Here is a 70,937-nt window from a genome sequence, read left to right on the forward strand (position 1 = left end):
GTTTGGATAAAAATATTAGGCTAAAAATTGGGCTTTGACAAAAAAAGGCCCATTTAAAATATGGGTTGGACTCGAGTTTGAACATTCAAGGCCCAAGTTTAGCCCGACCCGTTTTTAAGTTTATAATATTTTATTTTATGTAATTTATAACACATTAAAAAATAAATCTATACTAAATATATAATACTACATTAATGTAAACATTAAAATAATGTTAAAATGGCTATATAAAAATTTTTAATAAATAAAAAATATTAAAATAAAATAATATAAGTATATATTTTTTAAAATTAAAAATAATAGGGTAAGACGTAAAATGGGCTTGGGTTAGTCTTTTGTAAATATGAACAGGCTTTGGTAAACTTTTAGGCCCATATTTCAGGCTTGATCGGGTTTGGACAAACATCAAATATATTAATATTATGCTTAGGCTCGAGTCAAACACGACCCGACGCATGAGTATCTCTATGTTTATCCTTTTATTTTTTTTATTTACAATCTAATAGGGAAACGTTAAAACTTGTTTTTCTTCAAGAAGAAGTCATTAGGTAATATATTGATTTTATAATAATTTTAGGTTGCTTGCTAATGAAGGTAAGCCAGATGGAAATAATTCCTTCCTTAGAGCTTTAGTTAAACACATAAAAATGAAGATTTGACAATGTTAATTATTTTATTAAAAAAATATTTTGTTGATGCAGATTAATTTATAGAATGATTTTGACTATTAATAATGAAAAATACTTTATATATACTCAGTGCTATTAATTGAGATTAAATATATTTAAAATTAATTTTAATTAAATTTTAATTCAATTGGTATGGGTATTATTGTCAATGCAAGAGGATATAGGTTCGAGTGTGCTGAAAAATAGTATACTCTTATTTATGGGTCGGAGAGAGGCTATGGGTAGTTTTATTAATTGTGGGGGTTCTGGTGTCTTCTTGGCTAAATGGATAAATTACTTTTTAGCCCATCATTAGGAACATTATTGAATTACTACAATTTATCTTGATATATTGCATATGCAAACAATTATATTAATCTAATATGAAAATAAATGTATGTACCGGTTTCTTTAAATGTGTACAATTGAATCAAAATCAAAGTTTCACGTAATATTATTTATATATATATATGAACCATAATTCAAGTTCCATATATATAATTGTACCAGATCAATATATCAAATTGCATATTAGGTCAAAGTTCATGTACAAATTTGATATTTATCCATAAAATTTACAAATGTAATTTAATCTCTTAAAGAATATTTTTATTTTTAAAATATGAAAAATAGATTCTTTATGTAAAATTTAAATATTTTATTGAATGGCATCTTAATTAATTGTTTTAATTTAGGAATAAAATTAATTTGACTAATCCTTTTTGGTGAATTACAAGAGGGCAAAGCCCTGATAGCAATGCGACTAGCGTGACTTGAACCTTGGTCATACCTAGGACGGTAAACACCTTGACCATCAGCTAATACACGAGGTTCAATTTCACTAAAACTTGAGAGAAAGGTTGTTATAGAAAATGGATTTAATAAAGAGTGCATTTTATAATTTATGACAATTATTATTATAGGTGGAAACCTACTATAAATAGTAAAAATTAAAACATAAAAATCGATTTTACAAATAAACTTGACTGTTGTATTAATCTGTTATAGAGAAGATTGAATGCACTTTTTAAATAAAATGGATTTTTAACTTTTTTTTTTCAATTAAACTAAGATTCAGTTAATTTGTGATACTAATTCAGTCAATAACTTAAAATATAATGTATGTATATATATACACATTATTAGTCACCTAACTATTATTTTTTTTCTTTTTCGGTAACTTAAAATATAATGTATGTATATATATATACACATTATTAGTCACCTAACTATTTTTTTTTTCTTTTTCGGTCACCCAATTATCTTAGATTTTTGGGTGTTTCCATTTTTATACTAGTCAATTGGTGACTGAAAAAAATAAAATTGAATAGTTGGGTGATCATTTTGTAACTTTTCATAGTTAGATTGTCAAGAAAGAAATTTACTCATTCTCAGATGACTATTTTATAACTTTTCATAGTTTGATGACAAAAAGAGAAGAAAAATCATAGTTGAGTGACTTAAACTGCAATTTAGCCAATATATATGTGTGATATGAGTGGGAAATTAAAGGGTCAACCCCAATTCAATAAATGCTACCAAAACTATTATTATTCAATAATGTTCCCATTGCCATTTAGAATTAGTAAAACGGCGCCGGTGAAGGTCAACGACGAGGCAGTCAACACACAGCCTAATGTGCCCCATGACTTGGTTTATGACCATCTCCCCAGCATTAAATTTGTCTACCCTCCACCCACTAACATATATATTTAGATTTATCCACTAATATATATATATTATACTTCATCGAGTTCGAGAAATACATTAATCGGTATTTTTTATGCAAATGTCTAGAACTACTCATACTCTCTCCCAACCTTTTAATAGCAAGATAAATATGATTCAGCGCGCTTGAACTCACGTCTTTTTGCATAGACAACAATATCAATGCAAACCGAACTAGAACTCAGTCGGCCATTAATCAGTACTTATGGATTTATATAAATTGTTAGAGCTGTGTGACCCGAATATCTTTTGATCTAGCCTAAAAAGTTCGAGTTGCAACTTGTTAAAATAGAGAGGCAAAATTGGAGATTTGTGGTGGGCTACGGCCTCGGGCCGGATGTTGTCGCACAAGTTGAATCCATAGAGGATTATACTTTTTCTACTAAACAGGTTGTTTAACCCTTAAAAACTGTGTATAATTGTAAACCTCTTATATTGTTATTTTTCAACATTGGTGAATTTCTCCTCTTCTACCCGTGATTTTTTTCCTGATAAAAAATTTTCACGTAAAATTTACGTGTTCTTATTTTTCTTTTTTATTGTTTTGCGATTGTTTCTACTATCATTATCCACGTCTAGTATAACATAAATATCTTATAAAAAGTTTTTTTTTTTTCGTTTCATATACCCACCAAATTCTCAATCAATTGCATGGGTAATTAAAAGCATGCACATTGAGAAGATAGTCAAAGTAAACCCAATATATATACATATATATACATATACATATGTGTATATATATATATATATATATGAATAAGACCACAAAGAAGTGTATATTTGTTAGTGTAATGGCATGTGATTTGTGTTCCCATTTTTCTTTTCTTCACCAAGTTGATGGATATAGCCTTTTTGAGAATTGACTTTGTAATCTTACTTTACCTTAGCCTTTAAAGGCTACACTTTGACTTTATATATATTTGTGTTTGATGTATTGACATTTATGTCGACAAAATTTTAAATATAAATATTTTAAAAAAATAATTCGATAGATCGGATTTTATTTAAAGGAATAAATTGATAATTAAAATTTTTTTGGCAAGAGATGAGTGAAAGATAGAAAATACACAAAATTAATTTGTAGAAATCAGGGATGAAGTTAGAAAATTTCAAGAGGGGGTTTGGGATAATGAACGATAATAATATTTTAAAAATAAAAATTAATTAAAGAAAACTAATTTAATAAATAAAAATAAAGTAGAAAGAAAATTTAAAATTTACTTGAATTGTACTCTTCGATCCTTGATCTCACTTAAACCATCAATTATTTCGTTTGCATTAAAATTTTCTACAATTTCTTTCTTAATGTAGATAACTAAAGAATTTCTCAAAAAATCAGCTTCTATCTTGCTATGAAGTCGAGTCTTTAAAATCATTATAGCAAAAAAAACACGTTTTGTGGATGTAGTTGAGACTAGAAGAATCAATATAAGACTAATCAATCTATTAACGAGTGAGTACATGACTAGCTTTCTACTTTCAATTAAGATCCTACAAAGCTCTGAAAGTGTTAATATTTTTCTCAAATTATGATGCTTACATACATCAAGTTTATAATGCTTCAACTCATACGGGAGATTTTCTTTCTCTTGTTAAGAAAAATCCTTTGGGTAGAACTTGTTTACACGAATGCAAATTTTATCAGTATCAAATAACTTGAAAAACTCTTTGAGATCTAAAATTGTAGTAAGAGTGAGAAGCTCGACAACATGTTCGTTAAATCTGCTCTTTAATTCTCGCAATTGAGCATCTATTGTAGCAAAAAATATATCCACTCGATAATGATGCTCCACTATAACATCTTCCTTCTTGTTACGACTACCACCCACAATGTATTGAGCATTCATATATGGAAAAAACAACTCTCAAGTTTCACAAAAAGATATCACATTTTCCAACAAATCATCTCATCCGCCGTCTCTCAACTTTTGAGTTGAATCTTTTATTGTCGAAACTAAACTCATGGCATTTAATATATCTTGAGAACGATGTTGCAAAGCTTGACAAAGATTACTAGTAATCCCAAAACTTCCCTCATCATGTGCAAAATAAAAATAAACTCAAAAGACCTCAATTTATTATATGCGCAACGAGCATCTCCTTGTTGAGAATAGTGAGGAGCAATATTTTTTAGATTTTCAAAAACTTTGCTAGTAGCATTATACATCGTTAATAAGTTAGTAATTGAAGTTAGATGAGAACTCCATCGAGTCTCACTAAGACTTTGGAAAGTCTCAATCTAATTCATACATGTTCCAATTGTTAACTCATTGATGGATGCTAAATGAGTTATTTTAGCTGTTTGGGCTTTTAAAAAATTGATGCATTTCACATTTGTGTAATAATAAAAAATTAAATTAAATTGCTTAAAAAAATATAGGGACTAATTGTATAATTTAACCTAAAATTTTCGTTTGAAATGATGATTTAACGTGCCACATCAGCTTACCATTACACTGTTAACGATAGTTAACATTCAATGACTAAAATATTACAACATAATAACGTAAGTGACTAAAATGTAACATTTCAAATATAAATAATTAAAATATAACGTAAGAGAAACAAAAGTGATTATTTTGATAGTTTATCCAAAATTAATTAACATAACAATGTGAACAAAAATTTGGTCAATGAAACGATTTGATTGGTGTTAAAGGTAAGCTGCACCATTGAATGATGATGTGGATATTGTTTTTCTTTAGATATTTATTTGGATAAGGTGTAATATCGACGGAAATTATTATGATATGTGTAAAATAATTATTTAAAATTATATTTATAAAATATTGTCAACCCAACATTGGCAGACCTACCTACAAATTTGGGATTGTTCTTGGAGGGGTGATTTTTCTCCCAACTTTGACATGCTTGAAGAGGATTTGGGGATGGATTTGTATAAACTGCGAGATATAAAAAAGAGCAGAGGAATGAATATAAATATTTTATGTGGAAAATTTTCAAAGAGGGAAAACTACGAGTAAAGTAGGTATCAACTTTTCACTAAACGAGTAAACAAACGAAAGTACAATATGGAGAAAATAAACCTAAATATACTAAACGTACAAACCCAAACCTCGAAAACAAAGTCTTTAACTCGGGCACAAAATTTTCTCCATAGTTACCACAAAACTCTCACCAAAATTCATATACGACTACATTTTGTCACCCTGCCATTGCTGATTGGTGTGTTAATTCTGGCCACTCAAAATAGGGTTAAGATTAAAGTTCTAATCATATTAAAATATCCCTGGAATAATTAGAGTCTAACTAGGAGAATCAGCCATGTTTGAAGTCTAAAACACGTCTACCAAATATGAGAACATATCGTGACGTGGCATATCGCCTCGTCACGACGCCGTCTCTGCTTTGCTGTTTCAACATTGTTGCGTCATCTCGACATCCTGATGCCCCACATCATGACATTGGGCCTATTTTGGGTCTTCTTTGATTGCTCGTCAAAATGTCTTTTTAAATGCCTGCAAAGCATTTAATAAATGCGATGCACACCCCACAAGAGACAATAAACCCGTATAACAAGAGTACCACATTAGATTCTTGATAATGCGCATGGTTGGACTCAAACCCATGTCATATAGAGTATATAAGTCACTTTTGGATGATAATGCTACTACTTAGCCTAGCAAGGACAAATTCAAACTTGTTGAGGCGTCTGTCAGTTCCGAGTGAACAACATTTCGTAATCTTCTCCCAAGATAATTGGAAGTTCCTCCAAAGAAAAAAACTAACTTTAGTTAAAATGACAAAATCGAACCCATTACTATCTTGATATCCTAAGTTCAAATCCTACCTCTTGTGAATTTATTACGAGTTTAAATTATTTTTTATAAATTTTATATGAAAATATAAAAAAACAAATTTAAATAAAAATATCTTTTTAATTATTTTTTAATTAAATTAATATTAAATTAACTCGTAATATCTCATTTAATTATACATAGTCGAGTAAAGGTAATAGTTTAATTTTTTTAATAATTAATGCAAGTGAATTGATAAAGTGTACGGATATTGATGATGTAACTATTATGTGCTTTAATTAGCTAATTGCAATAATTATTAGAACTATTTAATTAATCATTTGCAGCATAAAATTAATTAGCGTTGAAATTTGGTTAGCTTTCTATAATGTAGTCCACCCAATTTTTGATACATTATATTTAATAATTTGCCCTCTAATTTTATAAAAAATATTATTTTAGTCCTTCATTTAATTTTTCGCTTATTTTAGCCCTTCAATTTATATTTTGTCATAACCCAAAATGGATGAAAAAGTTTATATTTGTTATCTTTGCTGATGTAACATACACGTGGATTATTATGTGGATGACATGTCAACATTTAATTAATTTTTTAAAATTTAAAAAATAAATTTTATTATAAATTTTATACTTTTTAAATAGTTTTAATGATTTTTAATTTTAAAAAAGTAATTAAATATTGACGTGTCAGCTGCGTTTCACTTGTATGTCATGTCAGCAAAGGTAAAAAAACGTTAATTTTTTCATCCATTTTGGGGTAATTTGACAAAAATTACAAGTTTAAAGGTTAAAAAAGATAAAAAAATTAAATGGATGACTAAAATGATATTTTTTTTCTAAAATTAGAAGGCTAAATAAGTTATTATGCCTAAAAATAATGAATAAAGTTAATTAATACGAAGAATAATAACACTAGGAGAGAGTAATTAACTCATTAATTAAGAATAACCCCTTTCATAAAATAATTTTATGTGTTAATTGCATTAAACACCCCCAAATTATGATTTTCATTTTAAATTGATCTTCAAACTTTAAAACATTCTAATTACATCTTCAAACTATCGATGTTATATCAATAAGGTCCTTCCATTACTCAAATCGTTAATTTAACCATTAAATAAAACATTTGATTTTATGTGACATAATTTAAAAGGAAAAATATAAAGAGAAATGAACATTGTAAAAATGAATAATGTTATAAAAATACCAGTTTTGAGGTTTTTGAAGCTTTTAACGAAACTATCATTCATTTTTTTTCGATTTTATTTTATTTTTAATTTTTAATTTTAAAATTTATGCAACAACATTTTACTTTTCTTTAAAATTTTCATTTTAAATTATGTCACGTATGATTTCATATGTTGAAATGGCTCGAAGTACAAATGGATGAACTTTTAAATAGAAAATGACCAATTTGATCTTTAATCTAATATACATAGACTAATTTGCTCGTTTTAAAAGTGGAGGGGACAAAATAAAATTTAACTTCTAGTATATATATCCTTTATGGTACTTTTACCAACTAAAAATTTATATCTGAAAAATATTTAAAAACATCTATAAACCTGAAAAGATACATTGAAACATGTCGATACCAATACATACCAATACCAAAATAAAATCGAGACGTCCCCTAATATAGTATTATTTACCTTTATCCAAATTTTCATCCCGAATCTCAGCATGTCGTAATCTATATATCTATATGTATATGGACCGACAAGGTGAGATAGACTCTCACATTAACTCCGCGTGTAATGAATGCGTTTAACCTACTTTCTTCAACTGTAAAAGCAAAATTATTTGCATGGCGATCATTGCATAGTCTTCACATCATATCTCCTTCTCCATTTCTCTATATACCTCACAACACGCCATTCTTCCCCACACATTTCCACCATTCTTTCTATTCTTCCCTTCTTTCAAGCTTCAATTTCATAGTAACAATGGTGAAACTGTGTGTGCTATTTGGGGTGGCTGTACTTCTAAGCTTGAGCTTCGGGTTCATCAATGGCGCACCTCAAGTTCCTTGTTACTTCATCTTCGGTGATTCATTAGTTGATAATGGGAACAATAATCGATTATCGTCATTAGCGAAAGCTAATTACATGCCTTATGGAATCGATTTCCCTAATGGACCAACTGGAAGGTTCTCTAATGGCAAAACCACAGTCGATGTCATTGGTGAGCTTTCCATCTGTTCGACGGAACTACTCATTGAAAAATCTGTCTTGAGTTTTATCATTGGTTTTTAATGTTTATTTCTATGTTACTGCCCGGATTTCATGTATTTGAAATCTGGTTGAGTGGGGCGAGTTGGTCGATTTTGATCTCAATTTAATTGAACAATTTAATTAATTATCGATTTTTAAATTCTGAAATCGAACCAATGACTTATTTTATATTAATTTTAAATTATTTTAAATATATTTATATTTTATAGTATATATTTATAAATTAATGTGTTAATAAAAAAAATTGACTGAATCGACTGATCCAAAATTTGGTTTGGTCAGTTTTCTCAACTAAAGTCGGTTGGGTTCGTTTTCTCATATTAAATTTGATTAAAAAAATCGATTGATTAAACCGATTGCTCTCCATTAATTATATTTGATTTAATTTTAATGTTATTATTATTTTTTTAATGTATAGCTGAACTTTTGGGCTTTGAGAATTACATTCCTCCTTACTCCGCCGCTAGAGGTAGACAAATCCTCGGAGGAGTTAACTATGCATCAGCCGCGGCCGGAATCAGAGAAGAGACTGGACAACAGCTGGTAATTTTTGTATACACTTGTTCATAGAGATTGCTACGGGGCAGGGCAAGGCGGTTTTTTGCCACCCCAACCCTGATCCGATATGGCTCCAACATAATCTTATCCGACTTGATCTGAAATTAAATATTAATTTACTCGTCTCGAATTTAACCTGAAAAAAAAAATATACCAACTTCAACTCCGATTCGATATGCCACACTTTTTTATTTTTAAATATTAATATAAAATTTATTATTATCTAATCTAATATTTTAAATTATAATTTATATTATTATGATGACATTTCTGTTTTTTATACATTTTTATATCATATTTAAATAAAAGAATTAAAAATTAAAAATCGAAAGATTGGAATGCAAATTTGTTACCACTCCATCTATATTCATTATTGAAAAAATTTTAAAGAAAATATTTTTAACGTACAATATTTTCTTTCAAGTGACAAAATCTAGTATATTTTAAACTAACATTTTATATATAAAAATATATTTTGATAATTATCCTGTGGTGGGATAGGGTGTGTTTTCCTTAAACCCGATCCGATCTGATCAATTAAAGAATTAGACCCACCACGAAACCCTTTTTTTTAAATTCTGATCCTATTGGATTGAGTTGAGTTAGACTCTGTAGAGTCTCGGTTTTTACCATTCGTATTTGTCCATTCCGAACTCAAATCTAAATCCGGCTCAACTTAGTTGAGACTTCTAATAGTCAACAACTTGAGCTCACCTAGCCCAGACCTAAAACTCAAAATTTAAATGACTCAAATCTAAAACAACCTGAATTAACCTAAACCTAAAACCAACCTAAATTAAAATGACTCAAACAAATTTAAAACCCGAATCAATCCAACTTGACCAAACTACTAGAGGAAACAAAAATATAAATTTTTTTATCATATATTTTAAAGTAATATTATATATAAGGGGTATTTTGTACTTACCTTGGCGGGCGGGGATTTTTTAGATTTGACTTGACTAATTGAAGCATTAGACCAATTCCAAAACCCGATTTAAAAAAAAAAGCCAACGCACTGTACATGTCCATTTCAACCCAAATTTGACTCAACTCAAATTATTCCATTAGTAGTCAATAATGTGAACTCACCTTAACCTAGACTTGAAACAATCAAAACGCAACAAGATAACGACCCGAAGTAATCCAAACCCGGACTTGACCCAAACCGAAATAACTCAAACAAAATTTTAAAACTCGAATCGATCCAACCCAACCCATGCTAATCAGATTTTAAAAACTGCAGGGAGCTCGGATCAGTTTCAGTGGGCAAGTTAGAAACTATAGGCAAACAGTTTCACAAGTGGTGAACTTGCTTGGGAGTGAAGCTAATGCAGCAAATTACTTGAGCAAATGTATTTACTCCATTGGACTTGGTAGCAACGATTACCTTAACAACTATTTCATGCCTCTTTTTTACTCTACCAGCAGGCGATATAACCCTGAACAATATGCTAATGTTCTTATTCAACAATATACTCAGCAACTTCAGGTTTGTATTCTGTTCCGATTCGATTTTACATATTTGAACCGTGTTCGTTATAGAATTACTATCTACTTTAGTCAGAGGCAAAGTCAAAATTTTTTTTGGGGCGGGATTATGTTATATGTTTTTATGAGAGTTAAAATACATACAATTTCACCATTGTATTGACTTATATTTTTACTGCTTTTAGAAGAATTAAATCAAAATCTTATTATTTTTGGATGGTCAAACTATAATTTAATTAGGGATTAATATGTAAATTTATAGATCTTGAGGGTCTAAAATAGAAAAATTCCAATTTAAAGGGGCCAAGCCCTGCCTACCCCTCCAAATTTTGAAAAATTTCATTTTTGGTTTGAAATTTGTTGAAAATTTTAAATCTTCAGATTTTTGAAAATTTTCATTATACTTTTTAATTTTTTTGAAAATTTTTAATTGAACTCTTTTCTTTTCTATTTTTTGAAATTCTCATTAATCTAAAAAAAATTAATTAGACACCAATTTCTTTGAAAAAAAATTTACTAAACTTTTAAATTTTTGAAAATTTTAGTTACCCCTCAAACTTAGTTCGAAGATCCTCCACTATAATGAAATATGAGATCATTTTTTCTTCATTTAACTTACATACTCGGTAGCTTCGAGTTAGTATTTTTTGTTCATCTTTACACATTTGAACCATGTTCGTTGTAAGATATTGTTTGCGTTGGAGATAAAAATCGTGCTCGTTTCAATGAAGCATCCTAAAATTAGATGTAGGTTGCCCTTTCTTCCAATTCTTAACTAGTCGATGTGAAATCGTTTTTTCTCCCGATCAACACTAATCTCCTAAATAAGGGTACGGACTATATTTTCACTGAGACCTGTAGAAATCTATAATGGGATCTCTAGTATTTTCGAATTGCACCCTATTACAAAATATGCCTTGGTAGACATAACTTGATCTTTGACTAGTCGATATGAAATCATTTTTGGACATTAACGTTTCTCTTTTTTCTTTTTCTTTTTTTTAATTTCTAGGCTTTGTACAACTACGGGGCTAGGAAGTTCGTGTTGATTGGCTTAGGTCAGATCGGGTGCAGCCCGAATGAATTGGCTCAAAACAGCCGAGATGGTCGAACTTGTGTTGAAAGAATCAATGCTGCAAATAGGATCTTCAACAACAAGCTTAAAGGACTCGTTGATCAATTCAACAATGCCAATTCTGATGCAAAGTTCATCTACATTGATGTTTACGGAATTTTTCAAGACATCACAAGCAATCCTTCGGCTTACGGTAAATGCTAACTCGAAAACGAAAATGTTAACTCGGTTTTTATAATAGGGATAACAATGGAGCAGGACGAGTGTTAATGTCAAATTCACTACCGTTCCATAAGAAAATTTTGGAAAATACTATTAAGTCCTTCAAAATGTCTGAACATTTCACTTAGGCCCTAGAATTTTAAAAAATATATAATTAAGTTCTACAAAGTTTTGAAAATTTTAACTAAACCCTCTAAAATTTCGAAAATTATTATTAATTTTTCTCAAAAATTTTATAAAGTTCAATTAGATCCCTTTTTTTTAAAATTTCTTAATGAAACTAAAATTTCTGAAAATTTTTAATTAGATCTCTCAAATTTTTTGAGAATTTTAATTAGGCCTCCAAAATTTAATCACATTGCACCACTACTGCCGAGTCTTGGTTTAATTTTTGCTAGTTATTTTTAATATTTTCAATCTTTTAAAGACATCTATAATACATTTTTACCCTTTAATTGTTATACTTATATAAAAGGTAAAAGAGTATTTTTATATAGTGGAGTGGGATAGAGTGGGATAAGTAATTACCAAACCGCTCCATGCTCACCGCAAAAAAAAAAAAAATCATCTTGTCCCATATTCATTTTTTGTAAAAATCCATCCATGGGGGAATCCAGGAATCTTTTATTGGAGGGGCCAAGATAGAAATATAACTTGTTGGGGCAAACTTAAGATTTTTTATGCTAAAAGGATTAAATTGCATTACTAAATAATAAAAAGCGTCTAAAATTGAATTTTCCCATATTATCTAGTGAGTCAAGACCCTACCTGCCCCTTTGGATTAGCCCTTGAATCCATTCGGCAATTTGGGTTTTGCCATCCTAATTTATCGACACTATCGATTCCGACATGACGAAATGGTGCTATTCGTCTATATGTTTCAGGTTTTAGGGTAACAAATGCTGGATGTTGTGGTGTTGGGAGGAACAACGGACAAATCACTTGCTTGCCTTTACAAAGGCCATGTAGGAATAGGAATGAGTACTTGTTTTGGGATGCTTTCCATCCAACTGAGGCTGCAAATGTGATCATCGGAAGGAGATCGTACAATGCTCAGAAGCCGTCCGATGCTTATCCAATTGATATCCGCCGTCTCGCTCAGCTTTGACGACAGCGATCAACAAATTTACCATGAATAATAGATATTATTCATATGATTTCACACTATATTTATGTTGTTTTATGTTTAGTTTCAATCATTAGTGTCGTTGTTCTAGGACATGCGAGTCTACAAAATTATTGTTCCGAAGGGAGATATTGTCAGTATTGGGTTTCGAATCTCGAACTTACTCGTTATCGTTTATTAAATATGGTTATATGAATCAACTGATTAAATTCAAGTCGGTTTTGAATGTACGTTTATCGAAAGTAATTAATGTATAATTTTAATTGAGAAGGAATCCAATACGGCAATTGAAATTATGAAACTCTAAATTACAATAATCCTATATGGTATTTCAATTTTTTTAACATAATTTTTTATTTTCTTAAAATATTTTGTTCATCATTAGTTTTCAGAATTGGATTGAATCAATGGTGAAAATGGAAGAAAAATGAATCATAAAAAGACATGAATTTTGATTTGATACGATTATATATTATTTAATCTCTTTTGAACATTAATTTTAGGTTCTTATCATATATGTTCTTTTTGATGCAATGGCTAAAATTACCTATAGTTCCTCAGAAAGATAATGCTAGTGGCGTATCTTGGGGGATGGCAGAAGCCCTGCCTTCCCATAAAATAAAAAATTATCCATTTAGGCTCTCTAAAAATATTAAAAATTTAAATTACTGAAAGTAAAATTGCACTTTGACATTTAAAATGATAAAATTTTGATTTAATCCTTTAAAATTATAAAGATATAAGCTATTAAAAATTAAAAAATTAATTTTAGCTCTCTTAAAAAATAACTTATTGTTTCTTCTCTTGATAATGTGTTTTAATACACTTGAATCCACAAGCTCTTGTACTCGCGACAATTCCGATGTGAATTCTTTTACATGTAACTATTTTCATTTTTTTTATTTATTATTTTTATCAATAATCTTTTTTTCTTTAAAAAAAAAAGCATTATATCGTCGCCAATGCTCGAATGGAATCCCAAAACAACAATGAAATCGAACAAATCTCCGACGACATTCCGTCACACAATTCCGTCACCGTCGGCGAATCAGATCCTTCCACGTCAGCCTTATCATCTACACTCCGTAACCGGTTATTCTCCCGCCAAGGAACCACTTCCAAAGAACCCGCCGTAGATTCGCTCGTAAAAAAAACCAATTCGAAAACATACAAATTCTGCCGCGATCCGAAACCAAGCGATGCCGCTTCTTCTTCTTCTTCCGAGATAATCGAGTCAACGCACCTCGAATCAACCATCACCGCCGCTCGAGCTCATAACTCACCCGAACTCACCGACCCAATACGCATTACCTGGAATTTACTATTTTTCACATCTCGTTTAGTCATAAACCCAATCTATTTCCTCTTGAAACTCATTATAAGATCCATTACATATCCCATATCAATATTGAGTTACTGCATCATCTTAATAATCGATCCTTTTAGACCATTGAAACAAATCAAAGCTTATTTGATTTCAAAATTGATCAAATTATGGTTCGATTCACCTTGTGGGCGGCTCATTTTCAAAACCTGGAGGGGAATTCTGTGGGTTGCTTATTTAGGGTTTGTTCTATGTGGGTTATTGTTTACATCACTTGTGATTAGTTGGATTTTAATGAGGTATTTAGTGGAGAAACCATTGGAGATTAAAGAAACTTTGAATTTTGATTATACAAAGGGTAGTCCGGTTGCTTATGTTCCTATTATATCCTGTGCTGCTGTTGGTTGTGGGGTGAGATGTACGGGGAAGAAGATGGATTTGGGGAAGAATTTAGGTTCTCCAATTATACCTCCTTTTCATGATTTGCAGGTTACTGTTTCTTTGACATTGCCGGAATCGGATTACAACAGGAATTTGGGGATGTTTCAGGTATGAAATTGAAATTTCCTCTTACGTTCATGTTGTTTATTTGTGTTTAGTTAAATTATGCTATTAGTCCCTTTACTTTTAAAAAGGTTGTAGATGTAGTCACTATACTTTAATTTGGTTATTTTTAATTGGTAAAAAGACCTTTCTTGCTCCTCTCAATTTCAAAATTGAGCAAATTGGTTCCTCTCAAAAAAATTGGAGCAATTTAATCCCTGTCAATGTTGAAAGTGAGCAATTAAGGACAATTAATCACGACATAAAAAGTTGTAGGTGTAGTCACTATACTTTAATTTGGTTATTTTTAATCGGTAAAAAGACCTTTCTAACCCCTCTCAATTTCAAAATTGAGCAAATTGGTTCCTCTCAAAAGAATTGGAGCAATTTAATCCCTGTCAATGTTGAAAGTGAGCAATTAAGGATAATTAATCACAGCATAAATGTCTTCTGTCAATTGTACATAATTTTGATTGGTATAATAATAAATTTAGCCTTCGGTGTTTACATATTTTTCCGTTTTAGCCTTAATTCTGAAAAATTCAACCTCAACATTTGTACAAATGTTGTGGGATAAACTTGTTAAATTATAATCAAATTGACAAAAAGTGTAAACTTTGAGGGCTAAATTCGTTATAATACCAATAAAAAAATCTATAGTTGATGGAAAACATTAATGTTGTGATTAATTGTCCTTAGTTGTTCACTTTCAAAATTGAGAGGGACTGGAGAGATCTTTTTAGTTCCTTTAGTTTTTAAATTTTAAAATTCCATTCTCAAAAAAAAAAAAGGTTAAACTTATTAAGTTACGTTATTTCCAAAATTTCTCTTCATGCATAAGCATGCCCCGTAGGTTAATGGCAGCCTCTTTGCCAAGTTTAATTAGAGTCTATTTAGGTAACTGAAGTTTATGTTACTCGAAATCGGGTATGAGTTTTGAATATTGACATATTTTCTCATATATTTAGAGAGTTCTTGGAAGATCGTATGACCATACCCATGTTAAAATATGCATTGAAAACGAATGTTCAATGCGAGTACTTTAAAAAAACTGTAGAGGTGTAAATGAGAGTGGTGTTTATAAATTATTCAATTTCGACTCATGGAAAACTTAAATTCGATTTGTTAATAATCAAGTCAAGTTTGACCTCAAGCAACTCAAACTATTGGTTGAGTGCTTATTAGCCTAATCAAGTTTTTCATTTTAATAAATTGTTGTACAATGAATTATGTTTTTACTCTTATCATATAGAAAGAGCTTAAGTACGAATAAGTTAGCGCTTGAATACGATCAAGCTTAATCAAGCTCGAGTTGGAGTAGCTCGATAATGTCTCGAATCCTAAATTTCGAGTCGAGCTCGAGCTGAGCTTGGCTCGAGTACCAATATTGATGAATGCTTATGCAACTATTTTTTTTAAGGTAAGGACAGATTTCATCTCTATTAAGGGTGAAACACTTGACAGTTCAAGCCATTCATGCATGATGAGATTTAAAAGCTTACCTATTCGCCTTCTTTTAACATTAGTCAAGGCCGTACCACTAGTCACTGGCTTTATCTCTGAAGTCCAAACATTGAATGTGAAACTCAAAGATTTGAACCAAGGCACCGAGCCCACCGCTTGCTTAAAGGTAGTGCTCGAACAACGACCGGCACACGGTTCGGGCTCTGGTATCCCTGACCTCTACGGTGCATCCCTTGTCCTCGAATCCAAACTTCCTTTCATCAAAAGAATTATATGGTATTGGAGAAAAACCTTATTCATTTGGGTTAGCATCATGTTGTTTGTTTCGGAGTTATTGTTTATGTCAGTCTGTTGTAGATGTGTTCTCGTTCCGGGAACAAGGAAAACAACCGGTTCTACCGGTAAATGATCTACGTAGAATCGATGAAAAGCTTGGATTTGAAGCAATGTAGGGTTTCATGGTGATAAATAATTTGCATACAAACTCACTTCAATTTTGATAGGGCATGTTAGCTTCTTCTTTTTCAACAATTTTTTTTAATCCATGATGTATACATAATATTTGGGTACTGAGATGTGATCATCTAAGGTCATTTTGAATACATTAAAAACTCTAAACAAAATAATACTCATATGTGACACTTGTATATTTTTCCTCATTTTTTTCTCTCAGCCTTTAGCTTCGTTAAAACTCGAAAGTCCACTATGTTTTTCAAATAGCTGCAAATAAACACATCCATAGGCCAACCAGACTGATTGGATTGGAAATTGGTTAAGGTACCGGTCTAGAGAAAAGCTTTAAGTTAATTAGGCCAAAAATTATCTGAACCGATGAAACTGTTAAAAAACTAATTGATTCGATGAATTAGTAGTTTAATCGTTGGACCAATTGCATAAAATCATGTGATCTTGTTAAATCTTATTCTTATCAAGTTTTGTTCTTTTCTAAATCTTATTAAGGATGTAAAGTTATTTTTTGCTTTTTACTTTTCTAGTTCACATTATTTTGATGCAATACAAGACTTAGTAAAATATGATGGTTAGACAATACAATCAATCATGGTATATATTATTTGGATATTTTACTTTTCTTAAAATACTCATATTCAACATATATTTTAATAGTCGGTTGAATCTTATCTCGATTGACATGTGCATTGTTGCCAATACAGAAAGACGTGAGTTTAAGTATGCTGAAGCGTATTACCCTTCTATTTATGAGTTGGAGTGAGGGCTATGGGTAATTTTAAATATTGTATCAAAAAAAGCAGATATAATTAGAACTTATAACGAGATTGTTAAAAATATATATAAACAAATGAACCAAATATTTACAAACAAAATAGATTAAAAATATGGTTTAAATTAAAAAAAATTATAAATTAAACAATTTACATTTGTACAATAGATGTTGTAAATTATTTTAAGCACAATTAGGTCAACTTTTGAAGATAGAAACATTTTTTGTGATGTCCCGTTTGTCATTCAACCTCATCATGTTATAAACCCAAGCACCCGACACTGCTCCGATGATCGGCGACGTAACGTATATCCATATTCCTTCGTAATGGTTCGACACAATTGCAGGTCCCAAGCTCCTTGCTGGGTTCATCGATGCTCCGGTGATCGGCCTGTCGAGTAAGATATAATATCATTAGTACGATGAGTGATGGTTCTTAGAATTAACTTTTGGGAGACTTAACTAAATTTTTTTTAAAAAAATGGGATTTAATTAAAATTTTTAAAACTTTTGTGAAATTAATGAAAATTTCCCAGAAAATTAAAAGAGATTAATTAATTTTCAAAAAAAAATTAAAATGCAAAATTTTCAACAAATTTAAACCTAGAAATGAAATTTTCCAAAAATTTTCGGGTTGTGAAATTGCACTTTAGCCCTTCAAAATAAAGAAATTATAAATTAATATATTGTAAAATTGCACTCTAGCTCCCTTAAAAATGAAAAACATTTATTTTTAGTCCCTTCAAAAATGATAAAATTATAAATTAATACATAATAAACCTATATTTTAATCTATAAAAAGATTATAACAAAATCCAGGTCCCGCTAAATTATTTTTTTTCTAAATTCGCCCCTAAAAACCAGAGACCTTTGCTAGAAATATTTTATGAAGAATGCTTAAGGACAAAGCTCATACCCAGCAATCAATACATTAAGCAAAACGGTAGAGCCAATGGCGAGTCCCGCAAGTTCTCCGATCTACATATAAAAACAAATGGTAAATGAAATAAATTACACCATTTCGGATTTTAAAAAGTTAAGTCATTTTGAATTTAGTTTCGTTTCAAATTCGGGTTGTTTTGTATTTAAAGTAACTAAGTCTAGTTTATCTAAGTTTAGGGTTTTTGAGTTTGGGTCAATTTAAAGTTCAAGTTGTTTCAAGTTTAAAGTAATTAGGTCCAATTCATCCAGGATTAAGGTTTTTGAGTTTGGGTATTAGATTTTTGGCTTCTTATGATAAAATTAATTTGGGACAAGTTTTCCATATACATATAGGAATTGGCACGTTTCGATGAAAGAAATGATAAGGTGAATATGGGTGTAGCCTGGTCGGTTCATGCAACTAAAAACTATTTTTTTTTAAATCGAATCGATAGTCAAACCGATCAAGTCACCAGATCAATTAAAAATCATTAAAAATTAAAATTTAAAAACTTAGTCCTATTGACCGGTCGGATCTGGTTCAAACATCCTTGCTAAAAATGAATCACTCTACCGATTTGGTTTTGAACCTTAGCATTTTTATAATGAATAAAAGAAACCATAAGGTATAAGAAAAAAGGTATAAACAAACTTACAGCTCTGTTATCAGTGGCAACACCGGATGCAACAAACATAAGGTAAAAAGTGATAATAAACTCTATCACAAACGCTTGCAAATCCGACCCTTGCGGTGCTGTTCCGGCGAATACATCATCCGGTCCGTTAAATAAAAGCCGAAGTGTCCCGGCCGCCATCGTCGATCCAACAACTTGAGCCGATATATAAAACGGCACCTAATATAACAAAAAACCAAATATCAAATATCAACCATTGGATATGTATGTATATACAATGGTGAATCTGAAGGAGGGCATCCAGGGGCTTGACCTCCAAAAATAAAAAAAAAATTCAGTTTTCTTATAAATAAAGAATCTATAAATTAATATATAGTAAAAATACATTTTAATCCCTTAAAAATGATGGAATTATAAATCAGTACATAATAAATTTATATTTTGATCCATGAAAAAATTATAATTAAATTTCTACCCCATGCATGAATGATGGATAGCAGCACATGCCTGTTTGAGAGGGAAGGTTTTGCAAGTAGCAAAAGCAATGGTGACTGCAGGGTTAAAATGAGCACCCGATATATGACGCAGTGAGTAGACCAACACCATTACAGCTAATCCCCATACTATGGCTATCCCAGGATTTGTAAGCACTTTGTCATTGTTTGTATTCACTACCACTGCTGCACAACCTGCAAATATTAGGAAATATGTGCCTAATACCTCACCCATTACCTGCAAAATTATAAAAAAAAAAAAAACAAAAAACAAAATCTTCATTCATACATACATTCATACTGTTGAGGGGCATTGATTTTTTCGGGAGAAGCCTTCCATCAGATAGTCAATCGGGAGAAGCCTTCCATCAGATAGTCAATCGATCCCTCAATAATCGAAGGTATTCTATCAACAGTCAACTTATAGTGAATGGCTGCCTTGAGAACCTAGTTCACGGAGCCGGGATCACCTCAGCTATACATAGACGCACAGCCACCCACCCCACCGAGGGCAAAACATGGGCTCACATCCCCTTAATGGGTGGCCATGTGCCCACGAACAGTCAAGGTGCTTCCAACTTTGTAAACCAGGTCCTCAAGATACTTTGAAGACTTCTCTCGAAAGATATAACCCCTCCAATATATACATATATATACATACATACATCACCTTTTGCACGAAAGGTATGGAGAAGACCATTTCAGAATCTTTGTTTTTGGATGATGGGGGATGATTATGATTATTGGGTTCATCATAAACATTGAGAACCACATGATTTTCATCGCCACTACAAATTTCATTCATGGTTGCTAAGTTTTGTTGGATAATAGAAACAAAGAAAATCAGTGACACAAAATGCTTTTGTTCTTCAACAACAATTTAAAGGGTATATATATATATATAAGATCCTGTAGATTAACAGTACCATTGACCATTCAACTTTGTTGTTGTAGTTACATATGAGATTATGTAATTATTATCAGAATCCGAATTTATTTTTAAAAAATTTAAATTCAGTTAGATTATTATCGAGTCAAATTTAAATAATTTTATCTAATCAAGTGATTCATATTTAAGTATTCCATTGCTTGATTTTAGGATATATAAAACAACTCTAGGGACAGCATGCAGAGTCCTTAATTCTTAAAAATGAAAAAAAAAATTTCGTTAATTTAAAATGGTATAATAATTTTTTTCAACTCTTGAAAAATTTTATGCCGAACTAATTAGATTCTGACCATATTTAAAATGTAGCACGGGGAATAATTTTTTTTTTCGAGATCCAAATTAGAAGCGTATTTTTACAAATTCAAATATTATAAATTCGAATATTTTAATTACCATCCACAATAATTTCAATACTTTACTAAAATTTCTCAAAAATTTTTACAAATTAAATTTGAACGAATAATCCGAGTCTTAAAAAAATATTATCATTTATCACACATGGACTGTTTCAAGGCGGCTTCAATTAAAATACATGTGAAACAAAAAAGCATGTGATCATCTCAACTAATTATTACAAGGAAAAAAAAAACATGCTTTTTTTTATTAATCTCAATCTTATCTAATTTTATTAAGATTTGAAAAGTAAAATTTCCTTTTTTGTTCACATGATAATGAAGTTATTTTTGCCTTTATTTTTTGTTTACTTTTCTGTTTCTCATAATTTAGATGTAATAATATAAGAGATTGAGAATTTAGTGTGTTAGCCTGATGGCCAGGATGTTTACCGCTCCAAATGTGGTATGAATTTGAGTCACGTTAATCATATTACTGTTAGAGTTTTATTTTCCTCTTGTAATCCACCAAAAAGTAATAATAATATAAGAGATTGGTCCATTAAGATGGTTAGACTTGTAAAAGTTGAGTTTCAACATATGGTTTTATAAGGAATTGGGGTTTTACAAATATTTTATTATTTGGTTAAATTTTGTTATTGGTCATTCTATTAGGTTTAAGTTGTGGATGATTTATTATTGAGATTTGAATGTGACTTGCTCTAGTAATGTTGGTAGCATCCCGTAGCTCAAGTCCGACGATTGAATCAGGTGAAGGGTGTTACACTTTGTATACGGGTCATGAATTCCATATTGTTGATTTAATGGAGTGACATTTTGTAGCGGCTCAACACTTGCTAACTCAGCAAACAACTCAACTGGTTCAACGTTATCAAGCGAGCAATGCAGTGTGATCATAGTCTCCACATCATCATTCTCTACAAGTTGCATCTCCTTATATTTGCACGGATTTGACGAAACTAAAAATTTGTAGAGTAGTTTGGACATCCTCCTTCGAGGCTCCAACAATGCCAAGCGATTTGCATGTAAAACTAGAAATTATTGTCAATATATAGGCACATAATTATACATAATAGTAAAATAAAATGAAATTATGTAAAAAATAATTACAAACTAATATTATCAACTCAAACTTGATTTCGGAAATGAAAAGCAAATATTCTTAATCTTCAATCTTGATTTCGAATAGATTTAGGAACCCAAGTTTGAGACTTTTGTCATTGTTTCAAACTTAAGATTTTTTCCCCTCTCGTTTTATTTCAGAACGGATAAATAATAACAGATTTGTTTTTCTTATTGGGGAGCGGGTTTAAAATACAAAATTTGATGCGGCCACCCTATCAAGTGGTACCACTGTTGCGATTTGACTCACCGGCACACATCCTAACATGCCAACTTTTTTTAAAAAAAATTTTGAATCAGTGACACCAATATTTTAGGTGGCATCATGTAAAATAAATTTCAATTGTTTCAAACTTTCTACTTTTGAAATGGATATATTTAGAAGTGTTCAAACATCGGTTAAAACCGAATTAACCAGTCGAACTGATCTAATTCGATTAATCAGTCAGTAGCCAAACTTAGTTCGGCCGGAGGTCGGTTAAGGATTTTCTAAAATTTCGATTATCAATTAATTCGATTTGAAATCGGATAATTAATCGAACTTAATAATATATATTGTGTTAATTTCAAGACTTAGGTAGCGTTTTTAATTATCTAGTATTAAAAGACAATATTTTGGTTAATTTGATTAATTCAGTTAACTTTCAAAACAAAAACATATATTTAGGTTAATTTCAATGTATTTTTTATATGTTTTATACTTAATTTAATCAAAACAAAAAAAAACATATAAATTTCAGTAAATTCGATTAACTGATCGAATTAACCGAAGTATTTCGGTTCGATTAACAATTAAAAGATTATACAATTCAATTAATTCGATTAATGCCAATTCGATTCAACTGATCATTTAAACACCCCTAGACATATTTACGGGATCCCCATTAATAGAATTAAATCTTATTCCATAATATTTACATGAAATTCTTCATTTTTATTCTTAAGCAAATCCCTGAGAGGGCTTAGTTGATCCAAAAATTCATTTATTCTTCCAATTTTTCAATACATTATATTTCGAATAATACGAGTGAAACCTATTAATACAAGTTGATACCGACTAAATTTATATCAAAATGGAACCTAAATTTTCTTGTTTCGATTTACGAGACATTTTGACTAATTCGGAATTGACTCCCCTGCAATAAAACCCTAAGAAAAGATGCTCCTTACTCTAGCCATAGCACCATTATTTTCTTTCTTGAACTCCTATATGCACCATGTGAAAAGTGAGACATGATTAGGGGTGGAGTCCTACTGTCAAGCTTGAGCTCGACTTAAAATTTGAAATTCGATATTCAACTCAAGTTCGATTGAACATCTTTTTTTAAGCTTAAGCTTTGTTTAAGATATAACGAATCATTCAAGTTTGAGCTTAATTAAGTTCATTACCAATTTTTTACCCAAACTCCATATATATTAAAATTAATATCTAATTTAATAATATAAAAATATAAAAAAAAAACTGGATAAGATTTACGAACTACCCTAGTAAAGTATTACTAAATTTGAATTCGACAACATCAAATGGCTACATAGATCTACAGAAACATCATAAGCCAAAAAGACTTGAAATCAGGCTCTAAAGCAAAGTGTAAGAGAATTCTATTAAGTGTAGAACAGCTTTTAAACCCCCCAAAATTCATCAAATTTCCACTAAAACCCCCCAAAATTTTAAATCAATTCAAAAGCATCCACATAAAATCACCAAATCAAACAGTACAAAAATTTCAAAAAAACATATCATAAATCAGATCAAATTCATTCACAAATAAACTAAAATCGAATATCAATTACAAAGAAAAACCTGTTGAGGCAATCGCCAAGCTTCAGCTTTTTTAAAGCACATATCATCAAGAGCTTCACTACGACACCATCGACACTTTGGGTTTTGTAAACACTGAGATCTCGACACCCTTTCGCCACAATTAGGGATCTGGTTCATCTTGTTGTTCCTTTGAGAAGCTAATAGAATACGGCGCCGTAAAGAGATTGATGGGTCTTTGCCATTGATGATGATGGTGTCGATTGATGATGATAATGAGGGTTGGGTTAGAGTTGATAATAGAAGGAAAAGAATTGGGAAAAAGAGGGGAATTTTAGAGCTTGGTTTCGTTTCCATGGCCGAGATTCAAGGCAAATTTGGGTGCTTTGAAAACAAAAAAAGATGTCTTTTTGGGGGATTTTTTTTATTATTTGTCTGAATCTTGGAAGTTTGATCCTTTGGGTGTTTAGAATTTGGTGGATTTCTATTAGAGGTCCCTATATTATAGGAAGCTGATCAAATTAGTTTCCTTACTAATAAGTGATTTAATTTAGAGCCCCTTTGGATGGGTGTTTACCTTCAGCTAAGGGTGAAGGTAGAAAATTCTTTTAGGGGAGGCCGAAATTGAATTTTAATTTTTATGATAGTAAAAATATAATTTCACCATTTGAATAGTCTATATCTTTATAATTTTTAAATGATTAAATTAAATTTATATTATTTTTAGGGGGCCAAAAGGTAATTTTATCTTTACTAATTTAAAATTTTAAAAAATTTAAAGTCACACTATTATGAAAAGTTATAAAATGGTCACTCAACTATGATTTTTTTCATTCTTTGTCACCTAATTATGAAAAGTTACAAAATGGTCACCCAACTTCAATTTTGTCTTTTTTATCACCAACTGGCTTACGAGAAGGAAACTCCAAAAGTCCAAGATAATTGGGTGACTAAAAAATATAAAATTGAATAGTTGAGTGATTATTTTGTAACTTTTTATAGCTGAGTGACCAAAAAAGAAGAAAAAATATGGTTGGACAACCAATTTGTAACATTTCATAGTTGAGTGACCAAAGAGGAAAAAAAAATCACAGTTGGGTGACTACTAATGTAGGGCCCCTCTGTAACGATACTATAGTGTGAGATAAAAAAAAACCAAATAAACGCAAGGAAGCTAAACTTCCATCCAAAGGAACTCGTAGTTTACCCTAAAACAATCAAATAATGTCAAATCGTAATATAGTTAACATCAACTGGTTAAAAAATATAATTTATAGTTTAACAGAATTAACAATTTTAAAGTTTTTATAATTATGTAAAATAAAATATTTTATTTGTAATTGAACTTCAATAATTTTCAAGACATTTTTATACCGTAAACATTAATGCTATTACAACTAGGGCTTATTTGAATCTTTTAAGAGTATAGGGATGAAACTGATCCATTTAATAATAAAATAACTAATTTGATCCGATCTCTATTATACACGAAACTACTAATTACTTTAATCCATAGAATTTTGGTTTAATATAAACAAGATAGGCCATTAAACTATTAATAATTTTATATTTTAGTTATTTAAATTTAAAAAATTACAAAATGGTCCTTTTTAACTTAGAGTGGATAATACAAGGAAGAGAATTGGGAAAGAGAAGGGAATTTTATAGGCGAGATTCAAGGGAAATTTGGGTGCTTTCAAAAAAATCATGTCATTTTGAGGTGACTTCTTTTATTTGTCTGAATCTTGCAAGTTTGATCCTTTGGGTGTTAAGAATATTGGGTAAATTGCATTCAAGTTTATTAAAACTACTAGTAAATTTATGTTTTGGTCATTTAACTTTAAAAAGGTCACTAAATTATTTGAAAGTTTTCATTAAAGTTAAATTACATTATTTGTTAGCATCACCTACACTAATCGAAAGTTTTTGTTCTCATTCTCTTTTATAGTTTAGGTTTTTTTTTTATGAAACAATTTTGAATATTACAAATCTGTGAACTAAAGTTCAAACAGTTTTCTTCTTTGATCTCCGACACTAACCGTCAAATCAACTTCGATCTAAGGTATATTCTTTTACTTGTTGATGGATATTTAATTTTTTTGCGTATAATTGTAAATTTAGTTCATATTCTCCAATTGGATCATTCTAAGTCCCTATACTTTTTCGAACTATGAAATTTCAATCTTTACACATCAAAATTTGGAAATAGCAGAACTTAACTTAATGAATTTAACAATTATTGTTTGGTGATGACTGATTTTAAAATTTAAAAAGTATAGGGACTAAATCCATATATTTTGTAAACTACAGGTATTAATAACGAAGTTTACCCTAAAATATTCATATATTTGAGTAAATTGTCATTTAGATGCTGCCTGCAAACGTAACGTCGAAAAGAAAGAACTCCAAGTTTTGAAGGCAGCTTTCAATGAATTTAATGAATTAATTTATAATATTTCTCTTATAAATAAGCTTAGTCTTTTCTTCTTCTTTCGCTTCAATTACTGTTTTTCACTGTAAATAATTTATTGTTCATACCCTTCATTTGCTAAATAATTTTTAATTTAATTCAATCACTTCAAATGGAGGGCTCCAATCAAAATTCGGGCTCTGATTCTGGGGTTTCTTCTCTTTCCCTAAGCGATGATACCGTTAATCGGAGCTCCAACTCGGTAAGTCTTTGAAATTGTTTCTATTTTTATTGAATTAATCGAATAATCATTGAATGTAGAAAGTTAGGGTTCTTAATTTTGATTTTGATTTTTCCTGCTCCCTTTTGATCTTTTGAATTATGGGTTTATATTAATTGTTAATTTCATGCCCGTGAATTAAAAAAAATGCATTTCCCCCTTAAAATTCAAAGTTTTGGGGATTTTTATGATTTGGGTTTTTTACGAATATTTGCTTGTTTCCCATTCATGTTGATGTTAGGGTTTTGAGAGTGAAGTAGAAAGTTGGGGTTTTAAATTTTGGTTTTGTTTTCCTGCTGCCTTTTGATCTTTTGAATTATGGGTCTGTTTTTATTGTTAATTTCATTCTCATTATCAATAAAAAAAAAAGCTTTTTTTTCCCTTGAAAATTCAAAGTTTTGGGGACTTTTCTGATTAGAGTATTCTAATGTTAATATTAGGGTTTTGATAATCAAGGAGTTAATGTTTATGGAGAATATGATAATGGGTTATCAATGCCAACCAACACTGTGGAGGACTTGAATGAGGAAAAAGAAGAAGAAAAAGAACCAAGGACCAGCCATCAAAAAATGGGAAAGTACTTCTTTTACGACTCCCCCCTTGTTGAGGATACCGGAGTATGGATACCGGTCTCTGTTCCACCAATGCTCGAAAGCGATCGCGAACAATGGGCCAAAGGTTTTCATTCCAATGGAGGTTATTTCCCTGAAGGTGACATGGGGTGGGGTGAGTTTTTGAGTGAAGAGAAGGAGTTGACTATGTGGGATGTGATCGTCGAGATGATACTCGCTGCCCGTGGGAAAGTCAACGCTTTAGCTTCTGGTGATATTCAACGATGTGGAGTTTCGTGGTTATCGAGTCATTTGCTTGAGCAAGCTTGGCAAGAGATGGCTCAGACACTAAACGAAGTGAATTTAGGTAACGTGAAGGAAATTCTCGATGCGGAACCGCCAAAGTGGTTGGCTGACAGTGCGGCTTCTGCTTGTATGCTGTGTGGTGTGAGGTTTCACCCGATCATGTGTTCAAGACACCATTGTAGGTTTTGTGGAGGAATATTTTGCGGTGAGTGTTCTAAAGGAAGGAGTTTAATGCCCCAAAAGTTTCGTGTAACAGACCCGCAACGTGTCTGCGATGTATGCTGTGTGCGGCTTGAATCGGTCCAGCCATACTTGATGGACCAGGCTAGTAATGCTGCTCAGCTGCCGACACACGATTTGACTGACTTGAGTACTTTGAGATCTTGGGTTAATTTCCCCTGGGGACAGTCTATGGAACATGAAATTTATAAGGCAACAAATACGATTCGGGGTTACATTACTAAGGTAAGAATCGAGCTTTGAGGTTTACATTTCATTGATTAATCGTTAACTAGTAAACCTTTATTGTTCATTTCATACTTGGAATTCTCATTGAAATTATACATAGCTTTTCTGAATTCTTACCGTTTTCTCTTTCACCGGACAGGTTGGTTCATTGAAACCTGAGAAATCCATTCCTGATTCTATTCTCCGAGATGCAAAAGGTCTTGCCATAATCTCTGTTATGAAAGTCGGTGTCATGGTTACATACAATATCGGTACGGGACTTGTGATTGCTCGTAGAGAGGACGACTCCTGGTCTCCACCCTCTGCCATTTCCTCATTCGGTTTGGGATGGGGAGCTCAGGTAGTTTTCAATCATATCTTAAACCGATTGAATATATTACGGAACAAAATCAACTGGGATATGTGTATGGTGGGATGCAACGAGCCAATCTCATGAAGTTAATCGTTTTTCACTATCTTTCCTAACTATTAAGGGTTACATCTGCAGGCTGGGGGAGAATTGACGGATTTTATTATAATCTTGAGAACGAATGATGCTGTTAAGACTTTTAGCGGCAATGCACATCTTTCTATTGGAGCTGGTGTAAGTGCTGCCGTTGGTATTGTTGGACGGACTGTAGAAGCAGATGTACGAGCCGGCGATGGTGGTTATGCTGCTTGTTATACATACAGCTGTAGTAAAGGTATCGTCTCATCCTCTCCTTTTAAACATAATTGAATTTGGTTTGGTTGCATATTTGTCTTAGTGATCTTTTAGGACCTGTCATGGTATCATGTCAAATATCGACATAAATAATGTTGTCTATCAGCTATATGACGAAAAAAGTACCATGGAGACCCCTGTACTAAGAATCGGATTGCATTTTGCCCTCTCTAAAAAATGGTCAAATTAATCATTTTATGTTAGATCAAAGAGCAAACTGGTCCTTCTATTGAAAATCTCATCTATTACTACGGTTAAAAACTAATCTTTTATGTTAGCATGATGTACATGTGGCACGTCACATGTCACTATTTGGTTAATCCATCTTACACGCCAATTGTTAACTGCAAAAATGGATGAAATTTTAAACAGAAAGAATAAATTTACTTTTTTATTTAACGTACAAGGACTAATATGCTCATTTTTTTAGTTGAAGGAGTAAAATTCAATCTTACTTCTAGTACAGGAGCTTTCATGGTACTGTTATCAACCGTTGACTTGAACTCTTTTAATCTCGCACGGTTGTCTAAAGTTCAAGATCAATGATTGCATTGTTGAGTATAGTCAGTTGAATATGTAGGTGCTTTTGTTGGATGTTCACTCAAAGGGACTGTTGTTACAACACGGGGACGAGAGAATGCCCGATTTTACGGCAGCCAGTCAATAACTGCAACCGATATACTTCTCGGGTCCATGCCTCGGCCACCTGCCGCCGCCATTCTTTACCGTGCGCTTTCTGATCTATATAACACACTAAGTTAAGTGCCAGAAGTTGGAAATCGAACTAATCGCTTTGGTATTCGGTATAAAGAAGAGACAATGGAGCATGAACCTTGGTATCATATGTACATTCTCTGTAAATCACCTATCATTCTTTGCCTGTTTAAAAGTTTATATTGATGGATTGTTGTATGGGGGTTCTTGGTCTTTCGAAAGGGAAGGACCCAGACCTGGACCCGGACCCGGACCTAGATGGGGAAATGTTGAATGAAAATGGAAATGATTGGTAGATAAGAAACCGGAAAAACTCGACTTGTTAATATGATGTATATGATGAAGAATATTCAGATATTGTATAGATTTAGACACATTTGTGCTGTTAATGTTAGGTAACTATTTTCGGGAATTCATTACTTCTCTTAAGATTTTATTTCACCATAAAAAGTCAACAACAGAAAAGTCAAAAGTCAACATCAAAAAATGATTTGAATTCATAATTATTCAAATTAGAAATGATTCAAACAAATCTGTTGAATTTAAAATGATTTGAATTAAAATGCTCGATTGATAAATAAGTTGAACTCAAAATGATTGAATCCCTAAAATTTAAAACAAATCCAATTTAATAAATGAACACATTATACACCCTTTTGCAATAAAAGTATTCGTAAAAGCCCTTGTATTAGGTGTCAGATTGTATTTTATACTCTTTATTCAAAATATTAGTAAATTAGTCCATGTACATTATATCAAAGAGTAAATTAATTTCCGTGTCTCATTAAAGGAAATATTCGGGTATTTATACATATTATCAATGTTCATGATTTGACTCCAATGTTCATTGACTTGATCCTGCTATTCATAGGATTGATATTCAGAGCAGGTATCGGGTATGCTGGACATGTGTACCGTTCTAGGTCGCTTGCTAGACCTCGCAGCCCCTTACATATGAACTCATTGGATATATGCGGATTGAGACCGCGAACTCCCCTTGACTCGTGCGAGCTGATACCGCGAGCTCCCATGACTATCCTCTTGCTGTACATCTCGCACACATTCATCTAGTGGGGCCTGTCCGGGTCACGGGTAAGCGATCCGAATCTTATCTGAGTTTCGGGTTAATGATCATTGGTGTATAATATCATCAATCATGCCAATTTTTAAAATAAATTTTAATAGAAAAATTATATTTACTCTCTAATCTAATATAAAAAATTTTAATTTACTATTTTAAATTTAAAAAAAAAGATAAAATACAATCTCTACCTAATATTTTTACCCTTTTGCTAAACTAAAAGGATAGCTTTAATTATTTCGTTCGGCTCCATAGCAATGATGAACAATCCAACATTATAATTGCATTACCACTACACAAATTTGACTCTACTTGGATTTTTTATTTTCCAAGTATTCATATTGACATTTATATTTTATGTATTGTTGTACACATAGAGCTTCATCTGATACAATTTCAGAATATTTTGAAAAGGCGACACGTGCTTCATTAATTAAGTCTAAATATACGTGTAAGAAATTTACTATGATTTAATCTCTAAATTTCCGATTGTAGATGCTCCGACCTTCCTAAACCTTTGAAAACCTCTTAATGACTTTCTTGGTGAGTTTACTCTCTAAAATGTTAAATTATTGAAACAATGCAATGGATGATAGATAGGGGTGTAACGTAAAGACACTCAAAGAATTTGAGAAATTGTCATTAAGCCCTTTTAAAAATTCTAAAATTTTTCTATGCCCTTTAAAATTTTAATAATTGTTAAATAAACCCTACAAAATTTTTTAAAATATTTGGTAAATATTTGAAATATTACAATACAGTTATCATGATTGGTACGTCAACACAATTATTTTAAGCTTTTAAATTATTCAAAAAAATTTATTTAAGTCACTATTATTCGAACATAATTAATTATTGTCGTTCAATCGATTTGAAAATTTATGATTAAATATACATCAAACACAAATAATTACTTTTAGAAAATACAAAATTAGAATACCATAAAAAAATTCGGGACATTTTAAATCACTTTCAATCACAAAAACCACAATCATACCAAACAGTCAATGTCGATGTCAATGCCATTACTAGAATTTTTTTTGTTACAAAGAGAGAGAATATATATATATGAAATTGATGAATGGACTGCACTTGAAGGGGCAAATACACAGCTATGAGCTATTTATAAATTGGTCTTTGATTTCTTTTTAGCTTGAATGGAGAGATGGTTGCGGCGGATGCAGTTTCGGACTCGAAATAACTCAGTAATGTCGTTGACCGGAACACTGAATCTGAGATTTCGACATGGAGACATTACCGCGTTTTTGAATTTCCAAGTGTAAGCTCAAGATCATCATCGGCTACGCATTCTTCGTGGATCTTTTCTCCTTCCCAAGGTTTAACTAACCCAGTGAAATTGTTACCAAAGGCAAATTCGGCAGCAATGACATCGGACATCGGAACATCCGACGTTTGATCAACACCAGCTGGAAATGCTGGTGAACATGTTCCACTTTGGCCTGGAGTCCACATTCGTGAACCTCCGGCTGATAAAGCCTCGTCTTTAAACCCGAAAGGGTTTCGTGAGACGAGGCTAAATGTAGGGGATGTCGGTCCACTAGAAAGCCATTCTGGATCAGGAAAAACTTGATGGTTGGGACTTGGTGGAGTTGATGAAGGAAGGTAACAATGTCGTTGCCCGGTTCGTGCCGAGCCACCGGTTGTTTCGTCCCAATCGTTTCTTGCTCGAGGAGTTCGGGAAGTCGGGGAGCTTAATGGTGGGGTGACCGGAGCACTTATCGACCCTCCAGCAAAGTAGAGATGGTGAGCAAGCTTGGATGAAGCTGAAGACGAGCCGGATGAAAGGTTTTTGAGCCATGGGATTAAGGAATTGGCATCGGCATTGCCGTTGCCATTGGCTTGGTAATGTGACGAAGCCGGACTCGGAAAGGATGATGAACCGGGACTCGGATTATACGATGCACAAGGACTTGGGTGATACGAAGAGCATGGACTAGCCGATGCCGAACCTCCCAAAATGTCCATCCGATCCACTGGTTTGCATCCCTACAAAATGGAGGACAAAAAAGTATGCATGAGCAAAGGATCAAATATGTATATGCGTCCAACATAAGTGTGTTCAATTTTTTAAGTTTTCTATTATATTCTCGTACCCATGTTAAGATATACATCCGACATAGACTTATCAATTTTTCCCGGAATTCAAAAACCTAAACTCGACCTATTATATTTTCTATCATATTCTCGTACCCATATTAAGATATGCATCTGACATCGACTTACCAATTTTCCCCAAACCCAAAAACCCAAACTTGACACAACTTGATTTGGCAATAGAAAATAAAAAATCTGAACTCGTCAATCATGAACCTCAAATGGCTCAAATCTAAAAAACTTAAACTACAAATCACTCAAACAAGTAACTTAATATTACTATAATCCAAAATAATCCAAACCCAAAAAACTTGAATAACTCAAACCCAAAAAGACTCGAATATAACTAATTTGAACCCAAAATGATCTGATCTCGAAATGGTCCAAAGGATGAAGCCATTAAAATTCTTTTAGGGCCCTTACATAAAACCATAAAATATCAGGAGCTAAAGGCTAAAGCTAAAAACAATTATGTTAAAAAGGATTAAATTGAATTACTAATTTTTAGAGGGGTGAAAAATGAAATTTTTCATTTAATCAAAGGTTGAAAAGGCCGCTGTTTTAAATTTTGAGAGAAACTTATAAAAATTTATCCATTTAGCCAAGAAAGTCAAGAAAAATAAGCTGATGTTCATGCACATAGTAGCTAAACACAACAAGCCATCATTCGAAAAATACCTCAACCACTTGGATTTTAAACAACAAAGACAAAGAAAAGAACAAAGGCATTGATGAATTATGAAAACATTAAATGTCTAAATCAAACTTTTTTATAAGTAAAATCTAACTGCCAGTCCTCATTTTGCCCAACATTGCATGAGACATTTTCTGTTTTCATGGGGTCACATATGATAGACCAAAATGCATGATTAGGGGGGGCAACATAGTCATTGCAACCCGACAAAAACTTCCACTAAAAAGGGAAAAAAGAAGTTTTATTCATTATTTTGGTCCCCGAACTATATCTATCAAAACTTTTTTTTTTCTCATTTTTGATACGTGAACTATCATTTTTATCACATTTTACCATAAATAACCATGAAAGCCTTTTAATACAGGATTATATTTTACTTTCTCTACTAAAAAAGGGTAAATTAATTCATATAAGTTAAACCAAATAGTAAATTAGTCTTTTTGTTAAAAATTACATTCATTTCTACTATTAAAAATTAGTCTATGTACGTTAACAAGAAGGAAACTTGGCACGCCAGTTTTTAACAGCACAAATGGATGAATTTTTTAATAAAAATGATCAATTTGATCTTTGATCTAACGTGTAGAGACTAATTTGCTCATTTTTTTAATAAATGAGACAAAATATAATCTGACTTCTAATACAGGACCTCTAGGATGTTTTTACCTTATTTTTTTAGATAAACTTCAACTAAAATGACAATTCATAATACTGAAGTGAGACAAAAAAATTAAGTACCAAAATAAAAAAATGATATAATTTAAGACCAAATAGTGAAATAAGCCAAAAGCATAATAATGTCAAAGACAATGGCGTTTACATAAGCATATAATGTAGCATGCTTTGTTTATTTTTACCGTAAGCTTTAATCAAAACCCCATCCCCACACGCATTACAGCTAAAGCTGTTTAAAATCTCATCATAAAAGTGGAATCCAAGGATTCGATATCAGCCTTTTTTCTTCATTAAAATTTATTTAAAAGCAATGCAAAGCCAATAATCCCGGAAAATTTTTTTAAAATAAAATAAATAAACTTGGATTGAAATTACTAAAGTGACCTTAGATTTTTGTCCAATTTTATAATTAATCCCTTAAATTAATAAAGCTTGTAATTTCAGTCTAATCTTTAACTCTCAATTTGTACCCTTATCAATATGACATGCGTATACAAGACGTCACATCAAACATAAAGATAACTTCTATAAAAAAATGAAAAATCTCATAATAAAAAATTAACTATTGAAGAAAATTCTTAACTTGGATTAAATTTAGGGTTAATATATTTTTTAGTCCCTAAACTTGGCAGATAAGTCCACTGTGGTACTTAAATTTTTTTGTACAATGTTACCAAAGTAAAAGTAATTACCAAAATTCAAGGACTAAAAGTTGTCTTAGCAAAGTGTACTTAGCTCTTCCAATTAAATTTATGACTTCTTACGTTAAAGCAAAGTGCAAATTTTCAAGCCAGGAGATGGAAGGTATTATCGTCCTATTATAAAAATGTTTCGTCGTCCTTTTGCTTCACCGAAGCCGGAAAAAAATATATACACAAATTCGTGCTTCTGTGAAACATGATTAAATATTTTAATCGAATTTTAACAGTTGATAAATTGTTCAAATATGCTATATAAGTCTTTATACTCTACACAAGTTTTTAATTTAGTCCCTATACTTTTAGTTTTAGGAATTTAATCTTTTTAAACTTAAGATTTCAAAATTTAGATCCAATAACACAGTTAAACTATTTTGTTAAATTTAGTAAATTTTTAAAAATTACAATGTTAATAATTAGACCAGAATTTTGAATTTTGAAAAGTAAATATAAGGACTAAATTCCAAATTTATGAAAAGTACAGGTACTTATAACATATTTAAACCTTGACAAAAATAATTTGTTCGCTCATAAATCATAAATCATATATATATTTGGATCGGTTTTTACCTTTTTGTAAGTAGTGCCGTCTTCTTCGACGGTCCAACCGGCTTCATCACAGAGAGCTTTCAACACCTCGTTGTTATCACAGTGTTTCGGGAGCTTGTAGTTACCGTACATACGCAGACCGGCGAAGATCTTAGCCGCGATCGCTCGTCTCCGCCGTTCTCTCCGCTTGTTGTTTTCCCTCTCCTTCCACGTCGGCATTCTCGTCCCTGACGTCATTTCTTTGAAAATAAACAGCGATGACGACGTTAAACTCTTTTTTTTCTTTTTAGTTCATCGAATTTGTGATTACTAGTGTGTTTGTGATGATGATATTTATTTTCTCGAGAAACAAACGGAAAAAGAGTAACAAAAAAAAAAAAGTGGTGGTAAAAATGATGGGAGGTTGGAGAAAGGGTGTGTGGCTTGTGAGCTAAAATATTAGTAGGAGAGGTGTTTTTAAATTTGGACATGAATTATTGTTAAAATTACGAGCGAGCCATTATTAAAAGAGTTAATTTGACTCTATGTCCCTAAACTATGATGCTCGTTTTAAATTGGTCTCTAAGCTTGAAAACATTCTAATTACATCCTAAACTATCAAGATTATATCAATAAATTCTTCCATCACTAAAATTATTAATTTAACTATTAAATTATATATCAAATCTAATGTTATATAATTTAAAATAAAAATTTTAAAGAAAAATAAATATTATAAAAATGGATGTAGGGGAGAACATAGGTCGTTAAAAGCAACTTAACTAACCAATTTGATAAAGTGGGATTCGGTTTAAATGGTTTTAGTGGTAAATTAATTTTCGAGTCATTTATTTGGTTATGTCAATCGGTTATTGGTTACTGAATTTTTATAACCGAACTGATGAACTTAATATTTAATATTTTAAATTATTTTAAATACGTTTATATTTTTTTAATATATAAGTAGGTGAAGTCAATTAGATATAATTAGATTTTCATTATTTTAAATCTAAATATATTCACTTGATTAACTGATAAAATCGATCAATGTTAAATCCGTTTGTTGGTTTAGTTATCGTATATGATGGTTAGATTCACGGTTTTAATAATGAAGAGCCTGATTGATGTAACATCAATAATTTGGAATATAATTAGGACATTTTAAAGTATGAGGATCAAATTAGAATGAGTATGATAGTTTGGGATGTTTAATGCAATTAAGTCCTATTAAAATGAGATCACGAGGATAGCACGTGTTTATGCTTTTTAGGAAAGGTATCACAATAATGTGAAGAAGGCAACAATACCGTTATAAAGGTGAAAACGGTTTGGCCTTCCAAGAAATCGTTTCGTAAGCTCTAACCATTTTTGTTTTGATTCTTTTACATACATACATACATTTATTTGAAAATTTATAGATTTTTTTATTTTAATAATTTTAAAATATTTATATAATTTAACTTTGTAAATTTTTTTCATATTTGTTATACTTCCTCTATATGTCTCTCTATGTGTCATCAATAGGCAAGTCACTAGTTAATGTGTTCACATCGACCGAACCAACGAGGTGAGCCTAACGAACTCAGATCATGGGAAAATAACGAACCTCCATAAGACTACTTTCGCTAGGTGTACATAGAATGCATATGAAGATTCAGGTTTATCAATTACCTAACTGTCCTAATAACTTATATCCTAAGATGTTACTTCATTGTCACTGTAGAGAAACAAAGTATAATTCCATTGTTAGTGAAATGAAGGCACATGGGCCGAGAGACAAAATGACCATCCTTCCATTGAATACCCAATGACTTATTGACTCAACTTGGGGTGAACCATTACCAAATCAACTTTGTCATTCTCCATTGGTTAATAAGAATTTGCTTTAAAAAAAAATTATACATTTTTCAAGTAAGGTATAATCTTAAATTGTCACGGACTCACAATCTATTAAAGGTGTTAAAAAAAAAGAGTAAATAAAATACTAAAAAAAGTTCATGAGGTGTAAGTTCAAGGCTAAATGGATATTTAAGCCTATATACATATGTGTGCACACGCATAATAGATCTGATAATGGGTCGGACTACTCGATCTGACCCCAAAGTCGACCCTAAAAATGGGAGTGTTTGAACAAAAATATAAGTTCCCATTAAACAGGCCGAGCCTCGGGTGAGCTTTTTTGGCTCGAGCCTGACCCAAATTTTTTTTAAAAATTGTTGTTTCCATTATTTTGGTGTCATTTCATTATCATATCGTTACTATTTTTTGTTATTGTTTGAATATTGTATAATTATTGTTTTATTATTAATTTTGCTACTACTTGAGAGACATTTGATTGCTAAGTTGCACCTATCGTAGTGTTATTTAAGCATAAATATTACTTTTTTTAATTTATTTCCAATTTGTTAAGAAACATTTATTTTAATAGTTTTAGTGTATTTGATTTATTATATTTTTAAATTTATTTTATATAAAAATAATAATACGGGTCAGGCCAGGCTAGATCAAGCTCGGGTTTTAGCATTTTTATTCAGACCGAACTTGGGCAAAATTTTAGGCCCAGTTAAAAAGTTAATTTTAACATTGTTAATTATTATAATATATAATATATATACAAATAAAAATATAGAATGTACTCGGACCTTGAATGTTGAAGTTTGATTTCGACCCACAAAACTAATTTTTCGAGCCACGTACTTTTTTCTAAACCCTCTCATCTTTCTATCTTACCTTTAAGCTTGAACCAATAGCTCAACACATGAATAGGTCTAGTCTCATGCTATATATAGGGTGTAGATTTAATCTGTGTTTTTTGATCATTTTTAGTTTTATACTTTTTCAAATTTTAAATTTTCAAACCTAACTCAAAACCGTAGCAATTAAATCCATTAACTAAAATAATATGGTCTTTCGGTAAGTATTATGTGAAAAATAGCAAGTTGATACGATATTATACATGTAATAATATGTTTGTCGCATAAGATTTTAGAATTAACGTAATTTTATTGAACAAACTCAATGCCTACTATTTAGGTCATAACTGAAAATTCAATTTAAAAAAAAAAGTACAAAGACTAAAAATTATCAAGTTAAAGTACATGGGCTAACGAGGACTAATAACAAAATTTTGACCTAATTCTTAACACCGATCACATGTTAGGGGTTGCAATTAGAAGTCCAAAATTCGAGTTTCACTTAAGTTATGATGATGCACATTTTAAGATTGTATTGTGTCATCATTAGAATTTTTTTAGATTTTACATAAAATTTTTTAATTTTTTAGATGATTACGTAGTTGTAATAGTAGTACAATATCAAAATGTCACGTTGTTATGCCTTAATAAAATCAATGATCAAATTGAGAAAATTACCATAATTTAAAACTAATATGAATTAAAAAAATTAAGGGATTAAATTTAAAGATTTACCAAATTCTGAAACTAAATATTTCTTTATCCTAAAATAAAATAACAATATTTGAATATTATAAACTCAGCCACAAATTTGGATGAAAATTGCACTTTGAATTTTTTAATGTAAAGTAAAAGTTACTAAATTATTAATAAGTTTATATTTTAGTTACCTAATTTTAAAAATTTGTAAGATGGTCACTGAACTATTCAAAAATTTTCATTTAAGTTACTAGATTGTTAAGATTGTTGTTGTATGACATTCTCTGATTACACCGCCTACAACAATCGAAAGCTCTCATTCCTCTTCTTTTCTACGGTCAATTTTTTTTTTATGAAACAACTTTGAACTAGGATATGTTCTTCTACTCATCGATGGGTATTGATCCATTGTATCAATCGTCAAATCATAGCTTGGAACTCACTAGCCGGACTTTCTTATTTAAAAAAAAAAGAGGTAGACTTAACAGCTCAATGACTTAAATGAAAATTTTCGAATAATTCAATGACCATTTTGTAACTTTTTAAAATTGAGTTACCAAAACGTAAATTTATTGATAGTTTAGTGATCTTGTGTACAATTTACTTTTTTTTAATATAATTAAAATATAGTTTTGAATTTTAATTTTTTTATCAAATATTAGAAATTTTAATTAAAATATCGGTTATTGAATCGTGTTATCCTACCTCTTACCTTTAATATTATATCGAAAAAATTAAATAAAATGTTATTAAGAAAAACAAAACACACACATCAAAGTCAGAGAAAAACATGTTCATATGGGACTTGGAAGAAAGAAAAAGCCAAAATTTTCAATTAATGGAATCTCCCCTTAATTATTGTTGCTATTATTGGGTCAAAATATGATTTTGATCTTTCTATTATGCTCGAATTTATAATTTAGTCCATAAATTTTAATTGGATGGTATTCGATGCTTATAATTAATCCAAATAGTTATCAACGTTAACTATTTTGATTAAAATGTTTACGCGGTATTAATTTATTACGTGAAATATTTTTAAAGGAATTTATTTCAACATTTTAATCAGAATAATTAACATTATTAATATTTACATTATTGAAAAATAAAACTAAATTATACTAAATTAAATTATAAAGACTAACTTCCAAATTCTACATATATATGTTTTTTTAATCTTAAAACCCTAATCTAAAAATAAAATGTCAAACTGTACTATTAGTCCCTATACTTTGCAAAAGTTGTGCATTTAGTTATTGTATTTAACTTGATCAATTCTAGTCCATGTATCTTTTGAATTTATCAAATTTAATCCCTATACTTTTAGAATTTTAAAAATTTAAAATTTAAAATAAAAGGTTAAAAGTTGTGCAATACACATGATAATATGTTTGTCACATCGAATTTTAAAAATATAACTTAATTAAATTAACTGTTATCGTTTGGTGATTATTGACATTTTAAAATTTAAAAGGTATAAAACTATCAAAATAAAAATGAAGTACAGTGATCAAATTCAGAATAATTGTAAAGTACGGGGACTAATAGCAAATTTTAACAAAAAAAAACATATTATTTTCTAGAAATTTTCTCACCTAAGCACCCATGTCATCACCCCAACATTAAGACAAACAAATAAATATATTTTATTGGTCCTTGTCTTAAACCCTAAATTCCACCTCTCACTTTGAACAAACTACTCTTCAAGTCAATCATTATATGCACACACATGCATATGTATGTATATATATAAGTATAAAGTTGTATTATTTTTGTATATTTTATAAAACCCAATATTAATTTTCATTGTATTTATTGTATAACCACAATCATTGGGTATTTTAATTTTTAAGCAAAATTAATTTTTATTGTTATTGGTGTAGAAAGACGTGAGTTTGAATGTGTTGAAACGCGTTATTCTCCTATTTATTAATTGAGGAGGAACTATGAGTAATTTTAGGCATGTGTAAAAAAAAGAGCGTCTATGATTAGAACCTGTAATGAAAATTTCAAAAATAAAATTAAGCAAAATTTTATAGAAAAATAAGTTAAAAAATTCGATTTTACATTTAATCAGAATACTGAAAATTTCTCACAAATGAAAAAATATATATATATTATATTTTCACAAAAAAAGTAATATTAAATTTATTTTTATAAAAAAAATTAAACAATTGATTGAGCAGAGTAGTAAAATATTCATAAATAAATATTCTCTAGGCAATATTATTGGAATTCGACTGATGGTCGAACACGTAAAAGTTACTGATTTTAAGTTTGCTTGATTCAAATCAAAATTATTAAAAAAAATTTATAAAATCCAATTCAATCGGTTTTTAAACTGGTTCAATCGATCCATATCAATTCGTGGATCAACAATTTTTTTTTTTGCGTTGTTTCAAATCAGTGTACTACCCCAAGTTTAATATTTAGACATCTCATTTTTAATTGTTTTATTTAAGCATTTCATAAAAAAAATTCATTATATTAATATTTATTACTTTATTAAAAAAAAAAAGCAGGTTTTAAGTATTTTTTGTTTTAAAAACTGATTTTTAACTAATTTTATTAACCTAATTAGTAATGAATCGATTCGTTTACTCCTAATATTAACTCAATCGATTATATTATATATATATAAAAGTAAAAGACGAAAATCTTATTATATTAATTTTCATTACTTTATTTTAGAAAACAAGTTTTAAATATTTTTTATTAAAAAATAATTTATAAATAATTTTAATAACCGAATTATCTAATTAACTCGTGACAGCCAACTAAGTCAGTCGTGTGTATATATATAATATTAAAAGTAAACGGTAGAATCGTAGAAAATCTCTATAATCTTTTATACTCTACGCGGTTCCAAGAAACCCCGAAAAATTCTCGAAGCAAAAAAGAAGAAAAAAAAAGGTCAAAAATTCCAAGTAAATTATTTATTTTTGCGGTTTCGGATTCTGGGTAATCATCATAATCATCATCACCATCATCTTCTTTGTGATTTCTTTTTTTTTTCTTATATTTTCTCGCTGTCTCTGCTTTTCTCAGGTAATAATATGAACTCAGTTAATGTGAATTAATTCTTTTTTTTTTTGGTTTTGATTCAAGTTTTTTCCCCCCATTTTCTATGTTTATTTACACTTTTTTTGTTTTTAAGTGATGGTTATGGGGTTGATATTTTTCAAACTGATAACAGAATCTTTTATTTTCTTTAGTTTTAATTTTTTGGTTTTTGGTTTTGAATTTAATACAGGGAGGTTTTATATAGCCATTGGAGAGGCTCTTTTGTCTTTTTGAAGTTAATTTTTCTCATTTTGGAGCTGGAAAAAAGTTGAATTATATAGTTTGAGATTGGAAGAGAAAAGGGTATTTTTCTGTTTTTCGTTTCATTGAAATTTGAAGGAGAAGTTAGGGATTTGGATTGGAGTTTTAGGGTTCTCTAGCTGTGGGTTTTTTTTGTCTTTTATTGGGGATTAATTTGGGGTTTTTAAGACTTTTAGGGCCTATGTGTTGCTTTTTCATCCATTGATGTCCTTTGATTGAAATTTGAAGAATTGGGAATTTTCTTCATGAATTAGGGTTTTGGTTGTATATGATATAAGGATCTTCAGTGGTCTCTGTTCTTTCGATTGTGATTCGATGTTTCAAGTGAATAATTGCAGTTGATTGGTTTGTGATAGCCAGAAAACTGAGTTTAGGGTGTTTTGAGATTTAAGTATAGGAGTGAGGATTTTAGTCTTGAAACGTCTGTGAGTTCAATTTTCGAGTGAATTATTGCATTTGGTTGGTAACTTGGTATGTGATTGCTGGAAAACCGAGTTTAGGGTGTTTGAGATATACATATAGGAGTGAAGATTTCAGTCTTGAACTGTTGGTGAGTTCGGTTTACGTGTAATTTACTGCATTTGGTTGGTACGTGGTTGCTGGAAAACTGAGTTTAGGGCGTTTGAGATATACATATAGTAGTGAGGATTTTAGTCTTGAAACATCGTTGAGTTCAGTTTTCAAGTGAATTATTGAGTTGGTTGGTACGTGATTGCTGGAAAACCGAGTTTAGGGTATTTGAGATTAATATATAGGAGTTAAGATTTTAGTCTCGAAACGTCGGTGAGTTTGGTTTACGAGTGAGTTTTTTGCAGTTGGTTGGTATGTGATTGCTGGAAAACTGAGTTTATGGTGTTTGAGATTTATGTATGGGAGTGAACATTTTAGTCTTGAACAGTTGGTGAGCTTGGCTTACGAGTGAGGTTTTTTCAGTTGGTTTTTATGTGATTGTCGGGAACTGGCTTTTGGGGTGTTTGAGATTACGTATAGGAGAATTTTTCGGTATGGATGATGCTCAGAGCAGTTCAAGTTCACTCCCTCCATTCCTTACAAAGACGTACGAGATGGTTGATGATCATTCTACAGATTCTATTGTTTCTTGGAGTGCAAGTAACAGAAGTTTCATTGTATGGAATCCGTTGGAATTCGCGAGGGATTTACTTCCAAGATTCTTCAAACACAACAACTTTTCTAGCTTTATAAGACAGCTTAATACATATGTAAGCTACTCGGTTATTTAATTGGTGTCTTCGTAGTTGCTTATTGTTGCTTTGAATTGAATGATTTTTTTGTATTTTGTCAGGGTTTCCGGAAAAGTGATCCCGAACAATGGGAATTTGCGAACGATGATTTCATAAGAGGTCAACCTCATCTTTTGAAGAACATACATAGACGGAAACCGGTTCATAGTCATTCGATGCAGAATCTATTAGGTCAAGGAGCTTCTCCGTTAACGGAATCAGAGAGACAGAGTTTTCGGGATGAGATCGAGAGGCTTAAAAGCGAAAAAATGTCACTCGTTCTAGAGTTAAAGAGACACGAGGAGGAACGACAAGGATTCGAGATGCAAATGCAGATTTTGAGGGAGCGTTTACAAACTATGGAGCGGTGGCAACAAAGTATGGTGTCTAATGTAGCTCGAGCCTTGAAGAGACCGGGATTTCCTATAGATCCAACTCCACAATTCGAGGCTCATGTTAGAAAAAGAAGGTTACCAAGAATTGCTTACTTATACGATGAATCCAGGATCGAAGATAATCCAAATCCAGATACCGCATCAATGTCCAACACGGATCCATTCGAGCAATTAGAATCATCCATGGTGTTTTGGGAGAACGCCATACACGATTTTGGTCGAGCCAACGTGTTTGACGAATCAACGAGTTGTCCAGAAAGTCCATCTATATCTTCCATACAACTCAACATTGAAACTAAACCTAAATCCCCTCAGATCGACATGAATTCCGAGCCATCCACCGTAGTTACCCCAGAGCCCGTTACATCAACAGAACAACCTGCTCCTCCACCAGCTGGGGTTAATGATGGATTCTGGGAACAATTTTTGACCGAAAATCCAGGTTCAACAGATACTCGAGAAGTTCCACCCGAAAGAAAAGATCCCGATACAAGAAAAGACGAAGACAAACCCGAGGGTCATAGCAGATTTTGGTGGAACAACATGAAGAATGTAAATAACCTTACAGAACAAATGGGGCATCTTACTTCTGCAGAGAGAACTTGATATTGGTTTCGATGTCTTGATATTTCAGGTTCGGGTACGATCATCAGATATGGGTACGGGTTCTTTCACGTATTTGAGTACTTACAAGAAAAATGAAAAATTGAAACGACCCGAATTTCAGATGTATCATATAGTTTTAGGTACTATAGAGCTTATAGTGATTCATATGGCTTTATTTTTCATATATATATATATTAACTGCTTCAATATAGTTCAGTTTCACATATTTTTGAGAAAATAAGACATTAACTTTTGCTTTCACTATATTTTTATTGATAAATGATGATTTTTTAGTGAAGGGTGAGCTTATTTTGGTTCTTTTTCATGATTCTTTGATTTGGTTTTCATTTTTTTTTCATATTTTGTTTTATTTAACAAAATGAAATTGGTTTTTTCTTTTATTTCTATAGTTTTTTTTTAAAATTCATAAATATTTCTGTTTTTTATTTGTTATTCTAGTAAATAAAAAATCATCAATAATTCTTATGTAGCATTTTCTTTTGAAAAAATAATTTTTTATATAAAAATTAAGTTAATTTCATTATTTTAAATATAAAATATTTATTTTTATATCATGAAAATTTAAATTAATTGTGAAATTAAACAAAAATAAATTTTGGTTTGATTTAGATAATCGTTTTAACTTGTATTTTAAAAATCGTCCAAATTCGAATCGATTTACGAATTTAATAATTTAGATTTTTTCGGAAAAATAATATGAATATATCAAAATCGAAATAAAATAAAATGTTAAATGAATCTAATCAATAAATACGATTATAACAAGAGAAAATAATACGATTGTGTGCAGAATCAATTCACATACAAAATGCCTAACACCGTTGATGAATACAAGATTTGACGTGGAACCTAAGCTGAAAAACTCGAACATTTATTCGAGGAAAAATATTTTTTCGGATCAAATCGAGCTTGTAAATGGCTAGAAGAATAGCTAATTACAAATGTAATATGAATTTAATAACCGTTCGAACCGTCCGGGAATTTATCGGGTCTTTACCTAGGAGATTTGGAAGAGAGACATCTTCCACAAGAGACGAGCTTCAATAACAGAGCCGGTCTTCGTGTTCTGATCTTCAAGCGCTGTAAAGACGAACAAAAGTTAAAATCATTTCACAAACTTAAGAAGACTGGAACAATCAATGATCCGATACCTTCCGACGTGTTGCTTTAGATGTTTTCCAGAAAAGTAAGCTTCTTGACCTTGGTTCGAGTCTCCTGAAATATGAAAATATTTTATGGATTACGAAAGAGTTGCATAGGTTCCTGGGTCGACGGGTGTCAAAAAGAAGAAATTATAGTAGAATGTTTGATCAAGAATGAGCCGGGTATCGAACTCTGAATTTCGAGTCAAGTCCGAGCTTGGCAGTATTCTAATTATAGTAGAATGTTAGTGACAACAGATATATACATACAGGTTCTCTTGTTCGAGCTTTTCGGCAATGGAAACTGCTTTGTGATTTGACCATCTGTTCTCTTGTGTATATCCATCTCCATGATGAATTACGTGTGCAATGGACAGCTTACTTCTAACAATGCTCTGACTCGGGGTTAGTTCCCCGGGTTTTTGTCTCCCTGAGTAGGATGCCAACATCAGCTCCTGAAAAGCTGCATGTTCGTTGTCCTTGGCTTCTCTCGGAGAAACTGGAATTTCAACAATTTCGCTCCTTCCTGCTTCGGGTGATTTCCGATGCATGCCGGAATCTCTCTCTCCCATAACTCTTTTGTTAGTATCATGAAAACCTGCCTCATGTATCCTACTTCGAGAATTGGACTCCAGATCCATGATCATATGAGATGGACCATCCCGGGAAGATGGTAAAACGAGAAGTCCATGAAAACCAGCTGTGGCATCTTTGTTCATTTTACATCTAATTTCGATTGTCAAGGGAGAACCGAGAATGGACTCGAATGCTTGTAAAATATGCCCCCTAAATTTCTCGGCTTTAGATTTTGTCGCATGTGAACTGAACATCAACTGTATAGTTGGGGCTGAAAAAGAAACAGAAATATCGAGTAGACAGGTGAAGGAGACATTGATAATTACTAAACATAGAGAAAGCGTTATATTGTTATTGTTCGTATCAAGTAAAATAACCATACCAAAATGATACCCATAACAAGAGATTTTTGAAAATCGAGGGAGAAAGGAATAATTTTTTGAGTCCAAATAACATGCAAAACTTGGATGCGGATCATGGAGCTACCATCTAGGCGAGAAAGAGCAATAGAAATCAAATTTTCCGATATCTTATTCCGCATTGGCTGTGAACTTCATATATGCTTGTCTAAATGCATGTTATGGCCGTATAATGAAATCATGCAAACACAATCATAATGAGCACTAGGACATACCTGCACCGAAACTAACCGAGATCAGCTTTCCTTCTTGATACAAGAACTCTTTTAGACTACTAACTTGAATATTATCAAGCACCTCCAACCAAATTTTCTCGATTCTCGTATGATCTTTGACTAATTTCTGATGTCGCTTCCCGGTACCCGTCTCGAAATCCCCTGGACATCTTGCATAGAGATTTTCTGACCTAACATTTGTTGACAAGTCTCTAGTATTATTACGCAGCAGAACAAGCTCAAGGCCTTTCTCAGGTATATCTGTTCCATCTGTAACACTTAGAGGCAATGGACTATGATGAGAACTAGTGTCACTGGAAGAAATCGGCAATATATATTGCTGATCAGGAGCAAGCTGAAGCAAAGCAGCCGTTAGCCATGTTAGTTTGTCGTTTGACATCCTCAGTTGTTTTTCTGCCTTGGATAACGTTTTCAAAGCTTGCCGTAGTTTCTCCATATCTTCTTTCGACACTGGATTGCATAAATATGGTCTATCAGTTTCGGAAAAAAAGATAAATATTTAAACACGAAGAGCCAATGAATATTGTTCTGTTCATTGTTTGTTTAAGACTTACATGGCTGTCGCCGGAAGAACTTCCTTCGATGCCTTTCTTTAGTGAAATCGTAACTGCTAGCAAGAATATCGGTTATCACAGTAGCAAGCTGTGACATTAAAGCTAAAGGCTCCACACCAGTTTCGATTATCACTCTCAAACTCTTCACGGTATTTACCGTGTCTGCTGATAATGCTAGATCAAGAAGATCCACGAGCTTTTCGTCAGAGATAAGCCCAACCTGTGAATCATATCAGTAAAGTTTAGAGTAATTATAGATATGTCAGCTAATCATCATAAATATTTCTATCACTTTCATTCTTTTCCCAACTTGGGGACAAAGGTCTCTCTCGTCATTTGAGCTTATATGTATGTGTATATACATATTACTAGGATTCAAGTATGAAAATCCTACATTTACAGCATATAAGGCAAGGAACAAATATAGCATGTAATTAGAGAAATACTTGAAAACCAAAAATATTAAGCAGTGCAGACATACCAGTTCCTGAACCAGCAGAACCGAGATTTTTTGCCCAAGCAAACTCAGCTGCTCGAGAGTCATCTCTGCATCCCTCAGTGATCCATCGGATCGAGATGCGATCAGTTTAAGTGCATCTTTCTTGATTCTGATATTCTCTCTAGATGCAATCCACTGCAAGGTATAAATTATATCCGCATCCTTCAGTTTCGGGAAAAAGAATTTCTGACATCTGGACATAATTATATGAGGCAGAATATCAAGACTCGAACTGACAAGAATAAAGACCACATGTCTGGGTGCTCGATCGATGACCTTCAATATGGCACTCCAACAATCCGGGGATAAAGTATCACAGTCATCAAATATGAAAACTCGGTACTGCGAAGGCAGCTGAGAGTTGTTCATATTATCAAGAAGATCCATGATACTCTCGAAGTCAAAGTTACTGACAGGACCAACTTCCTTTATATTGCAACTCTTTCCCATGTCATGTGAAATACAAGAATCGCAAAACCCACAAGGTTTGGGCTGCTTAAGTGACTGACAATTCAAAGCTCGAGCAAATATCCGACTACAAGAAGTTTTTCCGGTTCCATGAGGTCCATAAAAGACATATAACAATCCAACTTTCCTCTTCATAACAGCATTAGAAAGGGCTTGCGATACCAACTTTTGTCCAACGAGGTCTCTAAAAGTTCTCGGCATGTACTTTTGTGTGATATTTTGGTGCCTACCTTGGCCATTCCTGACTAACTTATGTTGGTCACTAGATCGAGCTTCGGAAGCAAGGTCTGAATCAATGTTGCCCTTCAATAAATTATCGGCAAATATACCTAACTCCCCTGAATAGTCATTTACCCATCGAGCATTGTCCGTGCTGTCCTGTGATCCAGATGCCTCGATTAGAAGCGGCAGTGCCTCAGCGTTGAACTTCGCAGATGAGCTCGACTGATCGGATTCCACAGGTATTTCAGGAGAATTTCTTCCATGGAAACCTGCCCCACGTTTCCGTAATCTAGAGTCCGATAAACCACACGAAAAACTCCTTCCTGCCATGTCAAGGAAAGTTTTACCTCTTTGATGAATTCTTGACCAATTAAATGGAATCCCACATCCATTTCGAGGGGCCTTCGTTATGTTTTCCCGATCATATTCATTTGCTTCCTCTTCCATACCATACTTTGTGCGCATTGAACCTCGAGCAAACAAACTAGAAGCCACAGACAACTCATTCCGACCTCCAACCTCTTGAGAAGGAGCAGCCCGAGATCTTCTTGCCCCTCGAAACCTGCGCCTTTTCACCTTGTTTAATCCACTCGAATAACCACGGACGCTGACATCAGGTTCCTCACCGGTTTTCTCATGCCTTCCATGAAAGTCACCATTGGAAGACAATACATCATCACTATCCACAGGCAGGTCATTCAACTGCTCGGATAAAGTCTTCACTTGAATCCCTTGTGTTTGCTTCCCTTTTCGGTTTTTACTCCTATCATTCAAATCAGAACCACCCGAGGTCGCATCAGGAGACAAACAATTACCATCTTGCTCCAGTACAGGCTCATTATTCTCCCCCAAAACATCAGTCCTATGATCTCTCCTACTCCTTCGATTATCTCTATCTCCACTCTTACTACTATGATCACTACCACTACCTTCACCCGGCACAACTTTAGAAGTCACGAAATTAGGCAAAGCCGGCAAACTTACCGAAAACCTCCTTCCACTTCTCGGCCTCTCAACACCAACAGACCTTCTCCCCTCTCGATAAAAACCATCCTTATCAACCTTTTTCGAAAGCAAATCAGCAACCAAAGGTGAATGCCAATAAGGAGGACTTGCAGAAGGATCCCTAAGGGACCGGGATCGTTGAAGGATCATAAGATCCCTCACGATCGATCGGTCGGACATTATAGGGCTATGCTTATGACGCATATGATTCTTCAAGTGTATACAGTTAGTCAAATGAATATGATTCTTTAGATGGTCACTAATATTATCACCATTAGCATCCTTTAATACCCTAACAGCCCTAGTCATGATGAATCACAGCATTTATGTAAATTCGATTTTCGGAATCTCGAAATCATATCAAACATATAACATCTCCATTAATGTAAACAACCCCAAATCTCTAAATTTAATAATAAAAAATATGTAAAAAAGAGGCAACAAAATTTCCCACATTCCCTCATTAATTACTTAGTAAAACCATACCTGAAGTTCTCACAGACATTTCATCAAACGCAAAGCATCCCCATTTGAGATGATGAGCTCTTTTAAGCTAAATCATCATATAAATGTAAACCCAGACCTTAAATGCATGAGATTTAAAGTATGAACAAACCCAGAACTTGAAACATGCAAAAAAAAAATTTACAACGTTTCAAGCTTTGAATCCTTCAAAGATTATAGCTTTTGAATGCAAAAAGAAGAAGCTCATCATTAAAAAGTACACACCATAGATCTCTGTTCTCTGTGTGTTTGTTTGGTTGCCACCTCACTTCACATGTATTTTCAATACTATGGTTTAACTTTTCAAAGGAAAATGATAGTCCCATTAAAGAAAAGATTTAAAAAAACAAAAACAGAGACAAAACAAAGTTCTGATTTTTTCTTTTAAAAATTTGCTTAAACCAAATAGAAAGAGATGAAGAGAGTGTACAATGAAGAATTTTTAAAGAAATGTTTCTTAAAAGTATTTTTTTTACATATGATATAATTTAAAGGTATAATGCTAAATTTAATCCTTAATATTTACATTTTTATCAATTTGGTCCTTTTCCATTTTTAAGACTATTAAACTTTCAAAATCAGTCAATTTTTTTTTAAGAAATGTTTATTAAAACACGATTTTAAATTTAATTTGAACTCAATATAATTATTGAATAATAAAAAATTGCAATAAATCTCTATACTTTTTTAAAAATTAGAATTTAGTCGCCATATTTTTATTTTTAAAAATTTAATCTTCTAATTTTTAGATTTCAAAATTTATATCTAACAGTTAAAGCTGTTAATTTTTTGTTAAATTTAAGTTCATTATAATGTCATTTTTTTTACTGACATTACTACTAAATAAGTTTTTTTCTTCTTCTTATTTTAAAATATCAAACTAACAAGTTTAACAAAAAAATTATTAATATTTTTAACAGATAGACCTAAAATTTAAAATCTAAAAAGTAGAGAGATTAAATTCTTGAAAATAAAAGTATGAAGACTAAATCCTAAATATTTGAAAAGTACAAGGACTTATAACTGATTTTAACCTTTAAGAAAATAAAAAGGGGTAGGTATAATTTGTACCAGACAGAAACTCAGAAACATATATATGTTTTAAGACAAGACATTAATTATACCCAATAAAAGTGGTATGTCCCTTTTTTGTTTGAGCATGCAAATAAATTTGTATTTTTATATTACATATATTTAAATTTGAGTACCACGGATTCAATCTGTAGTTTGATTGGTATAGATATTATTGTTAATATAAGAGAACGTGGTTCGAGTGTGCTGAAACATATTATCCTCTTGTTTATGGATTAGAGAGATATTATGGATAATTTTAAATATTATACTTATAAAAATTAGATATAATCAAAATATATAATAAAATTTTTCAAAAAAAATAAAAGGAAATAAAGTTTTTGATTTGATTTTTTATTTGATCCCCTTTTTCCATTAGAAGATTTTGATAATGAAATATGTTTGTAAATGGGGGACCAAAAAGTAACTAATATGTTGAATTTTTCTATGTTATTGTTGTATGAATTGACTTTTTAAAAAAAAAGAAAAATAAATGTTTAGTTTCACTAAAATAATAAATCCGAAAGTAAGACCGAATACGGGTGGATTTAATGAAAGCACAATACTCAAAAAATGGGTTTGAAAAAAAAAAGACCCGTTTAATATATAGGTTGGATTTTGATTTTGACATTCATGGCTCGAGCTTGTATTCATTTATACTTTTGTAATATATATATTTGTGTAATTTATGTCACATAAGTAAATATATAATGATATATTCTATGTAAGCATTGAAAATTTGTTAAGTTGTCTATATTTTAAATTTTAATAAAATATATTAATTTCTAAAATATTAAATTGAAAATAATATATATATATTTTTTAAAAATATGGATTTAAAAATATGGGTTGTTTTTGGTAAAATTTTAGCTATATCTCAGGTCAGCCTGGATTTAAGTAAACATAAAGTGTATTAATATCATAAATGAGCTCAACTATACTCAACCCATGAACATCTCTACTCCAACACTTCCATGTAACTAAAATACCTACTACGACATCCATATAAAAAGGTAGAGGAATATTTGTTTTTGAGTAAGATCTAACCCATTGCTCTCAACTTGCTTGATTATTCCTGAATAGCATCTCATCTCAATTTAGGCATCCAAAAGCGTATTAGAGCACAAACTCTATCACCTCCATAATCATTCATTGTTTTGTAAATTCTTTATTCTCTAACTCGAGCTCCTCTCCATGGTTTTTTAAACTTCCAGAGAGAGACATCAAACCCGTTGACCTGCGAATCAGCACAGGTCAGTTGAATCAAAGTAAAAAAATCGGTTGAACTGACGATTGAATCTTTTTTAAAAATATTTTTTATTTTATAAATTTTTAGTAATTTATTTAATCTAAAAGTACTAACTACTCAAGTTGGTTGAAGCGATTGGATCGACAAAACCAATGGCCTAATTGATTCAGTCACTGGTCCAATTCTGAAAATATTGCTTCGCTCAATCCAAAACAAAGGGCAAAAGTTGCTTTAGACCTCGAAATTCATAAAATTCTAAGTTAATATACGATAAAATCATAGTTTAGCCCCCTCAAAACCTTAAAATTTCAATTTAATCTCCCTCCCTAAATTTTTTTCTACCTTTGCTCTTGTCAAAAACGAGAATCAAACACTATTCTTTACAATAATAAATTAATAAATAAAAGTTGTATTCATTTATGACAAAAACCTCAAGAAGGTGAAGCAAACAATGGAGCATTGAAGAGGAAAAAAATAAGTGGGTAATATAATTACGGAAGAATTTAATATGGTTAGTTTGTGATTTTCTTCTTTTTTGTCTTAAATACTTACTATATTTGTACATAGTAATTAATTACTAGAATGTTCAAGTTCGAATCTTAGAGACAACATTATTAGAAAGAGTAGTCACGAACCCTGAACATAAACTATAAAATGAACATGAAGAATTTAATAATGAATGCTATTATTTCATCTTTTTATTTTGAGGTTTTTTTTTTAAATGTTAATCTCATTATAGGTTATTATTATATAAATCTTTGTTTTTATACAATGTCTTGAACTATCCATAGCCCCTCCTCAACCCTTAAATATGAGGGTAATGCGCTTCAGCGCACTTGAATCCACGTCGTCCTATAATGGCAACAATGCCGATGCCAATCGAGGTAAGACTCAATTGATAAACTTATGTTGTGGGATTGAAAATTTATACATGGTAATTTTTAGGAAATCACAAGTTAATATAATGATTAAGTTGCATAAACGTTATTTTGGTCCTTTAACTTTATAAAAAAGTCATTTTAGTCATCTATTTATTTTTGTTCATTTTTTTTAATTCTTAAACTTACGTTTTTTTTTCTGTCAAATCACCTCAAAATGAATGGAAAAATTAACGTTTTTTAACTTTGTTGATGTTGCATACACGTGGATTGTCATGTGGATGACACATAAACATTTAATTAATTTTTTAAAATAAAAAAATTCAAAAAATATTTTTAAAAATTAAAAATCATTAAAATTATAAAAAATATTTTTTTTTATTTTTTTAAATTTATCAATTGTTTAAATATTGACGTCTCATTTACGTGGCAATCCATATGTATGCCACACGTCAACAAAGTTAGTATTAACTTTTTCATCTATTTTGAGGTGATTTGATAGAAAATGCAAGTTCAAGAGCTAAAAAAGACGAAAAATAAATGAAAGACTAAAATGATTTTTTTTTATAAGTTGGAGGGCCAAAAAGATTATTATACCTAAGAAATAAAAGCAATTATTTTATCCCCATTTTAAGAGAATTGAAGTGATCATCTCATGAGAAGCATTTCACACGTTTTAACTATTTAAAGAAGGCTTCATTCAAGTGAGTGTTCTAGACTAGTTTCAGTGGGTAAAAACTGGGGGTTTAACTACTTGAAAATGGTAAAATTCTTTCTAAGATCCCTTGAAAAATTATGAAATTATAAATTAATATAAAATTAAAATTGCCTTTTGACCCTTCTAAAGATTTATAATTTAATTCAACCCTAATCTTTTTTCCTACCTTCATCTTTGGGAAGCTTATCTTCCTCTTCTAAACTCTTTTGGGGTTTTGTTGTATTGTTCAAATACCTATAAAAAAAATATGTATGTTAATAAAACAATTGTTACATATCACAAGTACGGGTGTTCAAATGGTCGGTTTGGTTATTAACCGAATTAATCGAACTGTATAATCCTTTAATTGTTAATCGAATCGAAATTTTTCAAAAAAAATTAACCGAACCAAAATTTATATATTTTTGTCATTTGGTTAAAAGTACAAGTATAAAACTTATAAAAAAAAGAACATTGAAATTAACCAAAAAATATATATTTTTATCTTGAAAGTTAATCGAATTAACTGAATTAACCGAAATTTTATATCTTGAAACACTACATAAGTCTTGAAATTAACCTATAATATTAATTATTAAGTTTGATTAATTATCCGATTTTGAACCGAATTAATCGATAACCAAAATTTCAAAAAACCATTAATTGACTTTTAATCGATTAATAGAATCAGATCGATTAGATCAATTAATTCGAGTTTAATTGAAGTTTCAACATCCCTCATCACAAACAAACCCAATCCAATTCCATGTGGATTTTGCTTTGGATTCTCCAAATGAAAAATTAAAATAAGTCAACAAAATATATGTGGACCACTTTAAAAAAAATTGTTGCCTAATTAATGCACCATATGGATAGAATATTCTGTAGCATGTTGTGCTATGGGTTTCAAGCTCATTAAAAAAAAAAAGGTTTTGGCCTATATGGCATAAAATATAGTACCACAAGTTAATTTATTTCATTATTCATATGCATTAATGGATACAAATATATATATTTTTTATATATTCATATTAATTCAAGTAAATTAAAAAAAAATAGAGATGAAGTCAAAATTTTCTTTTGGGTATGTTATATATTTTATGATTTCATCGTTATATTCGCTTATATTTTTATAGTTTTTAGAATAATTAAATCAAAATTTTATTATTTTTAAGAATTAAACTGTAATTTTATCATGTATTAATTTATAAATTTATAGATTTTAGGGTGTAAAATAGAAAATTTCCAATTTTAGGGCGGGCAAAGCCCTATCTACCCTCTCCCTTCACCCTTATAAAAAAGGTTATTTTCTATTTAAGTATGATATAAGGGCAAAGCCATAAAAAAAATGGATGAAAGTTAAAATGTAATCTATATAGTTTTCACTCGGGTTAAATCAAAATTCTAGTATTTGGAAAACTTGTAATTTTACTATATATTAACTTAAGGTTTTATGAATTTTGGGGTCTGAAGTAACAGTTTTTTTTATTTTAAAGGAGTTAGGGACTTTATAAATATTTAAATATATAAAAACACTTAGGAAAAAGAGTATATCGATATTGATCGTATACTTATATCTTGTACCTTCGAGCCAAGTGATGAAGCCAGGGGAGATGAGTAGGGCCTTTTTTTCCCATTGGTTAAATTAGAAAATTTCCATTTAACCCATCCCAAAATATAAATCGTTCAGATTGAGTCTTTTAATTATTGAATAAATAGAAAATTTTCATTTTTGGCCGTTTAAAAAACATCAATAATGCAATTTAATTTTTTTTAACACGAAAATTTTATAATTTTATCTCGAACCCAAATAAAAATCTTTGCCCTGAGCAAAATAATTATTTGTCCTTAGAGCTAATTTATTGGGACCAAAACCAAAAATTTTTAATCTAGGTTAGATGAGTTGGAAACCCATAACCATAATGCATGTGACAACATTAAACGCCGCCGTTTTTTAACTGCTTTCCTTTTTCGGTGATAATTATGGCTATGAGATGAGAGACTATCCCTAAAAACTACCTTTTATTTAATTGTGTAGTGTAGAGGGGTGACCTTAAGGATTGGCCAACCGCCACCACCTTTTTGTTTATTTTTTTAAATGTTAAATTGCACTCGAAGTCACTAAACTATTTCAAAGTTTTTATTCAAGTCATTAGGTTGTTAAAACTGTTTATGTATAGCCTTCTCTGTTTGCATAATTTGCATCAATCGAAAGCTTGCATTCTCCTTCCCTTCTATAGTTCAATTTTTTCATGAAACTGCTTTGAATGTTATAAATCTGCAAATCAAAATCCAAACAGTTTTCTTTTCCAATCCCTAGTACTTATCGTTAGATCGAATTAGATCTACTATCATTCTTCTACTAGTCAATGGGTACTAATCCACCATACTGATTATTAAAATTTCAATCGGAGCTCGCTAGCCGAACTTTAAAAAAAAAACCTTAACAATCTAGTGACTTAAAAAAAACTTTCAACTAGTTCAATGACCATTTTGTAACTTTTTAAAGTTGAGTGACCAAAACATAAACTTACTAATAGTTTAGTGACATTGAGTGCAGTTTATCATTTTTTTAACTTAAAGCCTATGGTTGTTGGAACCAAAATATACTAGTCAGCTGGATTGGGAATAGACTAATACATCAATTTAGACAAAGAATTAAATCAAAATTTTACAGAATCGCTTAAAATCGATTAAGTTGGTGGTGAACGATTTTTCACTATTTTTTTAATAATATTTTCATATTTTTGTAATTTTTTGATAACTTATTTAATTTAAAAAATTGGCTGATTAAACCAATCAAACTACAACTGATGGTCTAACCAATTCAATCATCAGTTCAATTTTAAAAATTTAAAAATTTTAGTAAACGAGATAAACTAGTCTCTAAATTCGACAAAATTTTCAATTTGACTCTTAAATTTTTTTAAAATAATTTAATTATTTTTATAATATCGTTACAAATTGATGACACGATATTTTGAAATTGTAAAAATAATATATTGGTCTAAACCTCCATTAAAAAAATAGCAATTAAATCCCAAAAACATTTTAATTTATTCATTAATAAAATAATCAACTAAAGAAAAAGCCATGAACTACTTCCAATGCAAATGATTATCGCACCTTTATATACTATCGAAGGAGCTATGCACCTAAACCAAAAGTAATTACGGCTAAAATATATTGTTTAATTTTTTTTAATTACATCGATTTAATGAAACAATTTAAATCACGGTAGCTAGTATCGTATCGATATCGATTATTATAAAATGATATGAAATTTTAATATTTTAAAGTATCATCTTATAGGGATTGAACTAGGCTTTACATCGTCGCTTAAATATTAAGTTTAGTGGATTGATCTAATCTATAGAATATATATCGATAAGGCTCACTGATGACATCAACCAATCCATCACATTCGACAATTTCTCGTCTAATCCCTTTAAATCGACTCCAAAAATGTCTTGGACTGACACACGTCACCCTATCACTAGTCACTACACTATAAAGAAATGATCTCAAGTGGCTAAGACCCACATGCAACCTTTATTCCCTTATAAATAACCCCTTATCACCGAGGTAAAGGCAATGAGACAACACGTAGTCATTATTCTGTCAAGACTCCACTTGATTTACTCTTTTAAAAGTCACGAGCCGCTCTATGCATCCCCTAAAGTTTGAAACCCTAAACATTTGTGCGGTAACAAATTTAGTTTTTAATACTTTAATATATTTTAGATAAGAGTTAAACAACTATTTAGGGTTCCAACTAAGCAACTATTCTCATATTTTGGTTAAAGTTAGTTCCTAAACTTAACAATCGTTCCCATACTGGGGCTTAAATTTTTTTTTTCAAATTAGTCCTTAAACTTGACAACTGTTTTTATATTAAAACTCAAACTTTAAGGTTTTCAAAAAATTATCAAAATCTTGGAAAAAATTAAACCCTAATCAGGGGCGAAGCCAAAACAAAATTTTAGGGGGGCCGAATGAAATTTTAATTTTTTATAGTCTATATCTTTATATTTTTTAAATGATTAAATCTAATTTTTATAATTTTAGAGGGCTGAAGTGTAATTTTACCTTTACTAATTTAAAATTTTTTTAAAAAATTTAAAGATCTAAATAAAAAATTTATATTTTAGAGGAATCGGGTCCCTGCCAACCCCTAAATTCGACTCTGACCTTAATATAAAAATAATTGCTTGAAAAAAGCCCCAAACACAAAAAATATTAAACCCATTAGAGAATGAAGTTAAAAATGATTCCCACAAATTTCTTTTTACTTGCAACAAGGAATAATAAAATATGCTTAGTTAATGGTGCCCAAATCTTTGACTGGCATTTTTTTTCCCCACATTATCATGATTAATATTTTGTATTATCCTATGAAAGCTGACCTTTTTTGAAATTTTAGATTCCTCAGCATTTTCAATATTAATGACAGCTTTTAAAAAAATAAAGGCATAATAACTTATTTGATCCTCTAATTTTATATAAAAATCATTTTAGCCCTTCATTTATTTTTTGGTCTTTTGGCTTTTAAATTTGTATTTTGTCAAATCACACTAAAATGAACGAAAATGTTAATATTTTTTAACTTTGCTGACGTTACATACACGTAGATGATATGTTATCATTTAATTAATTTTTTAAATTTAAAAATTCAAAACAAATTTATAGAAAACTATTTTTAAAAATTAATAATCATTAAAATTATTAAAATATTATAAATATATTATTAATATTTTTTAGATTTCAAAAAAAAAATGTTTATATGTCATCTACGTGGCAATCCATATATATGCCATGCCAGTAGAGTTAACAAATATTAACTTTTTTTATCCATTTTGGAGTGATTTGATAAAAACTACAAATTCAAGGGTTAAAAGAGGTGAAAAATTAAATAGATTGTTGAAATGAATTTGTTTTAAAATTGGAGGGCCAAAAAAGTTATTATACCAAAAATTAAATTAAATGAAGTGGAGGGGGGCATCATTTTTATTCATTGGAAACTGTTCCTTGTTGTCTAGTTCTCAATAGACACTAGTCTAGTGATTAGTGTTGTTCATCACATGCTAATGGACACTACTTTGCGGCTAATTTGTTTTGTTATTTAGATTTGAATTTAAAATTTCGATTTAATTATCGAGTTTTAGTTTGATCAGCATCGACATTGTTGCCATTGCAAGAGGACGTGGCTTCAACTGTGCTGAAGTACATTATTCTCCTATTTAAAGGTCTAGAAGGGACTATGAGTAATTTTAGGTATTGTATATAAAAAAACCAGATATGATAAGAACTTATAATGAAATTAATGTTAAAAAATCGATTTAATTAAACTGGATGTAAATTGGATTTAATCAGATTGTTTATGTTTGAACAGTAAAAGTATCATGAAAGTTCTTATACTAGGAGTTGAATTACATTTTACTCGTTTTATTCAAAAAATAGACAAGTTAATAATTACGCGTTAGACCAAATAGCAAATTGATTATTTTGTTGAAAATTTTATCTATTTCTACTGTTAAAATTTGGTCATTGTACGTCAACATGAGGTATAAGTTATACGTGACACATCATGTGTAACTATCTAGTTTTCTATTAGCAAGGCTAGTTTTTAACAGTAGAAAGAAATGAAAATTTTAACCGATAGGACCAGTTTGCTATTTGATCTTTTGTATAAGGATTAATTTGTTCATTTTCCGAGTAAATGATACAAAATACAATCTAACTCCTAGTATGAAAGCCTTTATAGTACTTTTACCAAAATTAAACTTATTAAACTTGAAATAATTTAAATATTAATGAGTAAAAAAGGAAATATGTTTATATGATAAACTCATCTTATTTTTTTTCTTTCGGTTAAAATATGCTCAAAGTCATTGTACTTTTCATATTTTTGGAATTTAATCCATCTACTTTTATTTAAAGAAATTTAGCTCTTTTATTTTTCAGATTAAAAAATGCAAGTTCAATTATTAACATTGTTAAAAAAAATTCTGTTAAATTTAGGTTCATTGTAACGTTATTTTTCTTTCATTATGTGACTACCAATTGAGTTTTTTATTTATTTCAAAATGTCACACCCGTGAAATTAGTGAAAATTTTATAATGGTATTAACAATTGATCTTGAATTTTGAAATTCTAAAAATAAAGACACTAAGTTCCTAAAATAAAAGTAAAGGGACTAAATTTCAAATGTACGAAGAAAACAAGGATTTGAATAATATTTTTACATTTTCTTTCCTCTCCATTTTCAACTTTACCTAGTAATAAAAAGAAGGGAGATATATTTTCCACCCATTTTTTCATCTTTTTTTACCAAACATACCAATTAAAAGATAAAAAAAGGTTAATATATTATTTAGGGCTTGAATTTTTTTATTTAAGTTAATCCCTGAATTTGATAATTATTCCTATATTAGGGTCTAAAATGTGGCAAAAATTACCAAATTCAGGGGGTAACATGGACTAAGAAAATTTTAGCCAATCGTGGGAAATTATCTAATTCATGGCCCAATATAGAAACAATTTTCAAATTCAATAGCTAACTTGGACTAAGAAAAAATTCAACTTCGTGAGCAAATAACTGTCAAGTTCAATAACTATCTTGGACAAAATAAATAAATTTTATTTTCGACACTCTCGTATTCATTTTATGATCCATGTTTAGAGTTCGGAATTACTACATCAAACAATGTGTCTAAAAAATAGAACCCAAACGAAAATTATGATTTCCATCCTTCTACTTTTTTTTTCTTTCCAAATTTTCTTTGGCCCAAACTTTTTGGAAATTGGTAACTTTTGGGCCTACAAATTGGGAAAGCTAAGCAAAGAGAGACTGGAAACAGGCTTAGGCTTTTTAAACTAAGGCCTTATTGAAAGCTGAAAATATACTTTCAAGGCCACAAATATAACTTAGCATGTTGGGCTTAATGTAAAAATGTTGGGTTTTGGCATGAAATATATGTTTAATGGGAAATCTCGTGGTGATTTGCTTGATGGTTAAGAGATGTTTATTTATAGAATTTACCCGAATTTGAGTTTTCAGAAGGAAGTGATAAACCTTTATTTGAGCAGTTCACTTGAATGTAGTGTGAGCGTGTGTTTGTGCGAATATTGACCCTTTAATTGTACAATACTCAAAAATATTTGATGCATTTGTATAAGTTTCATATATCATCGGTGACAATTATTATGATATTTCGTCATTGAATAAAACAAGAAAAGAAGCTTAAATTACAAAATGGCGCTTAAATTGTACCATTTTTCTCAAGTTGGTACTTAAATTCAGTTATTTTAATCATAAATGGTACCTAAACCATACTTTGTTACTCAATTTACCCTAAAAATTTGACATCGTTAAAAAAATATTAACCAATCATTTTGAGACACGTGGCACTTTTAAATTAAGTTGAATTAAAATTTTCAAATATTTTATTTTCCACTATCTCCTTCTCCACGATTCTTTCTTCTTTTCTAAAGTACTTTTTTTAAACTATTATATAAATTTGATCTGTAAATATCTAAAGAAGTAAGAAAAATAAACATGAGTTTTTGGAATCCTATAAATACTAATAATCTAAACTATAAACTCGAGTTTTTAAACCCTAAACGACTAAACCTAAGAATTATTAGTAATTATTTATAAAATTATAACTAATATTTTATTATATTTAAACAAAATTATCATTATTTATTTAGAAGTCTTCCGTTGTCTTTTATTTAATTCAATGATAATATATTATTTTATTATTTATTAATAGTTCATAAGATTCATCCATTGACAATGCATTAAATATTACACCTTAGATATGACTATTTCTTGCCTTCTCTTTCTCTATACACGTGTTCATGTCAATTTTTTTTAAAAAAAATTGAGGTTTAATTAGAATTTTTCACCAAAAAAATAGGGGTATATTTATTTTTTTCTTTTAATTTGAAGAACACTTCATTATAATTTTCAAAACTTTTGTAAAGCTTGATTAGAAGTACAAAAGAAACTTTGGAAAAAAGTGAAATTACAGATCCCTCTGTTATAGGGGTCAGATTAATATATGGACTAAATCGATTCATTTAATATTTAAGGGAGTAATTTAATCTAGTCTTTATAGTAGAAGAATCTAACTCATACTTTCATCTTTTGAAAAAAAAAATTCAACCGGTTAAATTGCTAGATCAATCACTCAAAATTTAACAAGATAAAAAGATCTAGAAAAAATTATAAACACAAATAAGTAATAAGTTTAATATATATTTAACTTTTATTTATTTATTTATTAGGCTCAATTTAATTTATTTGGGCAACATTTTTATTTTTGGGTTTTATTTTGCGTTGAGTTTTATTGATTTGGACCAAATTTAATGGGTTGAGTTAATAAAGTCAAAAATTCAATTCAACTAATTTTTTGATTGGTTCAATGGCAGCACCAAGCAGTTTGCTCAGAACTTGAGTCAATATTTAACTTTAAAATAGTAACAGAATTAATAATAAAACAACAACAAAAAAATGTTTATGCTGATTCGGGTCAAAAAAATCCTTACTCGAGGCTCGACACATTTAGAAAATGGACCTTATTTTTGTACAAACACATTTTTCAAATCTATATTTTTGCCTAAGCTTTCTCACTTTTTGGGTGAGACTTCGAATATGGGTGAGTGACCCGACCCATAGTCAAGTCTATTTGGCCCCGATGTCTATCCAATCTCTCACTGGTCTCGAGTTTGATGGTCACTGGTGCCATTAGACCAAGCTCTACCTTGGCCACTGTCATGTTCTGATCTTGGCTCTTCCATCGTTGATGCTCTCTTCAATACCGTGGCGAGTCAAATATCACCTTTCGAGTTTCACTACTTGATTGACCTCTCCGGAAAGCTTGTTTCTCGTTCGGGTCAGACGTAGAGAACATTCATCGGACTTCGTCTCCCCGTCCTCCTCATGCAACAACATAGTTTTGGGCTACAACTTTGCTCTTCATATTGTATATTTGGGCTTTCAGCCCATTTGTATCTAACTTCCTTTTATGAATGGTATCTTATTTGAAAACAAAAAGTCAATGATAAATTACGAAAATAGTCACATTTGTTTGCCTCAGTTTACATTTTAGTCACTTATGTTTGAAATGTTATGTTTTAGTCACTTACATTATCGTATTGTAACATTTTAGTCACTAAGCTATTATCGTTAACAGTGTAATGGTAACCTAACGCGACACGTTAAATCATCATTTTAAATGAAAATTTTAGGTTAAATTGTACAAGTAGTCCTTATATTTTTTCGTTTTAAGCAATTTATTTTTTTATATTTTTTTAACTTTTTTTTTCTTTTTTTCCATTCTTTTCTGTTTAGTCCTCTATTTTCCTCCATTCTCCATTTCTTTTAACATAGTTTTTCTATGTTGTCCACTTCTTAAATTAGTCACTATACTTTTATTTTTTTTATTTTTATTTCTTTATTTGTTAAAGCCAAATATAGAGACTAGTTTTATCAAATAGAAAACATAAAAAACTATATTAAAATAAATAGAGAAGGGAAGAAAACAGAGGGAGAAGCATAATGAAAAAAAGTTAAAAGAACATAAAAGAAAAGAATTAAATTGCTCAAAACAAAAAAAAATATAGAGACCAATTGTATAATTTAACCTAAAATTTTCATTTAAAATGATGGTTTAACGTGCCACATCAGCTTATCATTATACTTTAATGGTAATTAACGGCTCAGTCACTAAAATATTACAACACGATAATACAAGTGACTAAAACATAACATTTTAAATATAAATGACTAAAATGTAACTTAAACTAAACAAAGGTGACTATTATCGTAATTTACCCAAAGTCAAATTAGTAAGGAACAATATACCATGAGATCCAAATTCAAATATCCAATTAACTAATTATACACCAAAAGTACACGTGGTAAATTCCTATTGGATAAGATATCGTGGCACGGCAAGCCTTCTAAAATAGTGCCGCGACAAAATAAAAATCAAGCATAAATCGAAAAATATTTATTTTTCAAATAATATTTTTGTGCTATAAAAATAACAACACATTGTATCTGTCATTTTACAACCCAGTAAGGGGATATTTTTCTCTTCTCTTTGAAAAATCCGAAAAATAGTTTTCCAAAGGGAAACTTTTGCTCGTAATATTCTCAGATCTGCTCTCAAATCCTCACAGTATGTATCTATTTCTTTTCATTTTATGTTTTTCGTTATCGTTTTATTTTGATTTTTTGTTTATTGAGAAATTTCATTTCCTTGGCAATAGAAAGAAAAAGAATTGATGTATTGTGTTTTTCGTTTCTAGATCTGGATTCGCATATGTGTATATATTTAGAATGTTAGTTTTCAAATTTTGATTTACCAGATTTACTTTACGTTATTGTAGATCTGCTTGATCTGTGGACAGATTCGTGTTTATTTCGGTTTTTCCTTTTAATCTCAGCTAATTTGAACCGATTACATGTATTTAATATAATTTGGAACCAGTTTTTTAGATCGGATTGATTTGTAATTTGACTGGTAATTTCGTTTGAATGCTGAATCTAATTTTTAGATCGGATTGATTGATAGGTCTGCTTCTACTGATTTTTTTTTTAAAATGTAATGAGAACTTAATCAGTTCCTATTTTATTTCATGTTTCAAAGCATCATCGATTAATCTACAATTTGTATTTTTTGCATGTTCCTCCTTGTCCCTATTATGCAGATATGGGTATATATAAGAACGATAACATTGTTCTAATTGTTGGATTAGGATAGATAATGTAGAGAATTTTTTAAAATTGTGCAAGGATCCGTTAAATTAGAATGAACTTAATTCTTGTTTTTTACAATCAATGATATTTATATTTGATATGTGGCCACATTTATTATGTATTTTTTTCCTTAATTTTGCAAGTTCATTAACTGAAACAATTGCTGAATTTTGTGGTGTAATTCAGTTTTGAATAGCCAATATGGGAGGTGGGTTCAGAGTTCTTCATTTGGTTAGACCATTCCTTTCGTTTCTGCCTGAAGTTCAGAGTGCTGATAGGAAAATCCCTTTTAGAGAGAAGGTCATCTATACTGTGATCTCCCTCTTTATTTTCCTGGTTTGCAGTCAGCTTCCCCTTTATGGAATACATTCTACGACGGGTGCTGATCCGTTTTATTGGATGCGTGTTATCCTTGCATCCAACCGTGGAACCGTTATGGAACTTGGGATTACCCCCATTGTTACTTCCGGTTTGGTGATGCAACTCTTGGCTGGTTCAAAGATCATTGAGGTTGACAACAGTGTTCGTGAGGATCGTGCGCTTTTGTGAGTGTTTTAACATGACTATTTTCTCCATTATAACTTGAAGCACTATATATCCTCTATAATCTTTGGTTCTTTTATGTTTGCTTTGCAGAAATGGGGCTCAAAAGCTGTTGGGGATCCTAATTGCTGTTGGTGAGGCAGTGGCGTACGTTCTGTCTGGTATGTACGGCAGTGTTGGTCAGCTCGGTGTTGGAAATGCCATTCTTATTATTATTCAACTTTGCTTTGCTGGAATTATTGTGATCTGCCTCGATGAACTTCTCCAAAAGGGGTATGGTTTGGGCTCTGGGATCTCCCTTTTCATAGCCACCAATATCTGGTATGTTATTTTATAGTTCCTTTTTCATCTCAATTGCAATCTATTCATTAAGTGGCTATCCTAAATACTATTTCCATTGTGCAGTGAAAACATAATCTGGAAAGCCTTTAGCCCTACAACAATCAACAGCGGTCGTGGGGCTGAATTCGAAGGTGCTGTCATTGCCATGTTCCATCTTTTAATAACCAGGACGGACAAAGTTCGAGCACTTCGTGAAGCTTTCTACCGACAGAATCTTCCAAACGTTACAAATTTACTCGCTACGGTTTTGATCTTCCTTATTGTTATCTACTTCCAAGGTTTCCGAGTTGTTTTGCCTGTAAGATCGAAGAATGCTCGAGGGCAGCAAGGGTCGTATCCCATTAAGCTATTCTACACCTCCAACATGCCCATCATCCTTCAATCTGCACTCGTTTCAAATCTTTATTTCATCTCCCAGGTACCCTTTTTATATCTGTACTCTACATGAATAGCAAATAATAAAAAGGCTTCATTCTAAACATTGTTTATCTTTATGCAGTTGCTGTACCGGAAGTACAGTGGTAACTTCTTTGTGAATCTGTTGGGCAAGTGGAAAGAATCTGAATATTCAGGTGGTCAGTTTATTCCCGTTGGCGGTCTAGCTTACTATGTTACTGCCCCTGCAAGGTTAGAATCGGTTCCATTTGTCTTTGGTTGTGAAACTCTCTTTTTTGGGTTATTTTCTCTTCAAATGTGTTGATGCCAGGTTTTGTCTGATTATTACTACAGCTTGGCAGATATGGCAGCAAATCCCTTCCATGCTCTGTTTTATCTAGTGTTCATGCTTTCTGCCTGTGCCTTGTTTTCGAAAACTTGGATTGAAGTTTCCGGTTCTTCAGCCAGGGATGTTGCTAAGCAGCTCAAGGTAAACCTTTTATGATGAACCTTGTTCGCTCATCTACTGGTTCTGTTAGTTGTCCCATTCTCAGTCGATGATTCCTTTAATCGAATTTGATTTTGGTCGTTTTCCACTGATTTTTGCACTGCCTTAACCCTGGAGTTCACCAATTTGTCAATGTGTATTTGCTGTTTCCCATTTTAAACCGTTTTGAAATTCATACCCAAACCGTACACCAAGTTAACCAATTTTCAATTGAAACTGTCCAAACTGAATCGAGAAAAAACCAAAATTTGGTTCAGTTTGGTCGTTTTCCACTGATTTTTGCACAGCCTTACCCTCAGGCTCACCAATTTGTCAATGCATATTTGTTGTTGCCGTTTTAAAGGTCTTAGTTTCGTGTTCCGTTTGCAGGAACAACAAATGGTGATGCCAGGACATAGAGATTCAAATCTACAAAAAGAACTAAACCGTTACATACCAACGGCGGCCGCATTTGGCGGAATGTGCATCGGTGCATTAACTGTCTTAGCTGATTTCATGGGAGCAATCGGTTCAGGTACCGGAATATTGCTTGCCGTAACAATCATATATCAGTATTTCGAAACTTTCGAGAAGGAGAGAGCCAGTGAACTGGGCTTTTTCGGCCTCTAAGTTTTGATAAAAGTCTGGTTTAGGGAAAAAAAACAAGATGGTAGAGGGGGTGGAGAGCCATGGACAAATTTTGATTTGATTAAAAATTCAGATACTTGATAGGTAGGTTCCACCTTTTGTTAAACATGCTTTGGATAGAAGAAAATGAGGTCTTTAATTGTAATCTCTGATGTTGTTTTAGGCTTTTTTAGCCCTATAATTTCCTTCATTTAAAAAAAAAATCTGAACTTGTAGATTTTTCCTTTTCAGAATACGAACTCCATCGAATCCTAACTTTTTTTCCTTGGAAAAAGGACTGGTTTTTTTGGTTATTCTATATTGGGTTAATTATTTTTTGGGCCTTCATGTTGCGTTTTTAGTTTCTGCACTTGATAATTGTTTGATTTTTTATTTTAATATTAAAATATAAGTTTTGGGTTTTTTTTTTAATTTACAAAACAACCTTTGTTTTATGATTTTTTTATATTATTTGATAAAGTTTGTGTTATAGTGTTTAGAAATAAAAGTTAGTTTTCCAATTAAATAAAAATTGTTTTTCTTTTGAAATTTTATGTATATAAAATATTTGTAAAATATACATATATAATGTTTTGTTTTGTTGGGTTGGGTTATGTTTTTCTTGATTTTTCAAATTATTCATGTTATTCAATTTTTGTTATATTATTTTATCTTATTTTAATGAAATAAACTTTGTTTTAAATTGGATATTATTTAATGAAGTTTGAAATATATTTTTTCATGTAAATACATATAAAAGAAAAAAAAACGTTTGTCTAAGTAAATGAAAAAATAATTAGCAACTCTTATTTTTTGAAATTCATTTTATATATGATTTTAAAGCTGTTTTCACTATCTTAATATAAAATGTTTATTTTACATTATAAATTGATTAAAATTAAATATATATTATATAAAAATAAAATTCATTCTGTTCGGCACCTTAATACTGATTGATTTTTGATTTCTTGATTTTTCTAAATCAACCCTACATTATACGGTTTGAAATTTGAAATTAGAACATAGAAAACAAGATAAAAAGTACCAGGAAAGTCTATTTCGACCCTTTTATTAAAAGAATAAGAATGGATAAATTAGTTTTTATGCATTTCGAAACGTGTAAATTAATCTCTTTTAAATATGTAGAATATTAATTTAAATGTATTAATTTGGTCCATAAAATATAATTAAAATATCAATTTTATTTTAAAAAAATCATAATTCTAAAAAAATTTAAAATTAAATATAAATTATTGAAAATGACGTTGAAATATTTTTTTAAAATTTATAAATAAAAAATTTCTAAAAATTTGAAATTTATATGTAAAAAAATCTTTAAAAAATTACAAAAAATTTTAAAAATATTTATTAAACTTTCGAGTCGAAATCTAAAAATCATCATCTTTTTACGAGGCTTTCTTTCCTATTTTGCAAAATCCCCCCGAAAAGGGATTTACCATGCGCTTGATTGAAACTATAAATAAATAAAAACTTGATTGAAGCAAAGAAAAAGAAATTATTAATTAAAAGTTTTGATTACTCATTTTCAAATTTCTCATGCTTTTATTATTGTTCAGTTTCATCTTCATCATCCATGCTTACAATTAAAAGGTATATAAAAATTTGTTCAATGTTTAATTTTTTTTTCTACTTTACAAAATGTTCATTTTCGCATCTCCTATACTTTTGTATATCTTAATGATGTGTAATTACGATTATAAAAATTTGATTACTCATTTTCGCATCCCCTTAGCTATTATAAATTTTTCCATTGGAAGATCTTATTGTTTAGTACATTGAGAAGCTTTAATATTAAGTTATTGGGTTCAACAATTTTTGGGTTTTGATTTTTTAATATAAATTTCTAATTTTAAATAAGGTCTTCATTGGTTTTGAAATTTTAGAAAATAATGTTTTAAATATATGGGAATAAATAAAAGATAAAAAGTAAAATTTTAATTTAAAATAAATCTCCCAAAGTCATTAACACGATATTTTCATCATTTTAATAGTTTTAGAATTATTATTAAGAAATTTTAAAAAAATTAAAACGATATTTTAACTATAGTACAAGGACCAAATTAGTACTTAACCATTTAAACTAACATTTTAGGTCATCATTTAACAGATAAAATTAAACAAAGGAGCTAATTTGCACATTCTAAGATATATAAGGGTTAATTTACTTATTTTTCTGTAGAATAATAGAAACACGGGCCGAAATATAATCCACCCCTAAATACAACGACCTTCCTAATATTTTTGCCTAGAAAACAACTTCTTCTATGAATAATAATTCAAATGAATAATTCATATTCGAAGAAAATAGATTTTTGGCATTTTAGTAATGCAATAAAATAGGTCTAAACAAATTTAAAAGATAAGTCGAGCTCGTATTTTAATATTTAAAACTGAGCTTGACCACAAACGATTTGTTTTAAAGTTTTCGATTTGTTTTAAAGTTTTATGATATATTAAAATTTTTATTTATTTTATATATTATGTAATTTATATAATATAAAAAATAGATATATTATATTATAATGTAAATATTAAAAAACATATTAAACTATTTATATTTAAAATTTTAATAAAAGAAATATATATAATGGTAGTAAAAGATATATATAATTAATAAATATTAAATAATAATATTTATGTTTAATAAATAATAATATAAGGTACTTAAATAAGTTTAGATTAGCTATTTACAAATATAAACTAGTTTAGGTAAAAATCAAAATTTATATTTCGGGTTGAGTCGGGCTTTAACAACTATATAAAATATTAATATTATACATAAGCTAGACCTAAACTCGACCATGAATACTCGATACATATTTTTTTATATTTATATTATAATTTTATATTTATGTTGTATTTTAAATTGTTTTTCATATCACATTTATATATTGTAATTTTATCGTATATAATGTCATTAAGTTTATAGTCTAGATTCTACTGTTAGAATTTGTGCTGGATAATGATTTCCGATCAAGATAGTCAATACCGCATCTGTAAACATATCATTTTATCTCAGTTGGTACGTACCAATACCAACATATTTCGGTGTATTGATTCGGGTTTATCGATGTTTTAAAATATTTTTCATGTATATATAGTCTAAATTTTAGTTTCTTAATAAAATATATATTATTTTGGTCAAAAAATAAATTATATATTATATATACACAAATATATCTCGATTACATCCATATAAATATTTTTATTTGTAAATATAAGTTTTATAAATCTTAATTAGGTTCAATAATTTAATTTAATAATTATTAAATTTAAATGTAGTTATAGAAAAAAATAATATGGTTAACATAAAAAATTTACAAGTTGGTTTAAAATATCAAAATTTTGTACCAATCGATATGCATCGGCACAAGCTGGTATTGACTAAAATACACCGGAATGGTTGAAATTCATCGAAACATAGACTACTTGATACGGATTTAAGGCCGGAATGGTACATATCGATTGATACAACCAGTACCAGTATGATACTGACTGCCTTGAGTTAAAGTGTAATTTATCATTGTAATAGTTAATATTTTTTTTATAAAATCTAAAAAAATCTAAATGTAATTTCTTCATTTTTTGGGAGTCCAATGTCACTACTTGTCGTTGCCTCCATAAATTATGCCCATTTAAGATATGACTCGGAGCTTGAACTCCAATATCCAAAGCTCGAACCAAATTTATCTCATTTTTTAAATTTTATAATATATTATGTATTTTTATTATATAAATAAATATATAATATTATAATATAAATATTTAACTTGTTTTATATTTAAAATTTTAATTTATTTGGTATTTTTAAATATTACTTTTTAAAACATAATAAAACATTAAAAATACATAATTTCATACTAATATTTATATACTTTTTAATTAAATTTAAATTATAATATTTTTAAAAAATATTTAATTTAAATTCGAATTATGTTGAACCGACCCGAAGATAAATCTTTGTCCAAATTTAACTTGAATCGGACCGGTCATCGACCTAATCTGAATTTATAATATTATTTTTTTTTCAATTTTCTATTCTTTACGTAGACGTCTAGTTCTCATAATTTAAAATCAAATACATCTTAACCTAACTCCATTCATATTTTAAAAATAATCTATGACTGTTTTTTATTTTATTTTATATATATATTATATTTAAATTTTTTTTATGTAAGTTGATATCACGAGTTAACTGGATATCAATTTATTTGAAATATTAGTAAAAAAATTTATTTTTGAAAGTAATTTATATTATTATGAAAGAATTTTTTTTTATTTTTTATATTAAATTAATAAAAATTAATACGTAGTGGGACTTGAATTGAACCGAATATAACTTTAAGCGACACAATTTCAA

General features: G+C 30.3%; 8 protein-coding genes across 11 annotated transcripts; 5 read left to right on the top strand and 3 right to left on the bottom strand.

The window, feature by feature from the left end:
* The first annotated feature begins 7,901 nt into the window (after window positions 1-7,901).
* On the top strand, window positions 7,902-13,095 carry LOC121230876 (GDSL esterase/lipase At1g29670). The gene is made up of 5 exons (XM_041116390.1): window positions 7,902-8,359; window positions 8,828-8,952; window positions 10,214-10,459; window positions 11,471-11,726; window positions 12,640-13,095. Exons 1-5 carry the CDS (start codon window positions 7,933-7,935, stop codon window positions 12,861-12,863), a joined length of 1,278 nt encoding a protein of 425 aa, XP_040972324.1. The 5' UTR covers window positions 7,902-7,932; the 3' UTR covers window positions 12,864-13,095.
* Window positions 13,096-13,817: 722 nt separating this feature from the next.
* LOC121230875 (seipin-2) lies at window positions 13,818-16,961 on the top strand. The gene is made up of 2 exons (XM_041116389.1): window positions 13,818-14,754; window positions 16,169-16,961. Exons 1-2 carry the CDS (start codon window positions 13,852-13,854, stop codon window positions 16,619-16,621), a joined length of 1,356 nt encoding a protein of 451 aa, XP_040972323.1. The 5' UTR covers window positions 13,818-13,851; the 3' UTR covers window positions 16,622-16,961.
* Window positions 16,962-17,555: 594 nt separating this feature from the next.
* Window positions 17,556-20,370, bottom strand: LOC107961529 (aquaporin NIP1-2). Of its 2 annotated transcripts, XM_016897641.2 has the most exons (5): window positions 20,173-20,369; window positions 19,516-19,740; window positions 19,030-19,227; window positions 18,369-18,430; window positions 17,556-17,843 (listed from the first exon to the last, which is right to left on the bottom strand). In XM_016897641.2, exons 1-5 carry the CDS (start codon window positions 20,305-20,307, stop codon window positions 17,651-17,653), a joined length of 813 nt encoding a protein of 270 aa, XP_016753130.2. In that variant the 5' UTR covers window positions 20,308-20,369; the 3' UTR covers window positions 17,556-17,650. The 2 variants fall into 2 exon arrangements, with proteins under 2 accessions (XP_016753130.2, XP_040972325.1); XM_041116391.1 differs by lacking the exon at window positions 18,369-18,430 and having other exon boundaries at window positions 20,173-20,370.
* A 5,686-nt stretch (window positions 20,371-26,056) lies between these two features.
* LOC107960243 (uncharacterized) lies at window positions 26,057-29,494 on the top strand. Of its 2 annotated transcripts, none has more exons than XM_041116393.1 (5): window positions 26,057-26,360; window positions 26,819-27,700; window positions 27,843-28,043; window positions 28,191-28,386; window positions 28,837-28,980. In XM_041116393.1, the coding sequence occupies exons 1-5, from the start codon at window positions 26,271-26,273 to the stop codon at window positions 28,950-28,952; spliced, it is 1,485 nt and encodes a 494-aa protein (XP_040972327.1). In that variant the 5' UTR covers window positions 26,057-26,270; the 3' UTR covers window positions 28,953-28,980. The 2 variants fall into 2 exon arrangements, with proteins under 2 accessions (XP_040972327.1, XP_040972326.1); XM_041116392.1 differs by lacking the exon at window positions 28,837-28,980 and adding an exon at window positions 28,987-29,494 and having other exon boundaries at window positions 26,061-26,360.
* A 1,644-nt stretch (window positions 29,495-31,138) lies between these two features.
* On the bottom strand, window positions 31,139-35,350 carry LOC107960244 (BES1/BZR1 homolog protein 4). Its single transcript, XM_016896543.2, has 2 exons — window positions 34,954-35,350; window positions 31,139-32,208 (listed from the first exon to the last, which is right to left on the bottom strand). Exons 1-2 carry the CDS (start codon window positions 35,167-35,169, stop codon window positions 31,456-31,458), a joined length of 969 nt encoding a protein of 322 aa, XP_016752032.2. The 5' UTR covers window positions 35,170-35,350; the 3' UTR covers window positions 31,139-31,455.
* A 5,782-nt stretch (window positions 35,351-41,132) lies between these two features.
* Window positions 41,133-44,078, top strand: LOC121230877 (heat stress transcription factor A-4a). Of its 2 annotated transcripts, XM_041116395.1 has the most exons (3): window positions 41,133-41,351; window positions 41,557-42,847; window positions 42,931-44,078. In XM_041116395.1, exons 2-3 carry the CDS (start codon window positions 42,632-42,634, stop codon window positions 43,867-43,869), a joined length of 1,155 nt encoding a protein of 384 aa, XP_040972329.1. In that variant the 5' UTR covers window positions 41,133-41,351; window positions 41,557-42,631; the 3' UTR covers window positions 43,870-44,078. The 2 variants fall into 2 exon arrangements, with proteins under 2 accessions (XP_040972329.1, XP_040972328.1); XM_041116394.1 differs by having other exon boundaries at window positions 41,135-42,847.
* A 546-nt stretch (window positions 44,079-44,624) lies between these two features.
* LOC121230878 (protein STICHEL-like 3) lies at window positions 44,625-49,948 on the bottom strand. The gene is made up of 6 exons (XM_041116396.1): window positions 47,299-49,948; window positions 46,818-47,037; window positions 46,243-46,713; window positions 45,303-45,879; window positions 45,042-45,105; window positions 44,625-44,970 (listed from the first exon to the last, which is right to left on the bottom strand). Exons 1-6 carry the CDS (start codon window positions 49,318-49,320, stop codon window positions 44,884-44,886), a joined length of 3,441 nt encoding a protein of 1,146 aa, XP_040972330.1. The 5' UTR covers window positions 49,321-49,948; the 3' UTR covers window positions 44,625-44,883.
* A 13,462-nt stretch (window positions 49,949-63,410) lies between these two features.
* On the top strand, window positions 63,411-66,851 carry LOC107960240 (protein transport protein Sec61 subunit alpha). Its single transcript, XM_016896539.2, has 7 exons — window positions 63,411-63,601; window positions 64,369-64,727; window positions 64,819-65,046; window positions 65,131-65,485; window positions 65,567-65,694; window positions 65,797-65,932; window positions 66,320-66,851. Exons 2-7 carry the CDS (start codon window positions 64,384-64,386, stop codon window positions 66,557-66,559), a joined length of 1,431 nt encoding a protein of 476 aa, XP_016752028.1. The 5' UTR covers window positions 63,411-63,601; window positions 64,369-64,383; the 3' UTR covers window positions 66,560-66,851.
* The last annotated feature ends 4,086 nt before the right edge of the window (window positions 66,852-70,937 follow it).

Source organism: Gossypium hirsutum, chromosome A06, assembly GCF_007990345.1.
Source record: "Gossypium hirsutum isolate 1008001.06 chromosome A06, Gossypium_hirsutum_v2.1, whole genome shotgun sequence".
Taxonomy (NCBI): Eukaryota; Viridiplantae; Streptophyta; class Magnoliopsida; order Malvales; family Malvaceae; genus Gossypium; species Gossypium hirsutum.

Excerpts from the sequence above, each read along its gene's own strand:
- LOC121230876 (XM_041116390.1), top strand. The coding sequence starts at position 7,933 with ATGAATGCGTTTAACCTACTTTCTTCAACTGTAAAAGCAAAATTATTT. Across the intron at positions 8,360-8,827 it reads AACCACAGTCGATGTCATTG|CTGAACTTTTGGGCTTTGAG; the intron begins GTGAGCTTTCCA and ends TTTAATGTATAG. Across the intron at positions 10,460-11,470 it reads AATATACTCAGCAACTTCAG|GCTTTGTACAACTACGGGGC; the intron begins GTTTGTATTCTG and ends TTTAATTTCTAG.
- LOC121230875 (XM_041116389.1), top strand. The coding sequence starts at position 13,852 with ATGGAATCCCAAAACAACAATGAAATCGAACAAATCTCCGACGACATT. Across the intron at positions 14,755-16,168 it reads GGAATTTGGGGATGTTTCAG|GTAAGGACAGATTTCATCTC; the intron begins GTATGAAATTGA and ends ATTTTTTTTAAG.
- LOC107961529 (XM_016897641.2), bottom strand. The coding sequence starts at position 20,307 with ATGAATGAAATTTGTAGTGGCGATGAAAATCATGTGGTTCTCAATGTT. Across the intron at positions 19,228-19,515 it reads AAACCTTCCCTCTCAAACAG|GTGCCGTTTTATATATCGGC; the intron begins GCATGTGCTGCT and ends TTGTTATATTAG. Across the intron at positions 17,844-18,368 it reads CTTAATGTATTGATTGCTGG|GCCGATCACCGGAGCATCGA; the intron begins GTATGAGCTTTG and ends CTTACTCGACAG.
- LOC107960243 (XM_041116392.1), top strand. The coding sequence starts at position 26,271 with ATGGAGGGCTCCAATCAAAATTCGGGCTCTGATTCTGGGGTTTCTTCT. Across the intron at positions 26,361-26,818 it reads TTAATCGGAGCTCCAACTCG|GGTTTTGATAATCAAGGAGT; the intron begins GTAAGTCTTTGA and ends TGTTAATATTAG. Across the intron at positions 28,387-28,986 it reads TACATACAGCTGTAGTAAAG|GTGCTTTTGTTGGATGTTCA; the intron begins GTATCGTCTCAT and ends TTGAATATGTAG.
- LOC107960244 (XM_016896543.2), bottom strand. The coding sequence starts at position 35,169 with ATGACGTCAGGGACGAGAATGCCGACGTGGAAGGAGAGGGAAAACAAC. Across the intron at positions 32,209-34,953 it reads ACGGCACTACTTACAAAAAG|GGATGCAAACCAGTGGATCG; the intron begins GTAAAAACCGAT and ends TCCATTTTGTAG.
- LOC121230877 (XM_041116395.1), top strand. The coding sequence starts at position 42,632 with ATGGATGATGCTCAGAGCAGTTCAAGTTCACTCCCTCCATTCCTTACA. Across the intron at positions 42,848-42,930 it reads TAAGACAGCTTAATACATAT|GGTTTCCGGAAAAGTGATCC; the intron begins GTAAGCTACTCG and ends GTATTTTGTCAG.
- LOC121230878 (XM_041116396.1), bottom strand. The coding sequence starts at position 49,320 with ATGACTAGGGCTGTTAGGGTATTAAAGGATGCTAATGGTGATAATATT. Across the intron at positions 47,038-47,298 it reads TTCTGCTGGTTCAGGAACTG|GTTGGGCTTATCTCTGACGA; the intron begins GTATGTCTGCAC and ends TATGATTCACAG. Across the intron at positions 45,106-45,302 it reads AAGCTCGAACAAGAGAACCT|GAGACTCGAACCAAGGTCAA; the intron begins GTATGTATATAT and ends TTCATATTTCAG.
- LOC107960240 (XM_016896539.2), top strand. The coding sequence starts at position 64,384 with ATGGGAGGTGGGTTCAGAGTTCTTCATTTGGTTAGACCATTCCTTTCG. Across the intron at positions 64,728-64,818 it reads CGTGAGGATCGTGCGCTTTT|AAATGGGGCTCAAAAGCTGT; the intron begins GTGAGTGTTTTA and ends TTTGCTTTGCAG. Across the intron at positions 65,047-65,130 it reads TTCATAGCCACCAATATCTG|TGAAAACATAATCTGGAAAG; the intron begins GTATGTTATTTT and ends TCCATTGTGCAG.